Source organism: Nelumbo lutea, chromosome 2, assembly GCF_056320005.1.
Source record: "Nelumbo lutea isolate HS-2025 chromosome 2, American lotus-T2T, whole genome shotgun sequence".
In the NCBI taxonomy this organism is placed as follows: domain Eukaryota; kingdom Viridiplantae; phylum Streptophyta; class Magnoliopsida; order Proteales; family Nelumbonaceae; genus Nelumbo; species Nelumbo lutea.
The window spans coordinates 48,648,773-48,709,720 of NC_142685.1; the positions used below are offsets into that span (position 1 = coordinate 48,648,773).

The 60,948-nt window shown below is 42.1% G+C and overlaps 2 protein-coding genes across 6 annotated transcripts in view; one reads left to right on the top strand and one right to left on the bottom strand.

Annotated features, from left to right (window-relative positions):
- The window catches only part of LOC148870499 (uncharacterized), a 1,256-nt gene extending 603 nt beyond the window's left edge, over positions 1-653 (top strand). The window contains exon 2 of the mRNA XM_088968447.1: positions 1-653. This exon is cut by the window's left edge and continues 31 nt beyond it. Within this exon, the coding sequence (XP_088824573.1) occupies positions 1-109 (109 nt within the window). The 3' untranslated portion in view covers positions 110-653.
- Positions 654-30,367: 29,714 nt separating this feature from the next.
- Positions 30,368-51,608, bottom strand: LOC148870500 (uncharacterized). 5 transcript variants are annotated; one of them, XM_088969707.1, is made up of 3 exons: positions 51,381-51,521; positions 48,074-49,988; positions 30,368-31,257 (listed from the first exon to the last, which is right to left on the bottom strand). In XM_088969707.1, exons 2-3 carry the CDS (start codon positions 49,713-49,715, stop codon positions 31,229-31,231), a joined length of 1,671 nt encoding a protein of 556 aa, XP_088825833.1. In that variant the 5' UTR covers positions 49,716-49,988; positions 51,381-51,521; the 3' UTR covers positions 30,368-31,228. The 5 variants fall into 5 exon arrangements, with proteins under 5 accessions (XP_088825833.1, XP_088825832.1, XP_088825830.1 ...); XM_088969706.1 differs by having other exon boundaries at positions 50,938-51,397; XM_088969704.1 differs by lacking the exon at positions 30,368-31,257 and having other exon boundaries at positions 47,842-49,988; positions 51,392-51,608.
- Positions 51,609-60,948: the final 9,340 nt, after the last annotated feature.

The window sequence follows — 60,948 nt, forward strand, 5'->3', positions numbered from 1 at the left end:
TGATGAGGCTGTAAAGGATGAAAAATGGAGGGATGCAATGCAGAAAGAAACACAGGCACTTGAAAATAATCAGACATGGACCGTAGAGCCTTTGCCATCCAAAAAATGAGCCATAGGATGCAAATGGGTATTTATCGAATCAAGTACAATGCTGATGGGACAGTGGAAAGATACAAAGCCCGTCTCGTGATCTTTGGGAACAAGCAGGTTGAGGGAATTGATTATAATAAAACTTTTGCCCCAGTTGCAAAAATGGTTACTGTCCGCACATTTCTTGTAGTCGCAGCAGGTAGAAATTGGGAGCTTCATCAAATGGATGTACATAATGCATTCTTTCACGATGACCTTCATGTGGAAGTCTACATGCGAATGCCTCCTGGCTTTCAGTTAGATAAACCAGGTATGGTGTGTCGGTTGCGAAAATTCCTGTATGGCTTGAAACAAGCGCCGAGATGTTGATTTGCTAAATTAACCGTAACCTTGAAGACATATGGGTTTCAGCAATCAGATTCAGATTATTCCCTATTCACCTTTCGCCGAGACAGGGTACATGTGCTTGTCCTCGTGTATGTGGACAACATTATCATGTCAGTAATAATCATATGGCATTTCAAGTCTTCAAGAAATATTTGAGTGACTACTTCCATATGAAAGACTTGGGACCATTGAAATATTTTATGGGCATTGAAGTTGCTCGAAACTCAACAGAAATATTTCTGTCTCAACGAAAGTATGCTCTAGATATTATCACTGAAGTTGGATTACTTGGTGCAAAACCTGCTCATTTTCCTATGGAGCAGAATCACAATCTGGCTTTGACAGATGGGCCTCTGTTATCTTATCCTGAGTGATACAGGCGCTTGGTGGGCAGACTGATTTATCTCTCAGCAACTCGTCCTGAGTTGTCTTATTGTGCAAACGTTCTGTCCCAATTCATGCAGAAACCGCAAGAAAAACATTGGGAGGCTGCATTGCGAGTGGTGCGCTACTTGAAAGGAAATCCTGGTCAAGGAAATCTCTTGCGTTCAAATTGTGACTTACAGTTATACGCATGGTGTGATTCAGACTGGGCGAGCTGTCCTTTGTCCTGACGTTCCCTTTCTGGGTGGTTTATTCTACTTGGAAAATCGCCGATTTTCTGGAAAACTGATAAACAACACACTGTGGCTCATTCTTCAGCGGAAGTAAAGTATCGGTCTACGGCCACGACCACATGTGAATTAAAATAGCTGAAGGGATTGTTATTGGCCCTTGGAGTGACGCATTCGAACCCAATGCGATTATATTGTGATAGTCAGGCAGCCTTGCATATTGCAGCAAACCTAGTGTTTCATGAGCGTACGAAACATATTGAAGTTGATTGCCATTTTGTTCATGATGAGATTCAAAATTGTTGCATTCGTCCTACTAATGTGTCGACTACAGTTCAGATGACTGACATTTTTACAAAAGCACTGGATCGCAGAGAATTTGAGTACATTCTCCGCAAGTTGGGCATTCACATCCTGCATGCTCCAACTTGAGGGGGGTGTTAGGACTGCAAGGATTTAGGATTGAATTAGGAGTCATTTTGTTGTAATTGAATCAGGAGTCGGTCTCCGATAATCTTATCCTTATAAACGTAGGAGATTAGATTGTATATATCTTGACATTCTCAATGAATAAAATCAAGAAAATAGAAACCAGAAAAGCTCTGCTTTTACACTTTTGCACTTTTGGACATAGATCCGATTCGTATCTAGTCTTTAACTCCAAACTCGACCATCCTCGGCACACCCTATTTTCCAATTCTATATAAAGTGGGTACATCAAAAAAGGTTCTTGTTTACAACTTATAATGACGGAAGTGGAAGTCTTTTTCCTTATAAGTACTTTTTGACTAAAACTAAGCCGAGCTTGATAAAATTATAGTTTTTGCCTAGTCACCACGCAAAAAATAAAAAATAAAAAAAAAAGTTGAAACATAATCTCCTCCGTGGTATTCTTTGTGCGTTTGCCACTAAAGGAATTGCTGAATTGGTCGTAAGTTACAGTACTTCAAGAAAAAAAAAAGGAGACAGTTAAATGTCAAGTATCCAAAAAATGCTACGCGGTTAATGATCACCGAAAGGCCTAGAACATGCCATCAACCGTATGATTTAATGTTTAGTCTACTCAAATTACTGTCGAAATAGGTGTTAATTCGAAATTGATGTCAATTTATGGGCAGGCGTTGGTGCATAAAGTGCGGATTGTTGGTTATAGATCTGCATTGAAAATCAGAAATCTGTATTGAATAAATCCCTAAATTTATACAACTTTTCCCGGACGTCAAGTACACGAGGCAAAATCAGCAGGCAGCTGGAAATGGAATTGTATTTTAAGTACTTTCTTGGCCCATTAAAAACGTTTTCAGCGTGTAGCCGAAAATACAAAAAAAAAACACTCTTCTTAATTTTCTGACAATCATGCAAACCTCCTCTACGTTTACACTTTAACAAAACTCTCACTTATACATTTTACCAATTATGCAACTATAAGCCGCCCTAAGGTATTTATTTTTTCAAATACCTATTTCGCCCTCCCTCTAAAACACTATTCATTTTCTTCCTAAGAACTAAGAACCTGAGCCGTCAGCCTTCCATCGCATACCCATGGCCTTTCTCATAAATAGAAGCAATTCCAAAGAGCTTAAGGCATGGTCTACCAATCTGTCGCTCCCATTCCCTCCCCCTCTTCAAACATAGTTTACAAGAAAAATGAAAGGTCAAGATGGAGTTGCTTTATAGGAAAAGCAAAAGGTTGAAAGCTAGGCTGCAACTCGTTACAATAGTATTTGATGATGTGAAATCTGATCGTTCCCTCATGTCTAGTGACTGGGCTTGAACAAGGTCCTAATCTGGCAGTGCCGAGTTGCACGGCCAAGCCGGTATCTGCATATCCGAGCAAGAAAGAGTTGTAAAGAGAGAATTGTGAGAGTACCTGGGTAGGTTTTACCTAGGAGGACACTCCAATGCTTAAGTCAGTATGGAAATTTTATGAGAATGTGTGAGAGCTTAAGAGCTTCAGGGCGCATACCTTTTGATCAGATTTTGGGGTCCTTTTAGAGTCATCTTGCATTCAGGTGTCTTGGGCAACCTCTCTGAATCTTTACCAGAGATGTTTCCACAATACGAGGTGTGATAGTATGTCAGTTGCTAGATTCGCATGGCGGTTACAGGTCGCCTACGGGTCTTGTGGCACACAGTTCGGCAAGCTGCTCCTATGGTCACAGTAACGGCGGTGACGGCACCCACGAGGGCATGGCGCGTGGAATGGTTTGGGCGAGTTCGCGTTGACAGTGGCTCAAGCTCGCCCTAGCTCGACCGCTTACCTGATTTGGGTGACACATGCTGATTTGTCAAGCTGGCCTGCTGACTCGGTGTTGCATTGTCAACAGCATCCATGTGTCGTTATTTGTGTGCAGGAACCAAAATGCCCCTCATCAATTCCCCCCCCCCCCTCTCGAACCGCTGCCCAACTAGCAAAGAGAGTAGGATCTTCTAGGGTGATTTTGGTTTGTCTGCCTTGTCAGCGGTCCAGCTCACCCAGTTTGGGCACGTAGTTTGGATCGTTCCTTCTAGAATCTTCTAAAAAGGAGTAGTAGTAACCCCCAACGAAGGTGTTCACGCCCAAGGAGATTACCAAAGACTGCTCCCACTAAAGATAACATAGCATAGGGTGGAGCAGAATCAACAGGATGGCTCTTCAGCAAGAACCTGATTCTTCACCAAGAATCTGATGGAGGGCGAGTGAGCACGACTTCAGATCACCTTTTATGCCAAAAGGTGATATTAAGAACCCTTTCTTGATTGCTTCTACAAGTGGAGATCGAATTGGTAATGGCGGCAATAGCAGGAGAAGACAAAAGCAGAAGATGCCGTCAATCCAACTGTATGTTGTCTTCTCTCTTGAATCAGTAAGACTGAAGGATGATATGAGGTTCACCCTTCTCCTCTATTTATAGCCTTAAAGAGAGGTTCTCCTAATCCCATTAGGAGTTTCCTAATCCAAATCTTGTATTTGGATCTGGACACTCTATTATCAAGGTCAGGTGTAGTATCATAATCGAGTCTAGGGATCAGGTGTAACATTCCAGTTTTGCCCATTTATCTCCAAGGTCCAGGACAATACTGGAATTCTGGTCCGATTCAAGGTTTCAAGAAAACTCACACTGCATGTACCTCAGGTCTCACCCTGGCAGCTAAGACAATCCACCCCAACCAAATTGGTGTCACATAAGTGTCAACCTTGGCAGGATAAATCACCCCAGATCTATCCAAATGGCTGTGAAGATTCTAAACAAACACGAGTCTCATAAGTGTCCAGTTTAAGGGCATTACACACAAACACACCATAATAACATGAATCAAATATGTACTTTATTCATTTACATTAAATGTCATAATGTACATCATTCTGATTGGAGCTAAGGGCATACACTGTCTAACACCTCGCACGCGTTCAGGAGAGCTTTGGTGGGAAGTTCAGTTTTTTAGCACACATTTGAATTCAAATTTGAGCGTGCACTCAAGCATTGAGCCTGTGTGTTGTTTTCCTTGCTATCGCCAGGCTATCACACATTTGCATCGTCAGATCTCGGGCTGCTAACTGTTGTCCTCATCTGTGCCATCAGTTTTGTCCCTTGTGAGCTATAAATATGGGGCCCCTGCTGAGGTCCCCACTCGTCTACTGTTTTTGGATTTTCTGGAGAAGAAGGGTAGTCTGGAGTTGGGGTCCAGTGCTGATCTGCCGAGTCGAGCTTTGTTTTCTCGTTGGCGAGCTCCAATTTCTCTTTATCTCGAGTCTTGTCGTCATTACTTTTGGTTCTCCTTTGTTTTTCTGGTAAGTACTTCTATTTTTTTTGCCTTGTCTCATTGTTTTACTAAGGATAGGTCGTATGGCAGTAGATTAGGTGATGAATCAAGCTCCTCTGGGGAGCGCTTGTACGGGATCTACTAAAATTCTCTTCACCCTGAATTCATTTATCAACAGTTCTACCACCAGGGTGTCATCGTGTGGGTATTGGATCCCACGCATATCATCATCAGTGAAGTAGATCACTTCTTCCTTCTGAGGGTACTTGGACAGATTGCGGTCTTCTTGTTCTAACTCCCTTACTATATTTTTGCTTGCCAATGTGTTGCAGCCAACAACTATTGAACCTCCTGTGATTACATTAATGGTCCTTTGAACCTGCGTTTTTTGCGGTTGCTAGTTGTGGGGAGCTAGCTCCTGCTCCCTGTTGACCTGGGGTGCTTCCCAGCTAGTTCCCTCTTCAGGTCATCATTCATATTTAATGAAGTGCCCCAGGTAGCCTCTTTTGATGAGATCTTCAAATTCCAAAAATTTTCTATGTCATGTCCTATGTCTTTGTAGAAATGATAGTATTTGTTTGGGTTTTGGGTGGTGAGATCTCCCCTCATTTTAGGTGGCCATTTCACATAGTCATTGGACTCGATTTGCATCAAAATTTCTTTTCTCTTGGTATTTAGTGGAATGAACATCCTAGTATATGCTGGTGATGTGGTTGATCATCTGTTCGGCCCTCTGGCCGGCAACCTGCTTCTTCAGTGCGGTGAGGGCCCACTAAATTGGAATGTCTTCTACTAGTGGTGAACTGTTTGATGAAAAGTTTGGCGAACTAGTCCCAATACTTTATAGAACTGGGAGTTAGTCTAGAGTACCAGAGTCAGGCTTCTTCTTTCAATGTTGTAGGGAAGGCTATACACATGCTGGCATCGCTTGCTCCATGAAGGAGCATGAGGGCTTGGAAGCTGTTGGCATGCTCCACCGGGTCTGTCTTACCTTTGTAGGACTCCAGGGTCGGGGCCCGGAAGTTCTTTGGTCTTGGGGCCTTAAGGATCTCAAGGGCTAGTGGGGTTTCTTGTGTCAAGTAGAGTGGTTCAGAGAGGGAAACCATCCTACTAGTAGCAATGTTGTTTTTTCCATGCTAGGCTTCACCGCTTGCGCAGGCGAGCTGAACCTTCTTACCAGCATGGTGTGTGCGCTTCTTGTGCTTCTTCTTGGTACCTTCAGTCGAGTTGGTAGTGTCGGTCCCAACAAGAACCTCATCTCAGCATTCTGTTGGGACTAGATCATTTCGGGCTGCATCTTCAGCATGGTCTTGATCGTCACCTTTGTTAGGGACTTGAACCTAGCTACGAACCCGTAGGCGAGGTGGGTCTTCACGATTCAAGCCATTATTCTGAGGAGGATCTACTGGTTATTTCTGGGTACTTTCGGGTTATTGCGTGGTACTTGTTGGTTGTTGGGGGGCACTTGTTGACTGTTGAGTGGTTGTTGCTAGTTGTTTCGTGGCACCTGTTGGAGCAGTACCTATGGGTATTGTTGTTGCTGATGTAGTTGTTAATGCTATTATTGTTGTTTCTATCCAACCATGAAGGCAAATCTATTCTCCCAGGACCTAAGTTGTTCATTCATGATCTGCACACATCGTACTAGGCCATTGAACTGCTGAATGTCAACCTCCGCGGGGCTGCTGCAAGGTCGACAACTAGAGGAGGTACATCAATATTGTCTTATACTTCAGTTGGAGGTAATGGAACGTCGATCTGGTCTATGGTGACAATGGGGATTTGGCCATTGATGTCGTTATTAGAAGATGGATTGTTTGAGGATGCCAATGATGGATTTCCAAGAAATAATAAAAGAAGGGAACTCTTGCTTTTTGTTGCGCTTTCCATAGACAACACCAATTGATGATGCGCAACATGGTCGCTCCCTCATGTGTAGTGACTGGGCTCGAACAAGGTCCTGATCTAGCAATGCCGAGCTGCACGGTCGAGCTGGTATCTACGTGTCTGAACTAGAAAGAGCTGTAAAGAGAGAAGGGCGAGAGTGCCTGGGTAGGTTTTAACCAGGAGAACACTCCGATGCTTAAGTCATAATGGAAATTTTGTGAGAATGTGTGAGAACTTAAGACCTCCAGTGCACATACCTTTTGATCAGATTTTGTGGTCCTTTTATAGTTATTTGGGGTTCAGGTGCCTTTGGCAACATCTCTAAATCTTTAGAGGAGATGTTTCCCCAATACAAGGTGTGGCAGTATGTCAGTTGCTAGATTCACGTGGTGGTTATAGGTCGCCCGTAGGTCTTATGACACACAGTTCGGCAAGCTGCTCCTATGGTCACAGTAATGGCGCCTACGAGGGTGTGGCGCGTTGAACGGTTTGGGCAAGCTCGCGTTGGCAGTGACTTAAGCTTGCCCCTGCTCAACCGCTTACCTGTTGTTGGGTGACACATACTGATTTGTCAAGCTGGCTTGCTGACTCGGCGTTGCACTGTCAACGATGTCCACATGTCGTTATTTGTGTGGAGGGTCCAAAATAACCCTCATTAGTATTCAAATGGACAAATGGGTACTCAAGCCTAAAATTGCTAATAGTTTTGCTACATTTTTCAAGGGTCAACGATGAATACCTTCTCGTTTCTTGAGTATAATTTCTAACTGAAGGGTTTGGCATGAAGCTTAATTTGATTGATGGGTTTACTTCGGACAATTCAGTTTTAAAAAGAAAGAAAAAAAAAAGAAATTCTCAATACAAAGTTGAAAGTGAAAGCTTTATTATTGTAATAAGTCAAAGGGGATTCATCTCATGGAATTAAACAAAATCGGTGGGTGCCACAAGTGCTATTGGGACTCAGACTTCTCTAATCGCTACTCCAGCTTACATAAGGTGTTCCATCGTCTTTCAACAATTCATGTCTTGTCTCCGAATTAAATCACCCCCTTTCATGGACATTCAACTTTTACATGCTTTACATGTGTAAGCTAAACACCTTGAGACACACTCAAGACAGACTTGTCAGCTATCGTCTCCCACCAATTGTCTATCTCTGCAAGCTAGTCTAATCTTATTCAATATTCAGCATTGGAATTACTGGAGCAAGACAAAGAAATCAAAATGCAAGTTGTGTTAGCTAAATACCTTGAGACACACTCAGGCTGGTGAGGCCAAGAAACCCCCATGTTTCTCATCTTCCTTGGGTGGTGGTGAATGTTTGTGAAATTGCAGGTGGAGAAGGAACTAACAAAGACTCAATCGAGTGGAGATGGCATATGAGATTAGGAAGGAAAAAGAGGCAGAAGTCGAGATGCATCTTCATGTATCTAAGGCCAGACAGAAGGCCAAGGCGGAGAGGGAGAGAGAGAGAGACGACTCTGGTTCTCAATTCTTAGAAAGAAAATGAATAGTATTTTGGAGGATAGTTTAATAAATATACATCTAAATAGATAGGTATAAGGGCAACATAGGCATTTTAAAAAAAACCACATTATGTTGTGTTTTCTATCTAGGAAGGGAGGTAGTTGCATATTTTCTAAAAGGTATAGGGGAGGTTTTTGCTAAAGTGAAAACATAGGGGAGATTTTTATGATTGTCATAAAACTCAAGGGAGGTTTTTGTATTTTAGTGGATGAAAATATCAAATGTTCTCATGGGGCATATAACAAATTGGCAAGTATACATGCGCTTTGTACATGATAATTATAGATGATAATAATGATAGTAATAATGTATTCAAAATTTTCTATAAACTTAATGTATTTTTATTTTTTGTTTTTAATTATTAATCGTATCAAAATCTGATTACATAAACACTTCATTCAAATATGTGATAATCGGATTGAGTTATGAAGTTTCAAGTATCATTAACAAACCAACTTACTTGGCTAGACTCTTCTTTTTGAAATGTTGTATTTTTTGTGTATCGTTTTTTGTTCATCATTATAAAAAAAAAATGTATGATTTAAATAGAGGGAATTGGATGAGGTGAAAAGTAACTGTTCAATTTAAAATTCAAACCTCACATTTAAACAGGGACTAAATTCTAAAATTAACATTTTAGTAAAAAGAAAGTTCCACAATTTTATTCATATTTTTAATGGTTGTGTAAATATAGAATTATAAATGTGTTCAATTTTTTATAATTTTTTGTACTTCTATGTATAAAAATAATTCCGATATACCACACTTACTTTTTGTTTAATATGGTAAATATACAATATTATACATGTGCCTAAATGTTTTACAAAATTTATGTATTTTTTACTTTTTTATTTTTATATTTTATTATTTATTTATGACATTAAAGGTTAACATATTTTACCCAAAATTTGAATCATTAATTGTTGCCAAATAGTAAAACAATTTCATTTTTTGTCAGTTCTAAATTATGTATATCATTTTCATCATCAATAAAATTAGTTCTTGTTTATTACACTTATTTTTTTAATTTGATTAATAAAATATCATAAATATATAATTTTTCCTACATTTTTATATTTTTTATATTTATTTCTGTTTTAAACATTTTATTACCTAATTATGACTTACAAGTTGATCAATTTGATTTGGATGGTTAAATTACTTAGCCACCACTTGGATAAATAATGGTTTTGTTTTTGAATGAATTTTAAATATAAGAGTTAATGAGAGGGGATTAAATGAAGTGGAAAGTAATAATTGAAGTTAGGGTCCATTTGGTTTGTAGTTGGAACCAGAATCAGAATCGAAATTGAAATCCTCCAAAATCGGAATCGAAATGGTCCATTCTCATAGTCTGTTTGGTTCGGACAGGAATGGGAATGGGAATAAAATCAGCAGGAATGGGATTTCATTCCCAAGGGAGGGTCAGGGAATGGCCTTTCCCTCAAATGGAGGAATGCCATTCCAATAGGAATGGGAATTGGATTCCGATTCCGCCCAACCAAATAGTTGGAATCGGAAGAGCCCATTCATTTCGATTCCAATTCTAGACCCCTATTTATGCGAACCAAAGCCAGGTTGAGAGAGAGAGAGAGCGCACGCATTACAACTACCCTTCTCTTCTCCATCATATCCACTAGCTAATTTCATCAAGTACAATTTAGTATGGTATTTGGGCCTTAAAGAAAAATTAGGGGGTGTTCGACAAGATGGTTGGTTTTGTTTTAGAAAATTTAGTGGGTAATCTCATATATATACCCATAGCTATCATTGCCAGATACCTCTTCTTTTGTTTTTTTTTTTTTACTTTTCTTCGTTCCTAGCATGGTTTTCAAAATCAGACAGAACCGAATGGTTAGACCATAAAAACCAGGAACCATTCAGGTGACCGGTTCCATTTTTTCCCAAAATCGGATTTTTGTAAAAAAAAACTGTTGATTTGTTCAGCAAACCACTGACCTAGGTGGTCGAACCGTTCAACGGTTTTGACCATTTTTTATTTTTTTATTTTTTTATTTTTTTTGTTAGAATGGGCCAACCATTCGACCCGGGAAACGAAACCCTGACTAGTTCGGTCTCTGGGTCGATTTTAAAAACCTTGTTTCCTAGTTCATCCAAGGTCACACAAGCACATATGGATGGTGAGCTATGGAAGAAATGGACAGACCCCTATTCCTGCAAACTAAACGGACCCTTACAATTAGAGATAACCATTAAAGTTGGCATTAAAACTATAATAAAATGACTTTTATACCCTTTTTAGACAAAGAAATAGAGGATAACTTAAGTCCAAAGAAAACTTTCACTCCATATCCAAATTTTTATATATACTATAGATACAGATTATAAGCCCGAACAGATTTAGTGCTTTACCAATTGCTCAGTCAACAGACTTTACATTGTATACATCTGACCTTTCTTTATGCCTTCCACCCTTTTTCATCTTAATTAGTTAATTTCCATGAAATGTTAGAACAAAATTTGACCTAAATCTCAAAATTCCATCCAAAAAATTTAGATTTTGGGCATTTAAATATATTATAATAGGGATTGACTATGATACCAAAATGATATATCACGAGAAAAATTTATAGTCAAAGAACAAATCAACCAGTATCATAGAAAAGATGACCAATCAGGGGTATTCATTGAAATTCATGGGGGTGCTTTGATTGGTCAATGCTCTTCCCATACCATGTCCTTCTAGTATCATAGGTTTTGTCTATAATACATAAAAGATGTTAAGGCTCAGTTTGGAAGGTGATGATGCGTGTGATCTGGTTGCTCCCCACTAGAAGGCAGCTTAGACATCAGTCTACTACGTGGCCAATCGAACTACAAGAAAGTGGTATCAAAGGTCCAAGGGTACTTTACCCGGTGTGGGCACCATGGTGCTTAAGTCAGCGAAGAGTTTGTGTAGAGTGCTAGATTGCTTGTAGGTATGAGAATACAAGAGCTAAATCGCACATACCTTGTGAGGTTGGAGGTGATGCCCTTATATAGGTAAGTTGTCGTAGGCCTCACGAAACGTGTCAGAGATCACCGGCTCGCATAACCCGGAGTCCGTTCCACATCTGAAGATGGAATCTGTATGAGCTGATAAGCCTTATCCGGGTCCTTCTGATCCGAGCAGGATAAGGATAAGGTCCATTGAAGTGCAGCGTGATCTTGAAGAGATTGAAGATAGCTAGCTAGCTTCTAGAAGAGGGCTACCTAGTACCTCGGTAGGTCGGTGCATGCGAGTGATAACTCTGTACTTTGATGCCTTAAGGGCATCATTTCAGGGGTATTTTAGGCCTTAGAATAGTCAAAATGTGCCATTTTCCCAGTTAAATTCAATATTGTGACCTCTGAGGGTCCCTATGAAAATCCTAGGAAAAACTAGGGAAGTTTCAGGGCTGAAATGTAGATTTTGGGAAGCTAGCGTGAATTCCAACTGAGAGAGGGGGTGTTTCTATGAAAAACTGATCACAGGAGGGCACCTCCTATCTGCCAAACCTAAATAGGCGCTCCTCCTACTTTATTAGCATACTCCCCTCTTCTGTGCAAACCCTAGGGCACTTCCCCACTCATTCCTTTCACCTCTAACAAACCCTAGCCACCCTAGGCTATCAAATCTCCACCCTCCACTCTCTCCTAACCTCTAATCTCAACCATCTAAGCCTTAGCAGCCCCTCATACCCTTAGATCTCTCCCTAGACAGCATCCTAGCCTTACACCTCACTCCTTAAACCTCAACCAATCACCTTAGGGTGCCACATCACACCAACTAATCACATTTCTCTAGCTCTAGGTACCCAAATCTACTCCCTCCATTCTGGGCGCCCAAATCTCAACCATAAATAATATTGTTCACCCTCTCCTTCTCTTCCCAACCTTAAGATCACCTTAGAACAACCCTAACCCTCCATTCTCAACCCTAGGGTGCCCATATTTCTACAAAAAATCCAGTTGTCGCCCCTTTCTTTATCTCTAATATCAGTTTTATCCACCCTTCTCTATAAAAAGGACCCCAAGGGCCCTAGAGAAGGGATTGGTCAATTCACTCAGTTCTCAAGGCTAAGGTTTCTTGAGGAGTTCAAGGGTTTTAGAAGGGAAGGACGCCTAGATCTTTCCAGGAGGGATTTTGCAAATAGTCTAGCCAATCTGCAATTACCACCACTGATTTGATTAGCCATCCCTTTCATTTTCTTTATTTTCTTTTATGTTATTTTATTCTGGCAATCTTTTAGGTTGAATTCTGCCCCTAGGTAAGATGGAAGGCTGTTCTTGAGAAGTTCAAGGGTAGAGGAAGAGGAGAATGCCCAGGCAAGAGGAGGAGTCCCTGCTTGCAGTTCGCCTAGCCACTACTGCCACCTCTCGATCCGGATCCCAACCAATTTCCCATAGTTTTAGATTTACTTTTTATGCGTGTTTTTATTTTCCATTCTTTAATTTCCACCTTTTATTTTATTTCTGCAATTTATTTTTATCAAATTTAATTTTTGTCTTTCTTTCTGCAAATCTGAAATTCGGTCAAGTAAGACGGAAGGCCCAACTCAAGGAGTTCAAGGGTCAAAGGATAAATCTAGAGACTGCTACCTCTTACCAAGTTGCTGATTTTTTATTTAGTTTTTTATTTTTGTTATTTATTTATTTATTTTTCTGCAATTTTTACTTTCCACATTATTAGAATTTTATTTTAATGGATTCCAGTTCAGTTAATTAAATTTTGTATTTCTGCAATATCAAAATCTTGTTATTTTGTCCGAATTGAAGTACGTAGCAATTTTTCCCCCGCTTCCCTGTGGATACGACCCCTTTCTCACCACTAATTGTGTTTTGTAGTTATTTTGACAATTGGAAATTTTATAAATATTGAAACTGGTGTTTCGAATTGGTTAACGACACGCTTCCGGACACACCAAGCTCCTAGGGACCCTGGCCTTAGCCGACTAGCCCGAGGTGCCCAAGGTAACTTTGCTTACTGAGAAGTCCAGAAATGCTAAGATGTCTCCTAATCGACAGGCCGCTCCACGTGTCAACATGTTAACATGTCGAGCCAAATTACCCCCCCATCAATTGCCCCCACTCCCGAGCCTGAGGTAGTCAGCTCAAGGCGAGAGTTTATGATGAGTTTAGGTGGATTTGGCCCGATCTCTGGTTTGGCCAAGGTCCAACCTATGGGTCAGTCTCGAACAACCCAACTGGCTCAACCTTAAGGGCGAGGTTGCATCTTGGGTATGCACAGACGTCACGTGGATTATAAATTCCACGGACATAAAAAACGTGTTCAACCAAATTCGACCTCAAAATGAAAACGGATACACCCTTGAGAGCCATTGGATCTTATCGATCTGAACCATTCATGGTTGGTTATGCTGGCTATAAATAGGACCCTTAGGGGGCCCATTTTTCTTCATCCCACTTTGATCTCTCGTGCATTCGGAGGTTGCAAAGCATTTGTCGTCAGTCAACGAGGTCGGTTTTTCCTTCTTCTCTTTGGTGAGTCATCTTCCTTTGCTTGTTTCTTTTCATTTGCTTTCAATGTCTAGTAGTGAGTCTAGTGGGGAGAGGGTCTAGCCCAATATGGCCGAGGAGGGTGTCTTGGTCCGAGACCGATGAGGTTCCCACAAAAGGGCCTCGTCTCCCCACAAGCTAGCTTGATCTAGAAAGCCAAACCACTTCGGTTCCACCCAAATGTCTACTAAGGAGATTCGCACTCTAGCTGATCGGTATAGGTTTGCCACTCACTACAGCTATTCTCTTCCCGTTGGGGGCTTTCCTTGGGAACATGACGATAACGAGTTAGCCGTATTTTTGGAGGCCCTGAAGGTCGGGCTCTGATTTCCTCTTCACCCTTTCATCCCTGAAGTGCTTCAATACTATAATATCACCATCGTCTAGTTGCACCCAAACTCCATTCGTACCTTGGTTGATATGACTTCTCTCTTCATATTAACACTTTTTGCCACCCTCTACCAAATTAATCAAAATCCTGCTAGCACCCCAAACAAATTTAGTTACTACCTATCTTACCAGCCTAGATACAAACTTCTCCATGACTTCCCCTCTAAGGTCCCGACCAGGAAAAGCAAGTACTTCTTCCTTGCTCCGTCTCGGGGTGGCCTTTCCCGATGCATTATAGAAAAGGCATCAAGGATGTCAGGGTAGACTTGAGTGAGGACATGCACGCCAAGATGCAGGACCTGGTAGAGCATGATCTGAAGCTAGATGATTATTTAACCGAGGAGAAGCTAATTCAAGCTGGGTTGAGTCCTCTAGGTAGGTTGTCACCTCAGATGTGGGTACTTCAACTTTTATTGCTTTGCTTCATACTGATTTAGCAAACTTTCGACCTACTTTTGCAGGCGGCATGTCGGATATCATGATTATGGGGCTCCTTTCTAACATGAAGAAGAAGAAGAAGAAGAAGAAGAAGAAGAAGAAGAGGAAGAGGAAGTCATCCCATGGAAATAAATCTCGAGCACCAATTGTTGAGCCCGTTGCCCCCGCCACAATCAAGGAGGTTCCAATCATCAACCTGGTTGAGGAAGACTTGGAAAAGAAGTTGTCACACCAGCCCGAGGTGGTCCGATCACCCGAGGTGTGCCCTCAATGTCCTAGGGAAAGTTCAATGGGGGGGAGTACCCAAGGAGAGACGGACCATCATGGATATCTAAACTCGCCTCTACAAGAGTAGGCAGGCCATCTTTCCAGAGAAGGTCCCCAACATGATTAACATGCAGCCTACCGAACTAGGCGCCAAAGTAATGCATTGTGCCATGGTGGTAAGTCCTTGATCCCATTACTATGTTGTAATCTAGGTGTTTTCTTGTACTTAATGAATTTCTCTTCCTCCATAACGCATACCTTCGCAAAGCAATTTGAGTGTCACCTCGCAAGGGCTATTGAGGCTAAGGTGGTGGCAGAAGAATACAAGTCCCAAGTGGAGCAAGATGTTGTCCAAATCGGCAAATTGAAGGGCAAGTTGGTGTCTGAGCAAAAGCAAATTGGGGAGCTGGTGCTTGACAATGCTAAGCTCGAGAAGGATCTCGAGGAGAAAGAAGCCTCCTTTTCCAAACGTGAGCCATTCTCCTAGACGCAATCAAAGAGGCCAAGGCTCATGCCATCAAGGGGTACAAAGCCTCACTGGATTTTCATCAGGAGAGGCAGGACTTCAGCACTATGGATTTCTATAAGGATTTCAAGCTCTGCCAAATGCTAGTAAGGTCGGTGTACCCCGAGCTCAACCTTGGACCCATCACGTCTTCTGCTTGCACCAAGGAGATGACCGACCAGGTCGGCGAAGACCCAAACTCTGAGGAGGAGGAAAAAGATGGGATTGATGAGGGTACAGGGAAGAAGCCGATTTCGATGTCGTCGATGAGTATCTCATGGAGGAGGAAGCCGCCAGGGAAGGTGTTATCGCTGCTACAAGAGACGGGGACGAGGAGTCTTGAGATGTCTAAAAACTTTGCTTCTTTTCTTGGACACCCCCCCCCTTTGTATATATGTAATGCATCAAGCCTCAAAGCTCGATCTAGAGAACACTTCTCTTTTTTTCTAACAATACCAATGTAAGTTTGCCAATTCTAGAATGAATGAAAGCCCACCTTTTGCACAACCCGCACTCTTCTGTTGATAATACATTGTTAATACCTGAAGCTTCAAAAATAAACTAAGTATAGGTTTACCCGAGGTGCCTAGCTCAAAACCAACGAGACATAGTAGGGGATAAACCCAAGGTAAACTGTATGCCAAGGTGGCTAGGCATAGTATGGGATATAACCTGAACTGCCTATGTGCCAACCAGGCATAATAAAAGATGTACTTGAACTACCTATATGCAGTGACTAGGCTTTGTTAAACTGCCAAGGTTGTTATCAAGTCGGCATAGGGGGCCTTTAGGCTTAGAATGACTTGATGTCCCATTTGACATATAGTTTAGCCAACATGCGCTCTATGTAGGGCGGCTTGACCAGGTCACAGAAGTAGGTGGTTTTCCATAGTGAAATTTTTTATTATCTAGTTGAGGTCGCGGATGCTTGACTCTTGAGCTCATAGATAGTACTTTCTTAGATTGTCAATGTCTGGGCATAGGGTACCTACCTCCTTTCCAATGTCTCAAGCTCATACGTCCCTTCATTGATCACTCGTCATACTCTATAATGACCTTTCCAGTTCGGGCCCAGCTTACCTTTTGAAGTATAAGGTCAGCGACTTAGAAGTGGCATATCTTGACTCGGGAATTATAGTACCGAGCTACTCACTATTGGAAGGCCATAGTCCAGATATAGGCCAAGTCACACACTTCTTTCACCAGGTTAAGGTTCGTTTGTAAATCATCATCATTGGCCTCCTCGTTCTATGCATCTAACCACAAGGTCGGTACTTCGATCTCGGCAGGGATGACAGCCTCCGTACTATACGTTAAGTTGAATGGAGTATCTCCGGTCACTGTCTTGATTGTAGTGTGGTAGGCCTAAAGCACACTAGGCAGCTCGCCTACCAACAAACCCTTAGCTCAGGAAAGTTGAGCTTTGAGTCCACGGAGAATTTCCCTGTTTGTCACCTCAACCTATCCGTTTACCTATGGATGTGCTACCGAAGTAAAGTTTTGTTGGATCCCCGTCTCAACACACTAGTTCTGGAAATTAATGTCTTCAAACTGCTTTCTTTTGTCGTATATCAGCACCTTCAGGAGTGTGAATCTACACATTCTATCCTTCCAAAAGAAGTTTTGTACATTCCAAGCTGTGATTGCCACCAGTGGCTCAGCCTCCACCCACTTCGTAAAGTAATCAACTACCACGACGAAGAACCTTATTTGCTCAATTGCTGGTGGGAATGAATCGAGGATGTATATTCCCCACTAGGCGAAAGGCCACGGGCTAGTCAGGTATTTGAGGTTAGTAGCAGGCAGGGGAGGTATGTAGGCATGCCCTTGGCAATTATTTCACTTTCAAATGAGCTCAAGTGCATCCACTTTCATTGTAGGCCAATAATATCATTGCCTTAGTGCCTTTTGGGTGAGTGCCCTACACCTAAGGTGTCCTCCACAAAGATCCTCATGGATCTCGTGTAGCACCTGGCTTGCTTCTAAAGGTCACAAGCAGCATAGGTCGGGGAGAGTAAAGGATCGTCAGTAAGGATGTAGTGAGCTAACTCACACTCTACCCTCTAAGTTGCATTGCAGTCTGCTAGTAGGGTCCTATGGAGCAGATAGTCAATAAGCAGATCCATTCATTTCGGTTATGTTGTCAACACAAGAACAACCTCCTCTATCGCCCTCTTAATCCTAGGTCACATCAGGTCTTTGATGTAGATCGTCCTCTTTGTGACGTCGGTTGCACTGGCCAGCTTTGAAAGCACATTGGCCTTTGTGTTCTTTATCCTCGATATTTGTTGGATGAACCTGTTAGACAATGTATGCCCTTAGCTCCAATCAGATTGATGTATGGATACATTTATTGTAAATGAATAAAAGTATATTATCGTTTCATGTTGATATTAGTATGTTTCTATGAAATTACCCCTTAAACTGGACACTTATGAGACTCGTGTTAATTTAGAATGTTCTCAGCCATTGGATAAACTTGGGGAGTTTATCCTGCCAAGATTGACACCGATGTGTGGCTAAAGAAGTTGGGGCAACTTGTCTCAGCTGCTAGGGTTAGACCCAAAGCACATGCAATGTGTGGTTGAAACACTAAACCCAGACCACTTTTCAGTTATGCCCTGGACCTTGGAGATTGATGGAAAAAACTGGAAAGTTACACATAACCACTAGACTTTATTATGGTACTACACTTGGTGTAGGATTGGGTTGTCTTTGATATGCCAATCAGTGAGATCCATTTAGGGTCAAAACCTAGGTACGTTGAGAAGGTCTAAGAATTCACTTAACTGGGTGATCATAATGATAGGACCAACCCCTTTGTCGGACAAAGTGGATGATAGGGCTGACACTCTCTCTAATGGAAACCTAAACTGACGGCAGTGGAATTGAACTATGTTTGAGATTTAGTTTTGCAAAATATATTTATATGATATATACAATATATATATATATATATATATATATATATATATTTTTTATGAAAAATATTTTACAAAATGTTTAATCATTATGGGCCGAGAGGTTAAGTGTAAGAGACCATTTAGGGCTGAATACTTGATGGGCCTTATCTTACTTAAGTCCATTATCATTGGGTTTTCATAGGATGGCTGAATTCAAAGATCATTTAAGTCTAAATGTTGGGTCCATTTTGAGCCCATAGTGATGTGCTCAGGGTTGGGTCGAACATGGTCCATTGTCCTTGGGTTTATTGCATTTAGCAGTGAATTCAGCCAAGCTTTTTCACAAAGGTTGTGCTGAACTCATGTGGACTTATGTGAAGTCATTGTGGGGTCCCATGCCATAAAATCAAGCCTAAGTTGACCATGCAACACCCTTGGGTCGTGAGACTTATAGTTGATGGGTGAATCTGGGTTTATAAATGGGTATAGAGCACCCATCCTCTTAAGAGGATAAGGCTTATCTCTTTATAAAGTCCAGATCCGAATTAGATTTAGATAATCTCCTAATTTGATTAAGAGATTATCTATTTTATTGACCTAGGTGGTCGCTAGACCTGTTCATGGGCCAAGCCAGGCCGGGCTCAGGTGGGGCTTTTTCTCTTTATTAACATAAGCTTTTCAGACCCAAGCCTGATCCCAGTCCTAAAAAAAACCTGAAGTCTTGACCTGAGCCTGAAGCCCGACTTGGGAGTCTGAGCGCCGGTACCGTTTGAGAGAATGGTGCCTGTTGAGTTTGCCGATTCCTGGGAGTCTGAGAGTGAGAATAGAAACCCAAAAAGTGAGAAAATAGAAGATGACAACAGTGCCGGGTAGAGAGAGAAAGAGAGCTCACCGCTCGAGAGAGAGAGAGAGACAATCTAGATCTGGTGGTGCCAGCCGCGGTGCCTACGTTCGCAGAATAAAAACGGTGTGCCTGGGTTCTGGTGGCGCCGATTGGAGAGAGAACTGAGAAGATAGAAGACCTTGTTCTAAGAAGAGAGAGAACTAAGAATGAGAAGAAAGAAGATGAAAACGGTGTCAGCTAGAGAGAGAGAGAGATCACCTCCAAATAGAGAGATTACTAGTTCTAGTGGAGTCGGTCATCGGTGACTGAGTTCGCAGGTGTAGTTGGGTTCATCGGTTCTGAGAGTTAAGAGGGAGAAATGAGAGCCACTTCTGAGAGTGAGAGTGAGAAAGGAGAATGAAAAGAAAAATTTTAAGTATTTAGGGTTAGGGTTAGGTAGTTTAGGAAAAGTCAGGTTGGGCCGGGCTCAGGCCGGGCTTTTTTAACAAATCCCAAGCCAGGCCCGTAAAATAGTCGAGCTTGGGCTTTTAGGCTCGAGGTCAAGCCCGCGGGTTAAAACACATGCTCAAGCCCGTCCGGGGGCTGGGCTGGGCTGGGCTGGCCCGTCGGGCCACCCGACCCATGAACAGGTCTAGTGGTCGCATGTCTAAGATAGCGTGGATTTTGTCCGGGTTGGCTTCAATGTCACGCCAGTGCGCTATGTAGCCAAGGAATTTGCCCAACGTAACCCCGAAGACACACTTGTTTGAGTTGAGCTTCATGTTAAATTTTCTTAGAATTTGAAAAATAACATTTAAATCATATACAAGAGATTTTGAAAATTAGGTCTTCATGACCATGTCGTCAACATAGCACTCAACTTTATTGTCAATCAAAAGTGCAAATACTTTATTTACAATTCTCTAGAAAGTTGATCCAACATTTTTCAGTCCAAAGGGCATAACTTTATAACAGTATAGCCCTAGCTCAGTTACAAATGTAATTTTTCCTAGTTAGCTAAGTCCATCCAAATCTACTTGTAGCCAGAGTAAGTGTCCATGAAGCTCAGCAACTTGTGCCCCAAGGTCACGTCTACCAAGCGGTCTATTCTTGGGAGCAGGAAACTATCCTTCGGGCAGGCTCTGTTGAGGTCAGTGTAATCAACGCACATGCACCACTTGCCATTGACTTTCTTTACGAACACAAGGTAGGCTACCTAGGTCAGGTACTGGACCTCTCTAATGAAGTTTGCTGCAAGGAGCTTCCCGATCTCCTCATCTACTATCCTCCACCTCTCTAGAGTGAGGTTCCTTTTCCTTTGCCTAACTGGCTTGACTAAAGGGCCCACATTAAGTTTGTGAGTATTCACAGATGGGTCTCTGTTGGGCATCTTTGTTGCCGACCATGCAAAAAAAATAAATTATTAGGTAAAAAGCTTACCAGTTGTGACCAAAGTGGTTCTGCTAGGCGAGCTTCAATCTAGATAGTCTTTGTGGGCTCAGCATCAGAGACCGAGACCATGACTGTATCCTCAATTGGTTGAGCTCACTCATCTATGTGCTCGGGGAGTGGCTCTAGTTCAATGTCGTCTGCCAGCTTCCCTTTGCCCTTCAGTGCTGCAACATAGCACTTCTGTGACTCCAACTAGTCGCTCCGTACAACCCCTACTCCATACCTCATCAAAAACTTCATCAAGAGGTGGTAGGTCAACACCACCATGGGAAGTGCAAGCAAAATGGGTTGACCTAAGATTGCATTGTAGGGGGACAGGGTGGCAACCACCAAGAAGGTGTGCTTGAATTGGACTTCATTGGTCTCTAACCCTGCTGCAACTAGCACTTTGATTTGGCCTAAGGGCCTCACCACATCTCCACTGAAGCCAACGAGCAGTACATCTGTTGGCTGCAAGTCCTTCTACTCCAGCTACATCTTCCCGAAGGCCTTGAGGAATAGAATATTTGTCGAGCTTCCTGAATCGGAAAGAATCTGTTTTACCTCAAAGTCATTAGTAATCATTTTGATGACGAAGGCATCATCGTGTAGATACCGGACCCCACGAGCATCATCCTCGGTGAAGTAGATAACCTCCTCCACCCAAGGACGCTTCAACGGGTTCTCTTCCTCATGCTCTAACTTGCGAACTACATTCTTCCCCACCGTTGTGTTGTAACTTGCTATGGTTGAGCCTCCGATGATCATATTGACCACCCTGTGAATCGGCCTCTCCGGTGGTGGCAAAACCCGAGGTGGTTGATCACGATCATGTTGCCTACTCAATTCTGGTGCTTTCATGGGCTGATTAGCAAGTCAGACATCTCTCTCATCGCGCTAGATGAATTGTCTCAAGTTACCATGACGGGTCAGCTCCTCAATCTCATCTTTTAAGTTTCAGCAACTCTCTGTATCATGGCCGATGTCACGATGAAAATGATAGTACTTATTTAGGTTGCGATTGGTGGGGTCGCCTCTCATCTTGGGCGGCCATCTCACATACTCAGCTATTTTTATCCACATCAATATCTCGCCCCTCTTTGCATTCGGGGCAATGTAATTCCAAGTCTAGAATGGTGAAGTTTTGGATCGTCGGCCTGATTTGGAACTCCGATGTGGTGATTTGCTCTTTCTTGGTGACCTGCTTCGCATACTTTAAGGTAATCGGCTTCTCTTCGGTGACTTTCTTCTTCGTCGTTGCTTACTACTCCCCACTTCTTCTTCTGGTCACTTCCTCTTTTCGAATAGCTATAGCTCTATCCGGGATCCCAACGCCTCCTCCACCTTTGTAAACTTATCTACTTCAGTAAGGAATGCCTCCATAGAGGTTGGAGGGTTCAACTCAACCTGCCAATGTAAGTCAGGGTGGCAGACATCGTTCGGCCACTAGACGACATTCAACAAATAAGTCGCGGACTTGGGGCACCTCTTACCGGTGGCGAAGTGTGTAGTGAATAGATCCATGAACTGATTCCAACTCTTGATCGAGCCTGCGAGCAACCCCAAGTACCACATCCAAGCTGTACCTCAGAATGTTGTTAGGAATGCCATATAGAGGCTCATGCCATCTGCCCTGTGAAGCTGCATCAGGGTTTGGAAGCTATCATTGTAATCTACTAGGTCAGTCGTACCATCATGCGATTCCAAGCTTACAGCTTTAAAGTACTTAGGCCATGGGGCCATAAGGATCTCTAGTGCTAGTGGTAAGGCCCGGGTCATGCACGGTGTTGCTGGCTGCATAACGATCTGGCTTAACTCTCCCTTCTTCTCATCCTCCTCGTTATTGATGGGAGCAAAGTGGCTTTTTTTGGCACTGCGACGTAAGCGTCTATGTCATCTCCTCTTCAACACCTCAGTAGTATTGGTTCCTTCTGTCCCAATCGGTGTCATGGCTCTGTTGTTCTCCTCCACTAGGACCTGGTTCCGGTTTTCAAGGCGATGAGGTGAGTCCAAAACCTGGTCCTGGTGTTTGACACCGGGTTGTTGGTCACCTAGCTACTGGTTGCTCTGATTAACATTTTTCTGGCGTTGGGGGTTATGTTGTTGGTTCAGGTTCACATTCTATTGTGGTGGTTGTGGATGCCATGGCTGTTGTGGCTGTTGTGGCAAAATGAAAGCGGCAAACCTTTCCTCCCAAGCCTGCACTTGAAGATTCGTACCGCGGACGTACTGCACCAGTTCGTTGAACTACCGCACATTAATCCATACAGGAACCATCGATGGCTCAACCGCAAGGAGAGGGGTGTTCACCTGGTGCAGCGGGAAGGGCTAGTTCGGCACTACTAGCACTCCGGGAAATGTCAAGGGCACAGTAAGTTGCCCAATGGTCATTGAGGGCACTTCAAGTTGGACAATAGGCTGCTCTTGCCCCCCAATGACTTGCATGTTGTTGAGCTGGTTGTTGCTTGATGATGCCATCGAATTAGTGAATGAAGATAGAGAGGGTGAAAACTGGGTTTTTTGTTGTTGGTTCCCATAGAAAGCGCCAATTAATGATGCACGATCTAATCACTCCTTGCTAGAAGGCAGGCCAGACATCGGTCTGCTACATAGCCTGGTCGAACTACAAGAAAATGGCCAAAATGGAACTGCAAGAAAGTGGCCTGGTCAATTGATCCGTTGACCCGTTCGACTTGGAATATAATTTTCAGACCCATTTGTTTTTTTTTTTTTTTAAATGTCTAAGGCTGATCTATTCAAATCATATGGTCATATGAAGGCCAAAATGGTCAGCTTCTAAAAACATTGATGAAAACAACTAAAATTTGTTAAATAATAAGAAAAGAAAAATATCATGCTTATCGGCGTATTCACTCATGACGATGGGTTACTTAGCCCTCGATAGCAGTGCAAAGTGCAAATAGAAGATCCCAACTCCCAAGTGTTCACTCATGCTCGCTCGTCAATATGTGATCCCAATCAACACGAGCCAAACTTTCCACCTCTGAGCCAGGAATTCAGGTAGGACTCGTATCAATCAGTTTAATTGGTTGTCACTATCGAGTAGTTGATAAAACTATAAAAGGGTAAAAGAAAAGAAAGCTAACGCACAAAGAAATAACAAACAGCAGCTGTCAATTATCCGATTCTTTTTGGTTTCAAGAACAATTATCTGATTACAATCCAGTCAATTGATACTAGTAGATGGCCGTTACGCGTGTTGGTGGAATGTGGATTCTGGACCTACTCGGGCGGGTATTTGTTTAGTATGGACTCTGGACTATTACATTACAGACCGACACAAAGATAACTTCGACGAAATAGAGTGAAGTTGATCTTCCTTCTTTTTTTTTTTTTTTTTGTTTTTTTGACTTTCTTAATGAGCTTCAGAGCTTTCTGCTATCTCGATCTCCTAGTAGTCGGGAGGAGGCACGGATTGGAAGATGGAACATCAGTTCACCAGAAATTTCCTATTTTCTATCAAGCTTAAACAAATCTTCACCGCCAAAGCTCTCCACATTTTACTTGTCATCGTCTTGGACGTCTGACTACAGGACGCCAATGTCCACACAAAGATTGTGTCAATTTAACTACTCCCTTATCATCTCTCAAGTCTTCTTTTTAGAAAAAAAAAAAAGCTTTATCATCTCTTAAATCTAGTCCCCCTACATACATCATAATTTGTAGGTGCAATGAGTGCAAGAAGCCAAGTACATGTGACTCGTAACGACATGGACCTTCCAAAAAGATTGAGTTATGTTACTTCTTTAAACATAACTCAATTAAGAACTCAATATCAGCACTAGTAATACATTATGTTGAGTCCCTCGCAGAGGTACTGCTACTACTTGAAGGAGATCCATTCTGTGACAGTCTTCTCACCACTCCTTTCCCTTCTCCCGGTTCTTTACCCAAGTTGCTGTAAATCATTGTTCTCAGTAATATAGGATTCCTCCAAAATTAGTACCACTTGGATTGAATTGAACACACGTAATGCCAAGTTCTATCATCTGTAATCACGTTCTCCCAGTCTCCTCACTATAGGCACAAGGCATAATTTCAAAATGCAAGAATTACAGGAAATCAAACCAGTCAGATGTTTCTTTTTTTGAAAAAATGGGGAAAGGGAAAAAGAAGGCAAGAATAAAAAGATGTGAGCAGGGTGGGTAAGGCAACAAAAGGGTCTACCTAAAGAACGGTAGATGGCTCTATGAGAGGAGGAAGGTTGCAGGGAATCTTTAGGGAAAGTTGATGCCTCTATCGGGCAAAGCTTATGCAGGAATTCTGTAAGACTGATATGAGAGGGCTTTGAGCCTTAGCTAAATCACGTAGAAAGAGAGAAAACTCGAAACTTTCCCCCAACAGGAAAGTTTGCCATTTTGTTAGATCTGAAACAAGCAAGCAAAGTTGGGTTTGCCCTTTTCCTCGAGATCCACACATAAGCACAAGTGCAGTTATTGCTCCCTTCTAGAAGCATGCTTGAGTGTGCCTTAAAAGTTTTCTGGAAATGTCTAAGTATCAGTTTGTCATCACAACTCAAATGGGAACGGATTATGCTGTTGTGATGTCACGGCGCAACACCAAGGCAGAATGTCATCACAGCACACGAGATGGCTGTAATGTTGTATCAGACCATTGGACGAGACTGATGATGAGGTTCTTAAGCTAAAGTTAGCACCCTTTGTGCAGAAATGACAATTGATTGTTTCATGTCATGGGTGTATGTGTCTACTGCAATTCGAGGGTTGTTGCGATATGAACATATCATGGTCATATGTTTGTATGTCCCCCGTGGCAATTCCCCTAATGCCTATCAATATACTTACAAAAGGATAAAGGAAAAATGTTACTCATGGCAAGATAAAATTTACATGCGTTTTTCTAAAATTTTAACCAGCCTTCGTTGCTTCTTTATGGCTATTGAGTTAAAATAAGGTAGAATGAAGGAAATGAAAGAATAAGAAAGGAACATGGGGAAGCTGCAAAGTTCAATTTCCCACATCTGCCAACTATTGATTCTACATCCAAGGAGAATGAAATAGGAAATAACAATGGAAAACTATTGCCAAAATGTACAGTTACATGAAAAAATACTACACTCATGACAAAGTGGCAATGCCACCAAAGATTGGAATAACCTCACTATTTAATATTTTTGTAATAATGGATGTGCAATTCATCCATGCCAGGATGGTGAAAGGGTGGGGTGATAGAAATTGTCTATTTGCCTTGGGTTTGAGAAGCCATGCCAATAAGAGTGCCTTATTACCTTTCTTATTCTTTTTAATACATTGTTCTAATTGAAACAATGAAAGGAATTAATGAAATAGCGATATAAGAGAAGATACACAGAAAATAAGGGAGCATAAATGGCATTAATGGGCTACCCATACCACAAGGTAAAAGAATTAAGGAAACATCATTACTGTTGCACCAAAAACTTGTATAAGGCAGGGCAACAACCCCTCAAATCTTAGGTCAAACTGTTTTTTTTTTTTTTTTTGATAAATAATCTTAAGTCAAACTGTTAATAGTTTGAAGCGTAAAAACTTCTCAATGATATGGATGGAGACAAAATGTCCAATAGGCTTCTGATGATAGTAGAATTTATCATATTTTTATTTTCAATTATTCTGTCTTTTATACTAAATTAACATCTAATTGGGCTCATATCTCTTATATTTTGGTCCAGGGTATGAAAGAAGGCATCAAGAGCAAAGAAAGACAAATCGGATGATTTTTTACAGTTTCGACATCATTCAGTGATTTGGACCTAACTCGCGTCTTCGAATTCCAAATGGGCTGATTCAAGATCCACTGGAAAGATAAGAGAAAGCCACAACTTTCATGTTTTGGGCTTTCGCAGAACCGGCCTGCGTCGAAGTCTAATTTGGGCCCGAAGTTGGGGCAATTTCGTAGGAAGGGCCAATCCGCAGCTGAAGCCCAACTCGTAGAAAAGCCTGACTGAAGCCCAATTCGCAAAGGAGGTCTATTATGAATCCAATAACAAGAAACTAAGAAGAATCCTTCTAGATCTAAATTATTGATGTAATCTTAGAGTGAAAAAGGGATTGAGTTCAAGAGATAAAGAGATAAGGTTAAAATTAGGATAGGAGTTTCTATTCTTGTAAGATAAACTTCAAGAGGAAGTAGGAGACCACCCCCTCCCCTTTATTCTATATAAAGGAGGGGGCAGACCAGTTTTAAGTATCACTTGATCACTGAATTATTCAATCATTCAACTTCTTATCTGAATCAAGAAACAATGAACAATCAGTCAAGAAGGGTTCAAGAAAGGTTCAAGAATTCAAGAAACTTCAAGAAGAGGAGATCTCAGCACCATGGACGAATTCAAAAGTTCTTTCTTCCCCTTTGTTTGTTTTAATTCTTCCATCATGAACTGATTTGTTTCTTGCTAGGGCTATGAAAAGCCTAACCATGTTAATGAATATATTTTTATCTTCTTGATTTATCCAAGATTGTGATTTCCATATAGTCTATGAATTGTTATGCTTAATGCAATTAAGAACTTTGCCACCTCTTAATTGATTTGGGTTATGTGAATGAATTGAGAAAGGAACTCACATAATTGACAGAATAATTCATAGTGTGAATTGAATGGTATATAGAGATATATATACATGATTCATCTGAATTTAATGGTTTTCTTGGACTTAATGCACTTCCATCTTGAGAGCTCTACTCGAAAGATCGAAGGGTTACCTAATGGGAGTAGGTTTAGTATATCTCGAGAGAGAATACTAAATAAATTTGGGAAAATCTCAGCTTATGGGAATAACAATTAGTCTTGGATAATTGGACCCATCAATATTCATTGCATTGGTTAAGTGAACCAAAAGTCCTAGCGATTCCATCATTTGCATATTCAATTAGTGATCACCCTTGTTTTTATTTTCTTTGTTCTAGTTTTTATTTTCAATAGTTCTTGTTTCCTTAAACCTAAATTTTGACTGTCCAAATAATTAGGGAAGGCTATGACTCTAATACTTATTTTGTTAAATCCCTGTGGGAACGATATTATTATACTACTTGATAATTAGTGCACTTGCTAGAGTTATATATTTATAGCTATCAACTTCAACATGAAGTTTGTCAAAGATAATTTGCACTTGAATACAATATCATGAACGTTTCTGTTTAGTTTCATGAAAGAATTAGATGGGGTCTTGCTTCAAAGTTCTAACATAGTTTCCTCTCTCTGATTCTGAAAATGGCAAGTGTTATGGAATTCAGACTTCCAGGCAATTAGTATTTTGTCCAGTATGGCTCAAATGGGTTTCAGGGCCAAAAGGAGGAAATGCATTCATGCCTGTGTCTCTAAAGTTTCCTTTTTGTGATCTTTAATGGCACTTTAAATGAAATTTTCAAGAAGTGGGATCATACAGCAGTAAAAGATGTATGGACCCTAAGATCTCATCTCTGGTTTTTATGATGAAAGAGGATGCTTCTCTCATCTCCCACCTTCAATATGTGGGGACACTTCAATGTTATTGGATCTTTTACTTCTTTAGGTATTTGACCTTATAGCAATCCTTCGTTATATATTAACCTCCAGAAGAGCATCTTTCTTGGGGTTAGGAATTTTGATAGTAAAATAGAGATGTTTATTAAAAGAAAAGGTATATGAGCAGTATACAGGCTTTGTGGCCAAAGCAAACAACATAACAACGCATATGAAACCACAGATCAAAAACCAAAAATATTGAATAAGACCCCAAAACAACTCAAGTCTTTTTCCAACTTAAAATGCCCTTTTCAATTGAACTATTCAAATCTATCTCCCTTAACAATCAGGAAATGCCACCCCTAAAATGCATTCTAAGGAAACTCAGGACCCTTACTAATATATCTTAAGAAGTCGTGTTATGAACTAAAGAAACTACATCAGGAAAGCATAACAATATCCCCCAACTTCCACAGACAACTAAAACAACAACCTGCCCACTTACCTGACAAGAAAAAAAAAAAAAAACATCTTCAACTCCTAAAGGGAACCAAACCAAAAATATCTTAGTCTGCTATTTCATCCACACAATCTGAAAACTCCTGATCAGATAAAAAACTAGATTCCTCAGCAAAGTTTTCAGGTTTGTTAACTCTCTCCATAACTTTGACTTCCATAAACATTTTTCTAACAAATTGCTCTCCACCCAAAAAGAATAAACCAAAACTTCTTTTCACTTAAACTTCCTTACCAACAACCCTCTCAATATCCAATTTCTTAGCCAGATGAACCCCATCAATCTGTAAAACAGAACTGAGAAAAAAGATATTATAAATTTGCCACTATCGTAAGAAAACACCAACCCCTAAACAACTGTTGTAGATAAGGAAGCAACAAAAGAATCCATGGCAAATAATTAGTTCGATTCCGACACCAATTTCAGAATTTTAGGGTGATAGGATATTGGTATCGTTTGAGTTTTATTTTTAATTTACTCTCTAGCTGTGTAGTGTTTTAAGATTAGGGTTTCAAGTTTTCTATTATTTTGATATTACTATTTATGATAACTTTCAGACTTAATACTCATAATTACTATTTATAGTAAAATCATGAGTTTCTATTTTAATAATCTTTGGTATCTTCACATAGTTTCTTGTAGTATTAGCAATGAGTTATTAGAGTTATTTCAGAAGTTGAGTCCTTATCTTAGTTCTAAAGCAATTAGAAGTTGTGGATCATACTTTTAGTCCAAAATCAAGACTGTAAAATAATATCTGAGTTAATATATTGAGTCCATAAATAGAACCATTATAATTGAAAAGAGGACTAATTTGATTTGGTTTAATGAATTCTTGTTGCTAGTTAATTTTATCTTTTTCCCTCTCTCTCTCTCTCACTTGTATCTTCTTTTGAGTGACCTATCTCATCACTATAACAGCAATAGTTATTCTCTTTCTGGTTTCTTGCTCATTCTTTGGTGGCAGCAAGCCATCTACTTGCTTCTCTATCCCACAATACCCACCACCAAATTTGAATTTGTAGGGACCTTAAGTAATAAAAATATATTAAAGCTCAGAAAATTCCAACTCTGACCAGTATTGCATGAACACTAACATGGGAATTGGAATTTGATGCATTGCCAAGAGTCAGACCCAACATGATGAGAAAAGATGGACTCACAGACATGTTTATGGAAATGTACACTATTAAAATATTTCATTTTTCATCAAAACATTGTATACCTGCAAAATGGGGTATAAAATGTTGCTTTTGTTGCCAAGTAACTTTTGGATATGAAAAATGGCATTCATTTTATAAATTAGCTATTCATTTATGTCAAATAATCTAGGAGATAAAAGGGAAATTTTACATAGAAGTGTCCTAAGAACCTGTGGAGTGTCAGACTGTGACACATAACACATGTCCAATATGAACGCATCATCCATTTAGTAGAGTCCATGTATCACCTTCTAAAAGTTATTTTCTCCTTACCCTTCTGCAACCCCTTCATTCCTTTCTCCCCTTTTTCATCTTTTGATTAACCTTGGGGGAAACAACTCTGATTAACCACTAATAAGAATAGATAAACAAACAAAAGATACCATCTTTCCATTCATCCACCTTCTCCATCTCTATTCAGAACCTAACTTTTTTTTGAAAGGTAAAGTAATAATTATTGAATCAGCAAATAACTCAGTACAACAAAAGAGCCAGCCACAAGTAGCTGCTCAGATTTTAGGACAAGTTACAGATCCCAGATCGAAGTGGACTTAACTAATACAGGAACATTATTCAAAACCTAACTTTTCCAAAATGAAAATCAAAGAATCCCCAATTGACATGATTTTATGCTCTTTCCAAAGCTATATTTTTTACCTGCTACCACTTTTGCTAGAGTTTTTATATTCTCTACTACGTAATCAACAATCAAAATTTGATCCAGAGTCTGCTAGCTTTTTATGAATGAACTTTGCAATGGAGAAGCAATGTGATAAAGGGCATCTGTTATTTTGGCAAAAAAAAAGGACAATAATTCATTAAACTAACTTCAATTTACATCACCATACCGTGTTAGGCCCAAAAAAACTAATCCCTTAACCTGCTTGGTGGACAATTTCTTATCACCACATTTCCTTCCTGTCTCATTTTACTTGCTACCATATTACTAGGCTTCCTTTTTTTTTCTGATATCTTATATATATCAAAAAGCATTTCCACCCAACTCCCTCATTTTTGGGTTGTTCTACCTTTCTCCATTCTATAGTTCAAAGTCCCTTTCTTCTTGCTTTTCCTTTCCACCAAAATTGGTTTTTTTTCAATCTCCAATTCTTTTAAAATTTTAACCAGAAGCAAGATCGTTTGCTATTGATACATAGGAATAGCTTAAACTACAGATTGAATTGGTGTTGTCCTTCCAGCTTGTGACAGTGTTTTGACTTGCTATGCTTCAATCCTCTGCTTAACTCTTTCTACTACCTCTTCATACTCCCTCCATTTATTTTTCCCGCCCAAAGTTTAGAACCTAAATATTTATCATTTAGGCTCCTTTGTTTCAGTCCCATAAGATGCCAAAGATATCTTTGATGTCTTCTATATGTGTTGTCCTTCCATCTCCTCAAAAATTCCATGATTCCTTTAAACATTTGCAATTGAGAGGGCTCTGCTTTGCAGAAGAGGGAACATTCATCAGCAAAGAAGAGATGTATCATTGAAGGAGCACCTTTGCAATTTTTTATTCCTTCTATGGAGCCTTCTTCTTTAGCTTTTTGTAGCATTGATGTTAAAACCTGCATGCCAAAGATGAACAAGTATGTAGATAAGGGGCCTCCCTGTCTAAGCCTTTTCTTTGTTTCAAAGAAACGTGTAGTGGTTACAATAATATAGAATAGGTGGCAGTTGTAAGGCATTAAGAAAGCATTTGGATCCAAAGAGGAGGAAAGCCCATGATTTCCAAAACTTTTAGAATGAGCTTCCAGTTCATTCTATCAAAAGATTTGCCTTATCAATTTTGATGGCCACCCAGCCTCTTTTTCCTTTATTTTCTTCACTGAGTGAATTATTTGGCTAAGATTATGTCGATAGTAATTATCTCCCTTGCACAAATCCATCTTGATTTGAAGCAATTAGAATAGACAATAGCTGCTTGAATCTATTTCCTAAGAACTTAACAATAATTTTATAACAAACATTACACAGCCCAATTGATTGGAATTGAAATGGGCTTTTCAGGTCCAACAAGTATAGGTATGAATATTAGATTTATGTGATTTATTTCTATCATAAAACTCCAATTACTAAACAATTTTTGGATTATTTGAGTTTCTTCATTTTCCACTACATCCCAACATTTTTGATAAAATAATGTAGTGAATCCACCTGGCCTAGGAGCTTGGTCCCAATTGGAAAACCACCTCCTTAACTTCTAATGACCATCTCAGTAGATCTTCTTTTTGCTCTTCATCTTTTTTCTTTTTCTTTTTGAAACTGTAAGGTAAAGTAATTTCATTAATAATCTTAAAACCATACAACTATGGAACCCTGTACAAAGAGAATTGGTACAAGAGGAAAGAACCAATATACCTGGTACAACCAGCCCCAAACCAAAAAGACTATAAGCTCCTTACAAAGAGGAATTGATCAAAAAAAGAACATAAATGTCTGTTTTTGAACAATGGGAGATTTGCCAACCAGGAATGCACCATTCCCTAAATCCATCTATACACCTCTTCTTTTGTACTTTGTCTCCCTTCAAAAATTCTACTATTTCTTTTGCACCACACCACACAAATCCAACAGTCTTATCCAAATCCAGTAAGTAGAACCACAATGTAGCAACAAATGGCTAGAAGATTCCACACTTCCATTGCATAGTGTGCAAGCCATATCTGCCACCTTTGTACCCCCTCTTCTAACTAAACTGTCCCTAATTAGGGATCTTGTCCAGAACCGCAGACCAAAAAAGAAGAACAGTTTAGGTGGTGTTAATACCGACTATGTAGGGGTATTTTTGTCTTTATGCTTATGTTCAAGTTGTTGATGTGTAAAGTTATGTTAGATCTTATGTCCCTCACTTAAGTAGGGGCAAAGGTGTCATTTCCAGATTAATAGAAATATAAAAACAAATCTGGCCGAATGGGAGAGACTGATTTTCTCTCTTATTCGAACAGAACTTTCTCCTATTCTCCTCTTCTTCTTCTTCTCTCTCTTTTCCTCTTTCTTTTATTTTTGCTGTTATCACTCTAACAGATTTCAAGGGCAGACCGAATTCTAATATGGTATTAGAGCCAAACTGAGCAAATCGAAACTGCCCAGAATTCTGTTCTTTGCGCACCCAGTCTAAGGTTTTCTCTTGTTTTCTTCGCCATCAGTTGGAGATAAGGGAAAGGGCTGAAAAGGAGTGATCACCCTCTTCCCTTGGAGGTTTCTATGCCTCCAGTCGTGCAGTTCGTAGTTGGTTGTTATGGTTTGTGAGAAGCCCTCCCGTAATCGATGAAGGGAAGAAGGCTGATTCGTGTGATGCAATGGGTGCCTAGTGTAGTCTGATTTTCTGGTGATTAGGTAAGAGGTTTCTATGCAGTTTTTTGTTGTGAACCAAATGATAAGTTTGTTTCAGATTGTATGGTGGTAATTCAAGTTGTAGTGTGTTAGGGTTTATGCAAGTTTCAGTGTGATTCGAAGGGGGAGTGATCCTCAAACAGTGTGGTGAGTTTTCAGGCAGCCATGTGGTAGGGTTGTGGTGTAGAGAGTGCAGTTTTCAGCAATAATAAGTGCTGAAAACAGTGTTGTTCAGTGTGTAGTGTGGTTTAGTGTGCAGTGTGCCGAATTCAGCAATAACAGAGTTCAGCAATGGGAGACAACAGTGACAGTAAAACTAGTGTGGTGGTCCCTACTGACTACCTGAATATTCAGATGACCTCTACTAAACTAAATGGAGAAAATTATGTACCTTGGTCTAAATCTGTAAAAGTCTTTCTCAAGGCAAAGAAGAAGGTGAAACACATAAAGGAGGAAAAACCCTCCACTAATTCTCATGAGTATAATGACTGGGAACAAGAAGATGCACAGATTATCACATGGTTATGGAATGGTATGGAACCCAAGATTAGTGTGAACTTCATGTTTCTTGACACTGCCAAGGAAGTGTGGGACCATGCTAAGAAGTTGTATTCGGGTCAAGACAACACAACTAGAGTATATCAGTTGTATCAGGAATACTTTAATTTGCAATAGGGTAATCAGAGTCTTGAGGAGTACTATGCTAGTATGAGAAACATTCATAATGAGTTGAATGTTTATCACCCCCTCCTCACCTCTGATGTCATAATTCAGCAACAGCAGAAAGAGCAACTAGATGTGACTTGATTTTTTGTGGGGCTGAAATCTGAATATGAACCAGTGCAGGCTCAGATACTAGGAGGATCAGCTCTCCCTTCCTTAAAAGAGGTGTTTGTTCAACCTAGGAGGATTTCTATTGGATCTATCGAGAACTCTAGTGTTTCCGGCAGATCAGCCTTTGCAGTATCAAGGGGCCGTGGTGTTAGAGGTGGAGCTCGAGGAGCTCAGTCTGGCCGTAGTGGTAGCAATGGACCAATATATGGCCATAGTGGTGGTGGTAGACCTACATATAACAGTGGTGGTCGTCGTACTAGAGGTCGAGATTCAGGGGGAATCTGTGGCAAAGGATGTAGTTCGGGTCCGAGGAGATGTACACACTGTGGTATGGACGGACATACCATTAATTATTACTATGATTTGCATGGTCCACCTTCAACTTGGGACAATCATGCCATGACCAGTGACAGTAGCTTTAGACAGGAGAGTCATTCAGCTAATCAGATGCTATCTACATCCACAGATGTTCCCGGGAAGGAGATGATGAGTGTTCCCTGTGATGAGTATGAGAGGTTTGTCTAGGCCACACCTTAACAGAACACAGCCACTCTTGCACACTCAGGTATGGCTTGTCTAGCATCCACACCCAATCCCTGGATTATTGACTCTGGAGCCTCCGATCACATGACTGGAACTCCATGTGTGTTTTCTTCCCTCTCTCATTGCCCAACATCACAATTTGTTACTCTTGCAAATGGTTCCACATCCTCCATTTGTGGTGTTGGTAATGTTAACATGGACCCTTTACCCTTATCATCAGTTTTGTATGTCCCTAAATTTCCATTTAACCTTATGTCAGTTAGTAAGTTGACCAAGTCTCTTAATTGCATTATTACTTTTTACCCTTCGTGTGTTTTTCAGGATCTCAAGACGGGGATGAAGATTGGTGGAGGGCATGAAGCTGGTGGATTGTATTATCTTGACAATGGTGGAAGTACGTCAACGTCTCTCCAGTCATCTCTTTCTCCTCTCCAGTGGCACTATCGATTTGCTCATCCTTCACTGAAAGTTCTAGTCTCTGGTTCCTTCGTTGAGTCATCTTTCTGTTTTGGATTGTGAGTCGTGTCAGTTAGGGAAACATCATCGTGTTCCCTTTAGTCCTAGGGTTGATAAACGTATGTCGAGTCCTTTTTCTTTGGTTCATTCAGATGTTTGGGGTCCTTGTAAAGTAATGTCATACAATGGATATAAATACTGTCATTTTTGTTGATGATTATTCAAGGATGGCATGGTTTTATTTAATGAAAGAAATGAGTGAATTGTTTGCCATTTTCTAAAAATTTTATGATGAAATTCGCAACCAATTTGGTGTCCACATTAAAATTTTCTGTTCCGATAATGGTCGTGAATATTTCTCTACATCATTTCAAGAAAATTTGGACCAACATGGCATTATTCATCAAACTTCATGTACCTACACCCCACAACAAAATGGGGTGGCAGAGAGAAACAATCATCATCTTTTGGAAACTGCTTGATCCCTCATGCACCACATGAATATACCCAAACCTTTTTGAAGTGATGCGGTGCTTACTTCTTGCTTCCTGATTAACCGAATGCCCACATCTATCCTTGATGGTCATTCTCCATTCACCACTTTGTTTCCTACCTTGTCTCTGTTTCCTCTTTCTCCTCGGGTTTTTGGGTGTGTCTGCTTCGTTCATAATCTAGAGCCAAGAAGGGACAAGTTAGATGCACAGTCCATTAAGTACATCTTCCTGGGCTATTCCTGGACTCAGAAAGGGTATAAGTATTATTATCCTAGCTCTTGACGTTCCTTTGTGTGTGTTGATGCTACTTTCTTTGAGTCTACTCCGTTTTTCTTGGGGTCAAGTGATGTTTCTTCCTCCTCATCACCTCCTCCTCTTCCTTTTCCAGTTGCAAATCTGTTCCTCTTGTTCCAGCTGTGACCAAGTCCTTGTCTCCAGTGCCACCACCTATTGAACGGCCACCTATTCGCCAACATGTACCAACTCCTCCAGCTCCATCATCGTCAACAGATCCAACAGTCGTCCCCACACCATCCCCAACCCTAGTATCTAAACTTGATCTTCCCATTGCCTTGCGGAAAGGTAAACGCAGTTGTACCCTTCATCCTATTTCTAATTATGTTTCTCACTCACCTTTCTGCTTCCCATCACCAGTTTATCTCCTTGTTATCCTCTGTTGTTGTCCCTAAGGATGTCCAGGAAGCCCTTGACTCTCCAAGGTGGCGCCATGCAATGGAAGAAGAATTCTCAGCTCTAACTCATAATCATACATGGGACCTCACCATTCTTCCTCTTGGTAAGCAAGTTGTCGGTTGTAAGTGGGTTTGTACTATTAAGTACTTACCTGATTGTAGTGTAGAATGGCTGAAAGCTAGACTGGTTGCCAAAGGGTACTCCTAAACCTATGGTATTGACTACACAAAGACCTTCTCCCCGGTTGTTAAGATTGGTTCAGTTTGATATCAAAAATGCTTTCTTACATGGTGATGTGCTTGAGGAGGTCTATATGGAGCAACCACCGGGGTTTGTTGCTCAAGGGGAGGATGGTAAGGTGCGCCAAATAAAGAAGGCCATTTATGGACTTAAAATAGTCTCCTCGAGCATGATTTGATAAGTTAAGTGAGGTGGTAAAGAAGTTTGGTATGAAACAATGCCAAATTGACCATTTAGTCTTCAATCATGACTCTCAAGCTGGAAAGATCCTATTGGTGGTGTATGTAGATGATATTTTTATCACTGGGAATGATAAAGTGGGAATTAATAGGTTGAAAACCTTTCTACAGGAACATTTTCAAACAAAGGACCTTGGTAAACAAAAATATTTCTTGGGGATAGAAGTAGCAAGGTCTAAGCATGGTATTAACTTGTGTCAAAGGAAATATGTCCTTGATTTGTTGGAAGAAACAGTTTTGTTAGGTGCTAAACCAGCTGAAACACCTATGGAAACAAACACTAAGATGAATAGTGATATGGGTGAAGAGTTTGAAGACCCTAGCAGGTACCAGTGGCTTATAGGTAAACAGAACTACCTAACCATTACTCAGCCAGACATTTCATTTGCGGTTAGTGTGGTAAGTCAGTTCATGCAGAAACCTCGAGTTCCACATTGGGATGCAGTTCTAAGGATTGTGAGGTATTTAAAGGGGGCTCCTAGTCGTGGTTTGATATATAGAAGTGGTGGAAAACTTGAAATAGAAGGATATACTGATGTTGATTGGGTTGCTCTATATCCGACAGGAGATCTACAACAGGCTATTGTACTTTTCTTGGGGGTAATCTGGTGTCATGGAAAAGTAAGAAGCAGACAATTGTGGCAAGAAGCAGTGCAGAGGCAGGATATAGAGATATGGCACATACTACTTGTGAATTAGTGTGGCTAAGGAACCTTCTACAGGAGATAGGATACACTGTTGACACTCCAATGAAGCTCCACTGTAACAATCAAGTTGCAGTCCATATTTCCTCTAATCCAATGTTTCATGAGAGAACCAAGCACATAGAGGTCGACTATCACTTTGTGAGAGAGAAGGTGCTGAGTGGAGTGATAGATACTGCATATGTTAACACAGGAAACCAGTTGGCAGACTTGTTTACCAAAGGGTTGAGTCGGGGAAGAGTGGACTACATATGTAACAAGCTAGGATTATATGATATATACTCACCAGCTTGAGGGGGAGTGTTAATGTCGACTATGTAGGGGTATTTTTGTCTTTATGCTTATGTTTTAGTTGTTGATGTGTAAAGTTATGTTAGATCTTATGTCCCTCACTTAAGTAGGGGCAAAGGTGTCATTTCCAGATTAATAGAAATATAGAAACAAATCTGGCCAAATGGGAGAGACTGATTTTCTCTCTTGTTCAAACCAGAACTTTCTCTCCTTCTATTCTCTTCTCTTCTCTTCTTCTTCTTCTCTCTCTTTTCCACTTTCTTTTATTTTTGCTGTTATCACTCTAAACAGATTTCAAGGGCAGACCGAATTCTAATAGACGGAATAGTCCTTATCCAAATCCTGTCACTTGGAAAGAAAGAAAGGTTCTCCTCATCAAGTTGTTGTAAAAAGATTTTAAAGAGAAGGTCCCCGATTTCTCAAATAACCATTTTCTTTTGTCTTCCCCTGCTCCAGTGCTCCTAAGTCATAAAGAATCTGAAGCAGACTAACCAAAGAAGCCACCTCCCAGTCATTTAAATTCCTCAAGAATTGGGGGTTCCAAATACAATGCCCATTTTGCTTCTCCAAACAACCAGCCATTGGTGCATTCTTATTTATAGCAATCTCAAACAGACCAGGGAATAAGACTCTTAATGGACCATCCCCACACCAGTAATCCTTCAAAAGAAGCACCCTCTGACCATTGCCCACTTCATACTCCATACCCTTAAAAAACTGTGGATGAATTTTCCGAATTGCCTTCCAAATTGAACACCCATAAGACGATCTTACTTCTCCTGTCTCCCATTCCCTGTGGATAGAACCGTACTTGGATACAATTAACCTTCTCCACAGACTGTCCAGTCGGCCAGTGTATCTCCACAACCACTTCCCTAACAAGGTAGTGTTGACCTCTTTTACTGATCTGATTCCTAAACCCCGATTTTCCCTGGAGCAACAGACTTTCTTCCAGCTCACCAGATGACATTTTGACTCCTCCTTCCACCCCCTCCAGAGGAATTCTCTCATATCTCTTTCTAACACAGTAGCCCTACTTGCCGGAATTAGGAATAAAGACAAGTAATAAATTGGAAGGGAAGACAAAACACTTCTAATTAGAGTGACTTTGCCCCCTTTTGATAAGTATTTGGTCTTCCAAGAAGCCAATTTTCTATCCACTTTTTCAATGATGGGCTCCCAAATGGTATTGGATTTACAATTTTTGCCCAAAGGTATACCCAAGTATTTTGTTGGGACTTTACCAACTCTGCAACCCCAATCATTAGCACATGCTTCCAAGTTTATAACTTCCCCGACAGCCATTATTTCACTCTTTAGAATGTTAATATGCAAACCAGTGGCCACCTCGAACCATCTTAAAACTGCCTTCACATTCCAAATTTGCTCCCACGAAGCATCATAGAAAAAAAGAGTGTCATCTGCAAATTGCAGCAGAGCAATCTCCACATCCCCATTCTCTACTTGGAAACCTTCCACTAGCCATCCCAGTCGAGCTCTCCCTACAAGCCTAGAGAGGGCTTCTTTCACACATGAATAGAAGTGGGGAGAGGGTATCCCCTTGTCCTAAACCGCTAGAACTCTGAAACAGCACAAAAGAACTCCTATTTACAAGCATTGAGAACAATGAGGAAAATAAACACACTTTTATCCAATTTCTCCATTTCTCGGCGAAATTCATCCTCTTTAACATGTAGTCCAAGAACTTCCAATTCACATGGTCATAGGCTTTCTTCATATCCACTTTACCCAGCAAACCCGCACGACCACTTCTTCTCCTTGAGTCTATTATTTCATTTGCAATGAGCACTCCATCCACAATCAATCTTCCTCTGATGAACACACCTTGAGATTCAACAATCAGACATGATACCACTTTTGCCATTCTATTTGCCAAAAGTTTTGCTAGTATCTTGTACAAGCTACTTGTTGAGGGCCCGCGAATAGGATCTCGTCACGGGTCGGTCCACGGGGAAAACCTCATGTTTTCCCTTGTCCCTTCCTTTTCTTGAGGTACCTATCTTGGTGCCTTGGTGATTTGTTCAAGAGATCACCAACTCTCCTTACTCTCTTCTTGACTGAATATTCGATGCCTTCATTCAATAATAGTGGCTCCTTAAATAGGAGATTACAAGAGTCCTGTTCTTAGGGAGACTCTTTGCTGAATAAGGAGACCTCCAGCTCTATCTTGATAAGATAAGACTGATAGGATAAGATAAGTCTCTCTTAATCATAATCTAATAAGATAAGATAATCTAATCTACTAACTTAATAAGATAAGATAAGAACTACAAGATAGTCTAATCTAATCTGCCGAATGGATAAGACAGTTGCTACCGAATTGGATAGGATGAGAACATCGAATCACTGTTGCGGCCGGCAGATCACTACTGCTTCCGGCGGCAATGATATTTCTTCCCGAGGAACACGTCCATATCATTACTCCCCTCCTGGACTAAGAGCTTGTCCTCGAGCTCGAACTCGGGATATGTGGCTTGGAACTTGGTCAAGGGGATCCAGGTGGCTTCGGCTGATGGTAGGCTGTCCCATTCCACCAAAACTTCAAGAATACCTCGATTGATACGAGAGCGGATGAGAGCCCTAGGCTGGGGAATAAGTTTGCCTTCTTTCAAGGGTGGCAGGGAGGGGACTTGGCCCGGAGGAACAACCGTAAATGGTTTTAGCAAGGAGATGTGAAAAACATCATGAATCCAACTGTTCTCCGGTAATTCCAGTTGGTATGCCATTGTGCCAATCCGCCGCAGAACCTTGAAGGGGCCATAGAATTTAGAGGCCAGTTTAGGGGCAGCCCTGTGGCGCAAGGAGCTTTGTCGGTAGGGCTGGAGTTTCAATCAAACAAATTGTCCTGGTTTGAACGACAATTCCCAATGGTGCTGGTCATAAGTGAGCTTCATGCGGAGCTGGGCCTGCTGTAAGCGAAGGTGTACATCGGCTAGAAGGGCATCGCATTCTTGTAAGGAGCGATCAATTTCCTCCAAACGAGTAGAACCAGGTTAATAGGATAACAAGCGAGGAGGGTCCCAGCCATAGACGACGCGAAAAGGGGTCATGCCGAGGGAAGAATGGTAGGCAGTGTTGTAACAGTACTCGGCCCAAGGAAGCCAATTCACCCACCGTCGCGGTTGATCCCCCACGAAGCAACGGAGATACATCTCGATCACGCGGTTTACCACCTCCGTCCGCCCGTCGGTCTGTGGATGATATGCGGAGGAGAAGGCCAAGGTGGTGCCATGTAGCCGAAACAATTCCTTCTAGAAGGCACTAGTGAAAATCAGGTCCCTGTCGCTGACGATGGATTCCGGTAACCCATGTAAGCAGAAAACATGCGTAAAGAAGGCGAGGGCAACCGAAGTGGCATTGTACAGGTGTGATAGAGGAATGAAGTGGGCATATTTAGAGAAGTGATCCACCACCACGAACAGGACTGATTTGCCGCCTACCTTGGGTAGCCCCTCGATGAAGTCCATGGAGATGTCGGCCCAGATCTGTGTTGGGATCGAAAGGGGCTGAAGGAGGCCTACCGGGTGCAGGATTTCCCATTTATGTTGTTAGGCACGTGGAGAAATTTTGGACAAAATCCCGAATAGAAGTCTTCATACCTCGCCAATGGAAATCAGCTCGAACGCAGTGCAGTGTTTTCTGAATGCCCTCATGGGTGGAGTTATGGATGCTGGAGACGATGGCGGGAATCAACGGAGAGTCTGGTAGAAGATGTACCCAGCCTTTATACAGTACCAACCCATCATAAAGGGACCAATCGGAGTCAGCGGCCCCGGACTGAAATTTTTTGTACAAGGAGCGACCATTCAGGTAATTGTGGCATTGCCTTCTTGATGTCGTCTCCGGGGCTGGGAAATTCCACACAGAGACATCACGTCCTCATCGCGTCTAGACAAAGCATCAGCCACGCGATTCGAGGATCTTGCCTTGAGGCTGTAGTGATGAGTCGAACCCAAGCAGTTTGCTAACCCAATGCTGCTGAGAAGTGGTGAGTTGTTGCTCCAACGAGTACTTGAGGCTGTAGTGATCGGTTTTGACAACGAATGACCGCCCCCACAAGTATGGCCTCCAATGTTGGACGGCTCTAGCTAGCCCGATTAGTTCGCGCTCATAAGCTGTAAGTTTCAAATGTCGGTCGGCCAGTTTGCGGCTGAAGAAGGCAATCGGGTGCCCTTGCTATTGTAATACGGCCCCAATACCCATTCCAGATGCATCGCACTCGACTGTAAATTCGAGAGCGAAATTCGGTAATTGCAGAACTGGGGTGGAGGACAGGGCATCTCTTAATGTCGAAAAAGTTGCATCGTCTCACCGAAAGGAATTTTTCATTAGCAGGTTGGTTAATGGGGCAGCCAACAGGCCATAATTCTGCACAAATTTGCGGTAGGAACCTATTAACCCTAGGAACCCGCGTAAGGCCTTGGCGGATTGAGGCTTGGGCCATTCCTTGATAGCTTGAATTTTGGAACTGTCGACTGTCACACCTTGCCTGTGGATGACGTGACCTAGATAAAGAACCTGTCGCTCCCCGAAGGAGCACTTGGACCGTTTTAGGAAGAGTTTTTGTTGGCGCAGGAGCTCGAAAATGGTCCGCAGATGGTGCACATGTTCCACCCATGATTTACTGTAAACGAGAATGTCATCAAAGAATACTAAAACAAATTTGCGCAGATGGGGCTGAAACACCTCGTTCATCAATGACTGGAATGTGGATGGGGCGTTGGTGAGACCGAATGGCATGACTAAAAATTCAAAGTGACCGTGGTGGATTCAAAAGGCAGCCTTCTCCACGTCTCTGGGAGCCATTCGGACCTGGAAATACCCGGACCTGAGGTCCAACTTGGAGAAGTACTGAGCACCATGCAGCTCGTCCAACAGTTCGTCCACAACGGGAATAGGAAACTTATCCTTGATCGTCCGGCTATTGAGCTCTCTGTAGTCAACACAGAATCACCAAGTTCCATCCTGTTTGGCTACCAACAGAACCGGCGAAGAGAAGGGGGAGTGACTATTGCGTATGATCCCTTGTTTCAGCATCTCAGCACATTGTTTTTCTATTTCGTCCTTTTGTAGGTGAGGGTAGCGGTAAGGCCAGACAACGATTGGTTTTGAACCCGCCACCAGAGGGACTCGATGATCGCATGCTCGGGGAGGAGGGAGTTCCTTGGGTTCCTGGAACACGTCTGAAAATTCGGCGAGGAGTCTTTCCATGGCTGTCGTATGCGTTGTTTCTATCTGAAGCGCATGAACCTGTGGTGTCCTCTCCTTTACCCTGCAACCTTGCCAAGAGACTTGCTTCCCATTCAAGTGGAATGTCATTGTTAGGGTGCTGAAGTCCCATAAAATTGGACCTAGGGTGATCAACCATTTGACCCCAAGAACAATATCGAAACCATCCAAGGAAAGTACGAACAAATCAGCAGAGAATAGTTCAGAGTCGACCTGTATCTAGATGTCCTTACAGATTCCGGGACTATGAACCCTTTCACCGTTTGTGACGGCTACCTATAGTCATGGCCGGAATTCCATTGGTAGTTTTAACTGAAGGGTGGCTTGCTCACTTATGAAGTTGTGTGTGCTCCCTGAATCGACGAGTATGCGCACCGGATTACCTACTATTTGTGCCTGCAACTGCATGGTCTGAGAGGTTTTTACTCCGGTGATCGAAAGGAGAGAGATCTCTGGCTCGAATACGACGGGTTCTTCTTCATCCTCCTCTTGCTCATCCACTAGGAGGCAGAAAAGCCTCTTGCACCTATGTCCCGCCGAGTAGAGATCATCGCAGTTGAAACATTGGCCCCTCGCTCGGCGCTCTGCCATCTCGGCCTTGGTCAAACGCTTAATGGGTGGAGCTACTATGTTGCTTCCTACACTTGCTGTCGATCTGGAGATGTTGTTTGTGTGAGGCCTCAGTTCCCGACTAGTTGCAAAAGAAGGGGTCGCTGTCGCTGATTTCGGGGGTGCCCATGAAGTCGGCGAACATCCCATATTGTAGGTCCCGCGGCTGAGTTGCAGCTTGCGCTTGAACGCGTGGGCTAAGTTCATGGCTGTAACCAGGTTGGGGGGATTCTACATCTCCACGTCCACCCGTAGGGGTTCTGCTAACCCTGCGGTGAACATGTCTACCTGCTGATCCGGTCGTACTGAAGATGCCCTGGCGAGGAGGGTCTAGAACTGGCGCTGGTATTCTGCCACCGTGTTGGTTTGTTTAAGGTTAATTAGCTCGCCTAAGGGGTTGCTTGTCAGTGGGGGCCCAAACCTAAGAAGGCAGTAGGACTTGTACTGGGTCCAATTGAGCCCGGGTTCTTCCTATTCCAATCGATAGAACCAGAGTTGCGCTTCCTCTGTTAGGTGAAAGGCGGCTAGGCTTACCTTGTCCCAGTCGTCTATCCGTTGATTTCGAAAAAATTGCTCGCACCGATACAGCCAGCCCAAGGGATCTCCGTTTCCGTTGTACGACGGAAATTCCAACCTGTTGTACTTGGGAATGACCACGGCCCCCCGATTGACGAACTGTTGTTCGCCGGAAGACTCAAGCAGATCTGGTCGGCAGCCGCTCATGGCTATCACCCCTTTTGTGTTCCTCTCTTTGCTAGAAAGGAATAACTCCATCAAATGTCGTAGCTCCCTGACTTCATCCTTGATCTCACGTACTTCTGAGCTGGTCTCCACGAGCTGGTGCTCGAGTTCGTGGACCCTGAACGGCAGCTACTCCAGATCACCCATGACACCTTGCTCTGATACGAAGTTGTTGAGGGCCCGCGAATAGGATCTCATCACAAGTCAGTCCATGGGGAAAACCTCATGTTTTCCCCTGTCCCTTCCTTTTCTTGAGGTACCTATCTTGGCGCCTTGGTGATTTGTTCAAGAGATCACCAACTCTCCTTACTCTCTTCTTGACTGAATATTCGATGCCTTCATTCAATAATAGTGGCTCCTTAAATAGGAGATTACAAGAGTCTTGTTCTTAGGGAGACTCCTTGCTAAATAGGGAGACCTCCAGCTCTATCTTGATAAGATAAGATTGATAGGATAAGATAAGTCTCTCTTAATCCTAATCTAATAAAATAAGATAATCTAATCTACTAACTTAATAAGATAAGATAAGAACAACAAGATAGTCTAATCTAATCTGTCGAATGGATAAGACTGTTGCTGCCGAATTGGATAGGATGAGAACATCGGATCACTGCTGCTGCCGACGGCGATGATATTCCTTCCCGAGGAACGCGTTCATATCACTACTCACTAGACTAATGAGTCTAAAATCACTCAACTTCATTGCCCCTTTCTTTTTAGGTGATAAAAGTGTGGTTTAAACTTCTTTCAAGAGCACCCCTTTCATGTAACTCCCTTAACACATTCATTACATCTTGTTTCACGATTCCCCAACATTTCTTATAGAATGAGTGTGAACCCATTGGATCCACCCCAGGGCCTTATCCCCCCCTCTAAACCTTTTAGCACTTCCTACACTTCTTCCTTAGAAAGGGACTTCTTCAACCACAGACACCTTGAACTCTGCCTCCATTTGTTGAACTCCCTTTTAGCCAAGTCTCTTCTTTTTCTTTCCTCCCTACTTATGCTACCATTCTCCTCCGCCCTATTGATTTCACCAATCACCTCCAAGCCAACTGCCTTCAAATATTCTTTTTGGAGACAATCTTCTATCTCATTCCTTGAAAGTTAGCTCCTTACATTATCATCTTTGAGCCACTCAATAACATTCATTCTTCATCCTCTTTGACCATGAGATTAAAAAAGAAAAAGTTTGTATTATTTATCAAAAAAAAAATGTATTTTTACCACCTTGCTCTATCCATAACTAACATGATTTGTGTTGACACATTTTCTCCTCTCTTTTGAGCCATGCAAATTATTGTTGTTTCAATTGGTTTATCAATTTACTATTGCCCACATTGTCTTCCTTCTCTAGATCCTCTATTTGCATCGCATTTTCTTGAATTTTATGTTGGATCTATCCAAAGCAGTCCTTATTATTATGCCATATTTTTATTGTGTAGCCAAACCCCATATAGTTGGGGCAAGGCTTAGATGATGATGATGATGACGACGGCAATGATGACAACGATGGGGATGATATTTTTTATTATTTCTTCACATTCTTCACTCTAAGTCCACATGGGTTGAAAATGGAATGGGTTTTTTATGCCTTCAATGTAAGGATTTGTATTTAAAAGTATTGGGCAATGGTCAGACCCTATGGAGGCAAGATGCTATACCTTGGCCTCATCATATAAAGTACACCATTAAATATTAGCCTAGACCTTGTCTAATTTCTCCTTCACGAGACTCAATCCCAACTCTTTGTTTGTCCATGTGTAACAAGGGCCAATGAACACTAGGTCAATTAGGCCTTTGCAGTCTTAGAAGTTTTGGAGGTGTACTGATACATGTTGCCTATTGTCCATTTTCCCTCTATACTCTAATTCTTCCCCAAGATCACTGAAATCTCCTATAATTAACCAGAAGAGGTTAGATGTGTTTACTATATTTGTCATCAACTCCCAAAACTTTTTTTTCCTTTCTCCTTGTGGTGGGCCATGGATAAAAGGTAGTAACCAAGGATGGTTCGGTGGGTGGGATAAAATTTCTAGTTAGAGTGTTAGACATGACTTTCATTTGTATCATTCACTTCTACTTTTATTTCTTCCTTCCATGCACATAGAAGACCTCCCTTATTACTTGCTGCCATGACAATATGTCTCCATCCATAGCCTAATATATCAACCAACTTCTTTCCTTTTTCTTCTCAGCTTTGTCTTTGAGAGGAGTATATCAGGGTTGTACTTTTTTAATGTTTTTTTTTTAACTCGCCTACATATATTCTCTCCCTTGCAACCCCTTGTATAAGGTATGTTTGGTAGCTCTTGTAAGCAAAAGAGAAAAGAGACAAGTGAAAAGAATGTTTTGGAGAATCAAAAGCAAGCGGGCAGCAGCCCCTCTTATTATATGTAATAGGGCAACCATAACAAGAGGAGAAAAGACAGAACTACCCCCCTCCCAAAGGAAAAAAGAACATAAAGCCAGTACATTAAGAGTAACACACACTATAACACTCCCCCTCAAGTTGGGCTATATATATATATATATATATATACATATGGAGTTTCTCAATTTGACCAAGCAATTGGACTTCTTGTTTCCCTACTTTCCTCCATTTGCATGGTTCCAAGTCTTAATTCTATCACATCTCTAACATCACTGTTCATGCTAGGAGAGTCACTTTTGAAGCTACAGTTGCTCACCAAATTTTTGACAGGGGAAATAATTGCATGGTTGGGAGTTTGGCTTCTTGAAAAAAAGATCTGACTGAGAATGAACCAGATTGATCCCTCTTCCAAGATCTTCTATCTTCTTGGTCCAGGCATGGGGTGACTCTTTAAAGTTTAAACCAACTAATAAAAATTTAATCATTATATATGCCTATGATTGTTTTACTAATCAGTAGATTATAGTTTTTCTGTTTGGATCATAATTCCGTGGTTATAGGAGTTTTAAAGTTTGTAATGGAAGCCAAATATAATCCAATGTAATCATATTCTGTAAAACTCTAAAAGTGTAACATAACTCTGAGATCTGAGTTGACCCTATGATTATGAGTCAACTACACTCCTGGCCTTGCTGAGCTGAGTCAAAACCTGAGTCAATGAGCTCATGGGACACAACAGGAAGAATGGTCAGTATACTTGGGCTTCTTAAAAAAAAAAAAAAAAAAAAAAAAAAAAAAAAAAAAAAAAAAAGAAAAGAAAAGAAAAGTCATGCATTGTACAGGAATCTGGGCTGATTCTATAATCCAATGTAATCATATTCTGTAAAGCTCTAAAATTGTAACATAACTCTGAGTTGACCCTATGATTATGAGTCAACTACACTCCTAGCCTTGCTAAGCTGAGTCAATGATCTCATGGGAGACAACAGGAAGAATGGCCGGTATACTTGGGCTTCTTAAAAAAATAAAAAATTAAAAAATAAAAAGTCATTCATTGTAAGGGATCTGGGCTGATTGTATATTTTCATACTTTTTGCGGATTAATACATTACCTTACCTTCTTCAAAAAAAACTATCGAAAACACACAGGAAACTTCAGAGCGTTTCAGTTAATTTTTCTTTAAGTACTCAAATGAAACCATGGTTGACCTACAGAACAATGCAATTGCCAAGTTTTGATGCCCAAAAGAAATTATCTTAACCATTTGAAACAGGTATGTTCCTACAGATAATTACTCAAGGAACAATATATCCTTGAAATAAGGAAGCTTGTCAAAAACCAAACAGGTGAGGGTCAAGAGGTGGAAATACTCGCAATTACCACAGGTGTATTGTAGCAAAAACATGAAGAATGTCTAACTAAGGAAATAAGAGAGATTAATTCAAAACACTTATCTTAAGTATATCTCTGCACAACATCATGTATATTGCAGAATACATTGCAATTCAAACAGGACATTGTTGATTATCATCTCTTTGTACCAATGAAGATACAGGAGGTGACATTGTGTTGTCTGTACCTTTTGTAGAAGACTCTTCCTCAACCATGAATAGCCGCATGTCAGGATTATAATATTCTTTTGAAATTCCACTCAGACTTGATGAGCTTTCCGTCCTAGGCTTTGATGGACTAGAGTTGTTCTGAAGCAGAGAAATTGAGCCAGAAGTGGACTGAAAAGAGCCAACTTCACAAGGTGTTGTCCGGTAACCCTCTTCAGTTTGCCTTTTATATAATTTATCTTCCACAATATCATAAAAATCTACTGTCCTAACTTCCTGAGCAAGAGAGCATGAACAACAGAAAAGCCACTGTGCACAATCAATCACTGCTGGCTTACCACAACAGAAGCCATTATCAGGTAATTTGAACTTCTTCCTCATCTGGATCCTCCAGAAGCCCCCATACAGCAAACCAAATACACAAAGCACGATCCCTGTCACCCCCAATGCCTCCCTAATAACTTCATTGTCAATATTAACTGCAGCCAGGTTGAAAATCCAGAAAGGAGCCATACAAAATAAAAGAAAAGTCGCAATGTGAACATACATATTTCCAAACCCAAGTCTCTCCATGTTCCACCCAAAGACGCAAAAACTACAGAAAAATGAGAGATATGCCAGAGAGATGTCATCCCAGAAATCAAACAACCCACCTCTCCACTGAGGGTTATTCTCAACAACCCTTTCCTCGCTTCTTGATGCAAATGAGAATCTCTTCTCTAATGACTTGTTTCTTGGGGAGCTAGTGATAATCTGAACATATGCTTCCTCATCCATTTCAGATTCGTATTCCTTTCCAAGAGGGCTAAGAATTGAGTAGAGTCCAGCAGTTGCAGGTGCTGCAATTGCAATAGAAAGGCAAAGACCAACTCCTATAGCAGGTCGCTCAGATCTCCTATACCCTAAGTTAAGGCTGCACAGGACATACTGAGCAAAACAGTTCACATGGAGTAGAACAACAACAACCATCATATGGGCCCATTCGTGGGGTTTATAAGTTCCGTTTTTGCAGTAAATCTTTCTGAGTCTAGAGATATCCCCTGGTCGCCATCTGAATAAAAGCACTAGGTGGTGGAACCGCTTAGGATGTTGGTAAAGGCACATAAGTGTAAAGAGGGCATTGAGGATTTGATTATTGACTTCAAACCAGACATCTCTCTGGGATTTCCTTGGTAGGACATTGTTCAACATTCCAGTCATGACGAGGAAGAGGATAGCACCAGAGACAGCAACACAGGTGATCCAAACAAGAAGGGCCAAATTTAATGGATTTCTGATCCACTCTTTGCAGATTTTCCTCAGAGATGCCCAATCAATTTTCTGAACAAAGACCAAATTAAAACGATTTTGGGAACCTTGGCTAGTAGAAGAAGGAACTGAACGTGAAACTTCATCTCTTTCCTCAGCAATTTGCAGGAATTTAGCTGATGGAGAAGCCAAAAGACCAGTTGAACCAAATTTCAGGATCCCTACTCTACTAGGAAGAGCCGTTGAAACATCTGGAGACCCTTTTTGAGGGTTTTCTTGGCCTAGCAGTCCTTTTTGAGATGATGACATGTGAAATGGGACTCTGGCCATTCCTTTAGAACCATTTGAGATTGGACTTGAGCCTAGTTCTTCCTGAACTTCCTCTGTTCCCTTCCCATAACTAGCTGAAATCATTATTGAGATAATTGGGAATTTCCAGGTTCCCTTGATACAAAGAACCTCAATTGATACAATGCTGCTCAAAAAAAAAAGAAAAGAAAAGAAAAGAAAGTTCCGTTGATACAAAGAACCTCAATTTCAAATTGTATAAACCTTTGCTGTTTTCTGTCCTTTAACAGAACACCCAGGAACAACTATGAGATCAAAAACTTGTGCTACAATTCATCATTTTCTCCTTGGATTGTGACAAAAAGCTGAACCTCTACTCCCATAATCATTGTCAGGGTCCTGCACACATCCCAAAACCCCAAATAGCAGGCTCAATTGGTATTTCTATCATGAGAGCTAAAGAAAACTATTAAAACTCAAAGAAGTGAAGCAAAAAATTCTTCATAAAAGGAAATGGAATATAACTCCTAGTAAGACAGGATACAGGGAAAGGAAAACTCAGCCTCTAGTGATTCAAGACCAAAAGTGTGATTCCGTTACATTATATGTACAAGGAATATCAAAATGTGCTAGTAATAAGATGAAAATGCGTGTAAATACATCCTTCACTTCTCCAATGGAAATTTTAACCAAATCAGATCAAAACATGGGGGGAATTCAAGAGTAGCAGGTTTCCCTACAAACTCAAGCCAGAAAAGGGTAAGATACAAACAAAATAAAAGTGTAACTGTACAAATCTTTGTTTAAATTCTGAGCATAACCCAAAAACAAAGCAAATAATCTAGTATTGAATAAGGTACCAAAAGAAATCCATAAAGTGTAATTTAGAAGGTATTCAAAGCCTCAAACTTCTTTCCGGTTCATATTCTGATCAAAAAACACGTTAGACTGGTGAATCTTTTTGTGATAGCTAGACTGATGAATTTACAATTTAGTCCATAAACAACAGAACTTGAGAATACGTGAAATTCAAGGAAACCAATATTATACCCATTTCAACCGAATAAAGTGAAAAGGGTAGGAGAAATCTAGTTCCATATAGTTACTGGTAAGCCCCTATAACCAAATTTCGAAACCCTGAAGTCGTATTCATCTCACATCTCATATGATATGCTGTTCAATAGAAACCATCCAAATCAAGCAATTTAGTTCAAAATGATCGTAAAACTGAAATCTATCAAAAAACGGCTGCAAAAGAAAAAAAAAATGAAGTTTATGGTCGAACCACTAAGGAAATTCAAAAAAATAAAAAAAACTATAACTTAAAAAAAGAAAATAAAACGCTTACAGTTACAAATACATCTAGGGACTTTGATGGATAGATACACCGGCTGATGAGAGCCTGAAAAAATATGAACTCCCTTTTCCTTTTATTTTTTGGGTTCATGGGACCAAACAACGGAGGCCCCTCCCCAAATCCATCCATAAACCATAACTGATAACCCCACCCTCGAGTGGTGTAGGCGGAATTCCCGAGTCTCCGCTACAACCAGCGAGGGATCTTACTTTACTAACTGAGCCAGTCAGCGGTTGGCACCTACGAGGGATCTTGCTGTCAAATGCAAAAGGTAGAAGATATTCTCGAGGAAAGTGAAGACACTGTGGCACCATAACATAAGAGAACTTCAAAATTCTCGACAAGTAAAAAAACTGAAATTAACGGCTGGATAACCCTGTGAACGTGATGGACACGTAATAAGTTGACACCGGAAAGGAGAAGAACCGACGAACCTGCAACCTACCTGTGCTGTAGTAAGCTGACTTCTCCCAGCACTTTGTGCAGTATGAACACAGCTTGATCTTGTGCCACATGGACATGGTTGTTGAGTTCCGCTGGCTGCCGCTGAAAAGTCTATCCGTGTTAGTTTAGTGTTAGTTTAGTAGTTTACACCCTCTCCTATTGGTCATAATATCTCTCTTTAAATTATTAAAATCTAAGAAACAAACGATATTTCCTCCATTTTACATGCCAAGTATGAAATCAATATTTATATGATTAGATCTTGTGAGGATTGAAACAAAAGCATCTTGTGATAGTTATATTTGGAATGGTTTGGGATCAAGTTGGTGGCCTTCCACCTATTATTTTAAGGAAAATTATCTAATTCCTCTTCTATGAAGACTCTGGCGATAGGTTAATTATTTGGGTAAATGCATTTATGCATAAACCTTTTCATGGGCGGGGTAGCCTGATGGGCCAGCCCGACCTGGTTTGACCCCCAGATGGGCTTGCAATATGAACTTTAGCCTGAGTTCGACTATTTTATGGGTCGGGCTTGGGATTTATCATAAAAGCCCGGCCCAACATTTTGTATTTTATTGTAAACCCTAGTCGATTAACCTTTTTTTATTCCCTCTTTTCATTTTTTATCTTTCTCTCCTCATTCTCACTCTCAAGAACTAGCACGAATTCAGGCAAGCAGCCACCGTTCTCAGTCTCAAAGGCGATAAGCGTGCACAGGCACCAATCTCTCTCTCTCTCTCTCTCTCTCTCTCTCTCTCTCTCTCTCTCTCTCTCTCTCTCTCTCTCTCTCTCTCTCTCTCTCTCTCTCTCTCTCTCATGCACTGCTACATATTCTCAGGAACCAACGAACTCAAGCACCGGCGATGGCGAACTCAAACACTGGCACCAGTCGTGGCACCATTGAACTCAGTCGCCCTACATTTCAACCTCTGTTAGGTCGGGCTTCGGGCTTTTTATGAGGGTCGGGCTTGGGCCCAAGTTGTAGGCTCGTTGGTCAGGCCGGGCTCGGGCTTGAGCCTGAAGAAATCCTATAAATGAAAAGAAAAAGCCCAGCCCGAGCCCGGCCCATGAACAGGTCTATTTATGCAATAAGTATGACTTGGAAAAGTGTTATTTAGGTCAGTATATTTATTGGTGTTCTTTTGCAAATAAATGTTAATTTGGCAAGTGAATGAATTCAAAATAAAAAGAAAAAAGAAAAAAAAATAACTTATATGCTATAATTTGATCAATTTTCTTTCTCTATGTGTACATAATTTATGCACGTGGAAGATGGATCAAATTTTATTTCTTTGGGATGAAGGTTGGGTTAAAAATGATTGGCAACTTAAGACCTAATTCCATGACATCAATCTAATTGGTCTTAATTCAAGTGGATCATAAATATATGTAATTAATGCCATCGGATGTGACTATATCATTTTTCAAATTTGACTAAGGGTACCTTTTTAAACGATTCCTGATCTCCTATCCACAAGAGTTCGACCCACGCATACCAACAAAACACTACTTCCGTGCATGTTCCCCATGTATAACTGTCATGTTATGTGGGTAGAATTGGCGTGGATAGGAGTGCAATGTGGGCAGGTTGTGTTTAGATAAGGGTCAACCAAAGCCCAAAACTATGACTTAAGACCATAGGTTCAGGTCTGGCCCAACCCGAGATCAAGTCCAAGTTTACCAATTCTTAGGCTTCGTCGTCACACAGTGGGGTATTTAAGCCAACCCAAAGAAAGTTCAGGCCATACTAGACATGGTACAACCTCAATCTATCAAGGAGACGTAGAAGCTCACTGGTCGAGTGGTTGTCATCAGCCGATTCATGCCAAAATCAGCTAAACGCTACCTACCAATTTTCCGAGCCATCAAGAAACTAAATGACTTCTAGTGGACCGAAGAATGCCAATGAGCCTTTGACGAACTGAAGTCTTACCTCACCTCACCCTCTCTGCTAACTCAGCTCATTCCAGGAGACACATTGCTCCTATACCTCTCAACCGGAGATGAGGCGGTCAGTTTTGTTCTAGAGAGAGAAGGAGGTGTGCAGAGACCTATCTATTATGTCAGCAAGGTCCTCTACGATGCCAAGACACGCTACCCTGAGGTGGAGACGTTGGCTTTCGCCCTGGTGGTCTCAGCTAGGAAACTCAGACCATACTTTCAAGCCCAAAACATCATAGTATTGACCAGCCAACCCCTCAAGTTTGTACTCTCCAAGCCTAAGACCTTAGGTTGGCTAACCAAATGGGCTATTGAGCTAGCTGAGTTTGACTTACAATACCAGTCGGGGCTCACAATCAAAGCGCAACCCTTGGTGGATTTCTTGGTGGAGTGCAGGCTTCATACTCCTCTCTCTAGATGACAATGAGGTGGAGTATGCATTGAGATTTAACTTCTTGACCTCCAACAATGAATCTGAGTACGAAGCCCTGCTTGTCAGATTGCAACTTGCTAAAAACCTCAGTGCGTGCCCAACACATTGAAATCTTTAGTGAATCCCAACTGGTGGTGAACCAAGTAAATGGTGAGTACGAGGCTAAAGAACCCAACATGGCCAAGTACTTGGCCAAGGTGCAAGAGCTTGCCCGCCACTTTCACCACTTTCCCTTCCTATAAGTTCCGTGAGTCAAGAACATGAGGGTCAACGCCCTATCCAAATTGGCAAGCACATCAGGTCTAGCCCTCGGCCGCACTATTTGTGTTGAGAAGCTAGCATGACCCAGCATTGATGAAGTTCAAGTGCTCCTCGTGCAAGCCGACCCCTGTTGGATGGATCCTATCATTGCCTACTTACAGCATGAGCAACTCCCCTCGAACATAAATGAAGCAAGATGAGTCTAATAGCAGGCAGCCCACTATGCTTTGCTAGAACATAAACTTTACAAAAAATCCTTTACCTTACCCTACCTCCAATGCCTTCATCAGGAAGAGGGTGAGTACGTGCTTTGAGAGATCCAAGGGTTTTTTTGGCCAACCATATAGAAGGACGCAGCCGAGCTAATGCATAAGTGTGACCAATGCTAGAGACACTCCAACAACTCCTATCGACCATCCACAACCCTCTCAGCCCTTATCAGTCCACGGCCCTTCGCCAAATGGGGTGTAAGCATGTATAGCTCATGTAGACTCCAAAAGAACGCTCCAACATCGAGAGTAATACCACAAAAGCACTCACAAGCAGCCTATAGTTACCCCAAGCTATGATAAACTTATGATCTGTTGCTATCTTCGCGATGAACCTACAACGTATTAAGCAAAACCATGATAAATCCGTAGATCATCAAAACCAGAAAGCACCCAAATCGGAACAAGCCTCTGAAAGGCCCATCCAAAAGATTCAAGCACACTTATGCATACGATGAAGTCACACCTACCATGACGTGCAATAAACCCACGACTCACAAACTGGCTTTGGATAGCGGGTCGGGGAGGACAATGGACCGAGCCCAAGGTGAGGCCCGTGTGTGCCCAAACACACGCAAACCCATTATAACGAAGTACTTTACAAACCACCATGAGGCATTAACAAATACTGACCTTCGGACGGTGATCTCATCGCCTCCACGTAGGATCAGTCAAGGTGCTTAAAAGGGTAGTAGCACACGTGACAAATGAGGGATCTCGGGGATAAGGAAAGCTGATCCTTGAGAATATCTTCATGAGATATGTGGCGATGCAAGGCGGCATACCCAATAATTGCCAATGAACAGTATATTCACTTTCCCTATATGGAGCAAAGATCCTCATCTCCTACCTTTTAGGATCTCAAGATCTTCTTCATAAATAGAGGGTCCTCCTCACGTTAGAATCTTGAGCATTTCACTATTGCTACCTTAGAATCCCTATGACCCTTTCATTCTTTCTTTTGAATCCCGTACCAAGAGAAGCCCTTCGCTTCCCTTGGAAGCTCTCCTTCGTCTTTCAAAGAGACCACCCTCTAACTTAGCCTGACGCCCCAGTCCTACATGGGGAATGGATCTCCTCGGCCCCTTCACTCAAGCCAATGGGAACAGGAAATACCTTGTCATCGTAATTGATTACTTAACCAAGTGGGTCAAAGTGGAGCCCTTGGCTACCATCACGACCAATATGATTCTGAATTTCTTTTGGAAGAACATCATTTGCCGCTTCGGCATCCCCCACATGCTCCTCATTGACAACAGTAAGCAATTCGATGACACCAGGTTCAAAGAATGGTATACCAACCTCAACATCAAGCAGTAGTACACTTTGATAGGCTACCCCTAAACCAATGGCTTGGATAAGGTCACCAATAGAACAATCCTTGATGGACTGAAGACAAAGTTAGACGGAGCCAAAGGCCTCTGGGCCGACGAGTTATACAGCGTCCTATGGGCTTACTAGACAACACCTCAGACCGCCACAGGAGAGACCCATTCAACATAACTTAAGGAACCAAGGTTGTCATTCTAGCAGAGATCGGCCAGCCGACGCTTCGGAACGAGGTGTACAAGTAGGTCGAGAATGATGAAAAACTTAGAAATAATTTAGACCTGCTGGAAAGCATCCGAGAGAATGATCAATTCAGGATTGTAACCTATCAACAAAGTGTCACCCACTACTACAATTCTTGAGTAAAGGAACAACATTATAAAGAAGGTGACCTCGTTCTCAAAAAATTCATGGTGCTCGAGCCCGGTGTTGGAAAGCTCAGCCCCAATTGGGAAGGTCCCTACAGAGTCAAGAAGGTCATTAGCCCTGACACCTTTTGGTTGGAACACTTGAACGAAAAATCGATTCCTCGTATTTGGAATTCTAAAAACCTCCGAATGTACTACCAATGAGTTGTAATTTTTGAAGGCATATCAATGAAAAGTGCAAAGTTCTTCCTCCCCCTTGGCTTCAGCTTTAGTGTAAACGTTCTGATTACGCTCAACTACCAAGACCCCTTGGCCATACAAATAGTCGAAACACACAACATTCACCAAGGTTGTATTCTCAGACTAGACAACGACCAAGGCACATGGATCTCAATGAGTCAAACACCTACTTGCCCTTCTCGCAAAGGCAATAGACTATGGGGACCTCGGCTGTGGCATCGACCAAAGACTTTGGCCCACCATGAAGAAACATACTAAATTTGACTAAGTACTTCACTAAAACAATAAGCATTTTGTGACCTTAGCCTCGACTTCCCATAGGCTCACACCCCAAAATCCCCAATGAAGGCTAAGCCAGGTAAGCTAAGGCATGTGCCTCGCCCCAATCTCTCAGCACCACAACTCGGCCTCGGCATAGCTACCTTGATGGGGATAGAGAACAAGCTAGGAGAACTAAGGCACTCGCCACCTTCCTTCTAAGGAAAGGGGCCTTGAGCCCTCAGCAGCATAGCTCAGTCTCTGTTGGACTCCCTTAACTTGGTTTCCTAAGCAAAACATTTAAGTAACAAGCCACTACCTTTTTCGCTACTTGTGACTTCTCGGAAGGGGACATCGGCCCCTAACAAAAAAAAACAACATAAGAACAAATTAGACACAAGTTATGCAAAAAGAGTATTTCATTGATGTCATCCATATAACTTTACAAAAAGTGGCCTCAGAAGGGGGAGGCCAAGCCCTTTACAAAATTATAAACAAAAAGAGAAAAAAGAGAGCAACTAAGGATGACCCTTCAAACTTCGTCATTCCCTTCATCTGTTTGAACTAGCGCGAGCTACTCCCCAACGGACAGACCCTCAGGCAGTTGCACCTCGACGGTTGGTACAACCCCACAGTCTCTGGCTCAAGCAAGAACCCCAACTGGCTAATGTCAAACTCGGGCATCAGAGTATGTACCTGGGCCTTGGTGTCTTCAATGCCCTCCAGATATGCAAAAGCCCCATAAGTAGCCAGTGTCTTCTAGCAATACATGATCTCCTTCTAGGCCTCTACGGCCTCCTCTACCCATTTCTCAACAACCTCATGCTGCCTCTTGGTCGAGAGTCTCTTCTTCTCAGATACCTTCAGCTTCTCCTTAGTAGATTTCAGTGTGTTCTTCAAAGACCACACTAGTTCCTTCTCAGCCATGATCTCGGCCTCCAGAACCTTCTTCAAGTCACGCTCCTCCCGCATGGCTGAGACAATCGCCTCTCATCCACTCTCGGCTTTGGCAACCCAAACCTCAAGTTGCTCCCTCTTCTCCTCGAAGGCCTTCAAATGAGACATGAGAACCACCATTTTGTCACATAGGCCTACGGCATAACAACATGCCTACAACAGAAACATGGCTATCAACAAAAGGAAAGCAAGAACAAGGAAATTTTCTAAGAGACAAAACAAGTACTACTTACCTCGGCCATGTGATCCATAAGGGTGTCTCAGACACCCTACACACCCATCTGGGTCAAAGTGTGCCTATCAGCCGGCGACAGCATTCCACTGAGCAGGGCCCGGTCGACCCCTGGAGTGCTCATGGAATCCCCCTCTTTGACATTCTAGTGGGGGCGGAAGGTGCACCGCATCATTAGTGACATGTCGTCCTCAACTCGGATGAATCACGGGGCCCCGAGTGGCGGGATCCCCCGACAGCCCCCTCGACGCGGTCGCATCACCGCCCTCGGTAGGGTGGTCCTTTATCGCCAACCTCTTTCCCTTCAGAAGCTGAAGGGGCTTGGCCGGCCTCTTGGTGGTGGGATCCTTTCGCTAGTCCACCTCGACTGGTCTTCTCCCTTTCCAACCCCAGCACCAATAGGCACCTGCGGCCGAGGAGTCTTCTCAGCTAGCGCCCCACCTCTCAGTGCCTATTTTTTCGACAGACCCACGCATGGGTTCTTCTTTAGTGACTTGGCTACCTCCCACAATATCTCCTTGGCGTTCAGTCTCATTTCTGCAAAAGTACAACTAAAACATTAGTATGAGGTTTTAAGGGATAAAAGCCAACATGTTAAGCCAGCAACAAGAGATCACCTACAAGGCGGGTGGTGCTAAGGCCAGCCCACAAGAGCTTCCTCCGATACCAAGGGCTCAGCTTTGATGGTCCCGGTCAAACGAATGCGGGTCATCACCTCGTCCTCCTCATCCTTGTACCGAGGTGTTATCCTCTCAACACGAGGTTTGGCTTTCCCTAATCTAACCTAAACGACCAATCCTTTGGACAGGACATGAAGAAGTACTTCTTCTTCCAACTATGCATGAACGACAGGTTGTCAACCACCCTCCCATGACGTGCCTGGAAGTAGTAGATACCCACCTCGAAGGGATGCTGCTTCAGGATGAATATGCACAAGAAGATCTTCACAGTCAAGTTGACGCCTTAGAGCTGAGCCATCACCACTACGACAATAATGGTCCTTACGGCGTTATGGGTCAATTGACTTATCGAGATGTTGTAACACCTCAGCAACTCGGGGAAGAGGGGAGGAAGGGGAACTTAAGGCCAAACTGGAGGTAGTGCTCGTGCATGCACACCTCGCCCTCATTTGGTAGTCACGGCCAATCATCGGCGTCAGGGACCCTAAGTCTATACCCCTTCGGGATGCGGTACTCCTTAGCAAGAGCCCTTACTTGCTCTATGTTAAGTTTGCTATCCAACTCAGAGCATGGATAGTGCTCTATTTCTACACCTCGGGCTGCGTACTCGGACACCAACCTAGAGCTCGACTCTGGAACCTCTTCACCTTCTACCATAGGGAGAATCCATCACTTTCATGTGGAGAGTCGTCGCCCCATCGGCTACACTCAGCACCTATAGGAGTAATCCTCTCCCTCAGTACCTAGATCTCAGGCCTTAGAGGCAAGCCCTCGAACTCATTGCTGTAGCTCTCGCTACTGCTTGACTCAGGGCCAAAGTCAAAGTATCCTTGAGCCAGAGTTGATGGGAGAACCAGCCCCGTGTCTTGGCATTGTTTCATCTCCCGAGGTTGGGGCCACGTGGAATCCATCAGTTTGGGCTGGTCCATGGTCGTTGGATCAGTTGGATATGAGTTTTACATTTTTCTTTAAATAGGGAGGTTGGTTGAGCAACTCTCCACTATTTGCTTGAAACCTTCCACCTTGGAGCTACTGAGAAGACCTCGGCTATCAACAACCAATCCCTTAAACCTTCTTTGATTAACATCTTTAGTTAAAGAATTCTTTCCTCCAACATGTCGGCCTCGGATTTTGATTGTGAGGCTTATAACCTTATTGACTAGAGTACTCCTAGCAGCACTCCTAGTAGTGATGGGAGTGGTAGTAGTGACTCCGAGAGCTCCTCTCAGATGTCTAGCATCCAAGTGTTGAGGGGAGGGTCGTGTCTCTCGGGGTGGTCAATAGAGTGCGAGCTCTGCCAATGAAAGTCCCGGTTCCACGCGGCCAAGGGCTAATGCCCTAAGGAATGTTCTTGGGCACCCTGATGTGGTGGATGTGGAAGAAGTCGATGAGTGAACCAAGGCGTGACGTTGGGATGTTATCCTCATTCTGACTTAGACAACACTCTTGGCAAGGGGCAAATTAACACGTTAGACAAGAGGTACAACATTCCGAGAGACTATAGGGTTAGAGCCCCCTGTGTGGATGATAGGGCATGGCTTGCTTCTGAAGGGGAGGTGTGCGACCATGAGCATTACCTTCATTTCGAGTTGTTATTTCCCTTACACCCCCTCATTGTCGAGATCCTGAACAATTATAATCTCACCCTCACCAAGCTCATTCCCAATGCCGTTAGGATGATAGTGACCATATTGGTGATGGCCCATCTCTGAGAGGTGTTAATGATGCTAAACATATTTCAGTGTTTGTTCGCGTTGATGAAGCATCCTAACGGGGATGACTTGTGGTACTTCCAAGGCCGACAGGGAAGGGTGGTGGATAACCTGTTGTCTGTCCACAACTGGAAGAAGAAATTCTTCTTTGTTAGTTGCCCCCAAGGTTGGTCCTTTTTGTTTGGTTGGGGAACCTAAACATGTTGGCCGAGAGGTTTATGCCATGCAACAATGATAAGAAGGCCGTGATGAATTAGCTTCGGTTGGGTGGGACGATTCATGTCGAACCCTTGCTGAAGGAGGAGGCCTTAGTGATGGCCAGCCTTAGTCCTGCCCCCCTTGGTATGGCCGCTCCCATTGTCTACCAATTATGAAATTCACTAAGTTCTATTGGCGTTCTTCTAGCCCATTTGTTTCTCTTGTTCGTAGAAATGGAGGGCAACATGAAGGCAAAGCTACTGGAGGCAGCGTCTAAGAGAGTCATTGGTAGCATGCCTCGATGTCCACTAGAGGAGGGGGCAGCATGACAACGGGCCGAGGATGAAGCGGCCTGTAAGAAGACACAGACGCAGAAGCACCCTACAGAAATGCGTGAGTAGTGCTAGCTTGAGGAGACCTTGAGTGGATCACATTAGGCAAAGCCTTGGTCATATAATCCTTAAAAGAACGAGCCGCTCAATGCCCGTCGGATCTTCCGGTTGACGTGGAGTGTTCGAGAGGGGGACTCCTTATCAGTTCCTAGCATTGTCCAACAAGTAGCAGTCGGCATGGTCATTCTTGGGAACCGCCAGTCCTGGACATAGTAATTGGTGGATTCGGTCCGGGACACACTTTTGGACAAGGCTGTTGAGGTATGCGTACACTTCTTCGGATAC

What these genes read in the sequence shown, in the direction of transcription:
- LOC148870500 (XM_088969704.1), bottom strand. Translation starts at nt 49,715, where the DNA reads ATGATTTCAGCTAGTTATGGGAAGGGAACAGAGGAAGTTCAGGAAGAA.